The sequence below is a fragment of the Mustela nigripes genome, chromosome 7, assembly GCF_022355385.1.
Source record: "Mustela nigripes isolate SB6536 chromosome 7, MUSNIG.SB6536, whole genome shotgun sequence".
Taxonomy (NCBI): Eukaryota; Metazoa; Chordata; class Mammalia; order Carnivora; family Mustelidae; genus Mustela; species Mustela nigripes.
In genome coordinates this window covers 38,410,003-38,482,091 of record NC_081563.1, presented here as the reverse complement: position 1 = coordinate 38,482,091, position 72,089 = coordinate 38,410,003, and the positions used below count along the sequence as shown (strand labels likewise).

The window sequence follows — 72,089 nt, the reverse complement described above, 5'->3', positions numbered from 1 at the left end:
TCCAATGAAGTCCTAATGGTTCATTTTTTGTCTTTGTTTCTCTGGCTTTTGGAGACACATCTAGCAAGAAGTAACTGTGGTCAAGGTCACAGAGGTTGCTGCCTGTGTTCTCCTCAAGGATTTTGATGGATTCCTGTCTCACATTGAGGTCTTTCATCCATTTTGAGTCTATTTTAGAGTCTAAGAAACTGGTCCAGTTTCATTCTTTTGCATGAAGATATCCAATTTACAGAACATCATTCATTGAGAGATTTTCATTTTTTCCAGTGGGTATTCTTTCATGGTTTGTCGAAAATTAGTTAACTGTAGAGTTGAGGGTCCATTTCTGGTTTCTCTATACTGTTCCATGGGCCTATGTGTCTGTTTTTGTGCCAGCACCATACTGTCTTAATGATGACAGCTTTGCAATAGAGCTTGAAGTCTGGAATTATGATGCCCCCAGCTTTGGTTTCCTTTTACAACACTCCTTTGGCTATTGGGAGTCTTTTCTGGTTCCATATAAATTTTAGGATTATTTGTTCCAGAGGAAGATACAAATCAGCAGGGTGTGAGTGAGGAGGTCCTGGCTTATAAATCTCTGAGGTCTTTCCATTTCTCTAAGTTAGGCAGGCATAGGAGAGTGAAGGGGTGTGTACAGCTGGTCCAGAGCATTATTTATGGCTTCCTGTTCAGACAGTCTTAATTCAATCCCATTAGTAAAGAAAGCCTTACAGGGCAGTGCAGACAGTAACTTTGTTGTAAGAATGACCTAAGTGGGGGGTGAGACCTGGGTGGTTTAGTCAGTTAAGTGTTCGCTTTCAGCTCAGGTCATGATCCCAGGGTCCTAGGATCAGGCACCATATCCGGCTCTCTGCTCAGTAAGGACCCTGCTTCTCCCTTTGCCTGCTGCTCTGCTTACTTGTGTTCTCTCTCTGACAGATAAATAAATAAAAATCTTGAACAAACAACAAACAAACAAAAAAAGAGTAATGCTCTGAAGGAATGGCATTACATGTGCATTTTTCCCTTCATGACACAGGCTGCTGCCAAAACGGAGCCCACTGAGAACTGACTCATTCTCAAGACCCTGCTTTCCTCTTCCCTCTGAAAGCCAAGCATCTTCGGCAGTCAGCCAAGCTCAGGTACCACAGAGGGCAATGATGAGTTCTCCCAGACTCAGAAGCAGAGATCATGACCTTCAGGGTATCCAAGGGAGCACAGCTGGGGCCACAGCTGGAGTTTTTGTTGCTGTCTCTAACACTGTAGGTGGGTGGCTGTGCCCTGCTGGCAACAGTAGTTGGCTGCACCTTTGGCCTCCAGGCCACTGATGGTGAGACAGTTAAGAGTTCCCACCCACAGGTCCCTACTCAACAGGGTGTCTGCCTGAGAGTCTCACCATCTCCCTCGGCCACTACCCCCAGCAATAAATAGATAGATAAAATCTTTTTTAAAAAATGAGAGAATTGCCTTTGTGAGAATAAGTACACCTCGGAGAAATGGAGAGTAGAGAGAAGGGAGGTAGGAAAAGAGCTGGAGCAGAAATGAATGTGCAGGACACTGCCCAGGAAGGCTGGGAAACAGGGCCCATGGAAGGAAAAAGTGAGAGGGACACTACTTTCCACGTGGGAGATTCTGAATAGGAGAGCTCAAAGGTTTCATCCTAGGAAGGTTCAGAGTGGGAGGGTGATGGAGAGTGAAGAAAAGAGAATGAGGAAATAAAAGAGAAATGTCCCAGAGTCCAAGAGGAGCAGGAAGGGAGAACTGACCCGCTGGGTGTAAAGTTCACAACCCTTTGTCAGAAGCTAAAGACAGACATTCTTGGCTCACTCCTGCCATGGGACCCTGGGAAACATGCAGATTCTTAGGGCACAAAAACTCCCAACAGCATCCCTAAGACATCTTCACAGCATTTGTCTTCACTAACCTCCCACAAAAAGGGATGCAGGAGGGATGCCTGGGTGGCTCAGTCAGTTAAGTGGCTGCCTTCAGTTCAGGTCATGATCCCAGCATCCTGGGATGGAGTCCCGCATTGGGTTCCCTGCTCAGAAGGGAGCCTGCTTCTCCCTCTGCTTCCTTCTTCCCCTGCTTGTGCACCCTCTCTGTCTGACAAATTAATAAATAAAAATTTTTTTTAAAAAAGAGTGGGGGATGCAGGAAAAGTCCGAACACTTCATTTCCTGCCGTGCCTTACAAACCCTTCAAGGAGTAAGTCAGGAGAAGTGACTTCTCAGACAGATAGCAGAACACACATGTTCAGGGCTGAGCGAAGAGGAAGCAGCTGGTGCAGCAAAGCCTCCCTGACCAGGAGCAGGTTTGTGTTCGAGGCTGAAGCACTGTGGGTGGATAGTTATCATACTGCATGCAGTAATAGTTTCCCACATCTTCGGCCTGGAGGTTGCTGATGGTGAGGGTGAAGTCTGTCCCAGACCCACTGCCGCTGAACCGGTCTGGGATACCCGTGGCCCTGCTGGATGCATAATAGATGAGGAGCCTGGGAGACTGCCCAGGTTTCTGCTGGTACCAGGCTACATAGTTGCTAACACTCTGACTGGCTCTGCAGTTCAGGGTGACCCGCTGACCTGGAGACACAGCCAGGGAGCCTGGAGACTGAGTCATCGTGATGTCCCCACAGGCACCTGCAATCAGAAAAATGGTGATACAGACACACTTCATCCCAGTCACACTGAAATATGTCATTTCAAAAGTGCTTCCTAATGGTACCACATGGCAGTACATCATTGGGTCTATTTTGGAAATAACCAGTGTTTTTCATTATATATCTTAAAAAGTTGATTAATGACACTACTCCAGAAGGATTATGGCACTTTGCAGCTTCTCACCTGAGACCCACAGCAACAAGGATAGGAGGACCTGCCTCTGTGACACCATCTTGCTGCCCCTGCCTGCCTGACGCCACTCAGCTCACATAGCAAAGGCCCCTTTTATACAGCCTGAGCCACTGGTCTGGGCCTGGAGGGACTTATGCAAAGCAGTCTGTGGGAACAGAAGCAAATCTCATAAGCAGAGGGTTGTGAAAGTGCCCAGTGGAAATGTAAGGAGCCAAAAATAACTCCAAAATAGAGTTGTATGAAGGAACACACAGAAGTCTATTTAGAAGCTCTGAGAACAACTAAGAAGTTCTAAAATGACAAACTGCTACAAGATCAAATAAAGAGCTTCCATTTTCAATTTAAAAATGTCTTTAAATGGGTTTAGTTTCCAGAAATGATGAGGTTCACCGTTCATACATTTACCCTGGTAAAATAACAAAATATGCTGGGAAACAAATAATGGGAGGCAGGGAAGGGCAAAAGAATTGGAAGGCACAAAAATAAAGAGGAGAACTTTGATCCCAACTTTTTATAAAACCTCTGACTGGAAAACATCAAGCTCTGAAAGCCATTTTTCTCCTGCAGATGGGTAAGGATGAGGCAAACACTTGACTTCAGGTCCCGGGCCTGTACAAGGACCAGAGAGATGAGAGATGGAAGACAGGCACAGAATTTCCTCACTCGGGGAGATATGTGGGACCCTATTGGACCTAAGGGAAGACTGAATCTTGAATTTTCATTATTTCATCTTTACAGCTCAATATTTCTGTTTTGTGTTGAATTAACCAATGAATGAAATCTAGGTGCTTTCAAGAAAATTCAGTTCCCTCCAGTGGTTTGAGAAGTCAGCGCAGGGTTGCTTGGGCACCATATAAACGTCCCTGCACCTGTTCCTCATCCTGCTGTTCCTTCTTAAACAGAGGGAAGGGGACAGGGGTGGGATTCCCTTAAGACACCAAGTACACAGTCCCGGTGAGAAGGACAGAGGTTGTGGAGGCTTCGGGAGCACTGCAAGTCCAACCATAACACTTTCGGGTCGCCATCTTTCCTCCGAGTGGGGCAGATGCCTGATTCGTCTTCTGGCAGATGGCACCCTGGCTGTTTTGTGGCTCCCCATAGCCACTGCACCATTTTGTGACATGAGCCATTTCCTAAACCCAGATAGAGCCTGTATCAAGCAGACCCTACCTGGGGATCCACACCTCACCCTCACAAAGTGTCGATTCACCCATCGTTTCGCCCCTCCATTTGCCTCTCATGATGGTTAATTTTATGTGTCAACTTAAGTAGGCTAGGGCATCCAGTGGAGAGGTCAATGCCCATTTAGATGTTACTGCTAACGTATTTTTTAGTGTGATGAGCATCTACATCAGTAGCCCTTATCACAACACAGAGTCCCCTTTCATGCTGCACAAAAAATTCACCACAGCCCTATTTTGGCTTCAAAAAGGAAAGAAAACTTTATTATTATTATAGAAAAACCAATAGAAACAGAAGGGGAAAGGAATCTGCACATACAGGAAGGGAATACTAGGCATGAAATGAGACTAAGGCCACTTTACCTCCTAATGGGTACTTACAACCCCCCACCTCACCAGCTGGGGAAGCCCTGTGAAGACAGCCAGGCTGGAGTCCCAACTGAGAGACCTGGGTAGAGCAACCTCCCCTCAGGGGACACTTGCAGTGGACCATCCCCACAAGGGCCATATTTATAGGGCAAATAATAGGGTTTGAAATTAAATATTGTTCACCTACGTGCAGTTTGGAGCAAGCCACATGTCCACATTGACATTTTCTGTATTTTCAAGGAGCCCGAGCTATGCGCGCCTGCATCCCCTCCTGGATCCCATTCCAGGGGGCCAGCCCTGACTGGAGAAGGAGGGAGACAAGGCTGTAGCTCTTGGTGTCCAGAACAGAAGAGTCATATTCCTGATGAACATATATGCAAAAATCCTCTACAAAATATTAGCAAACCAAATTCAATAATACGTTAAAAGGATCAGATACCATGATCAAGTAGGATTTATTCCAGAGATGCAAGGATTGTTCAATATCCATAAATCAATCAGCATGATATGTCGCATTAACAAAAATTGGTGTAAAACTCATAAGATTTTCTCAACAGATGCAGAAAAACTATTTGATAAAATTCAGTATGTATTGACCAAAAAAAGAAAAGAAAAGAAAAGAAAAGAAATACAAAGTATTATAGAGGATAAGAGAAAGAGGATATGAAGAGGATAAGGAGAAATACCCTCAGGTATTGTCGCTGGGGATGAAAATTGGTGCAGTCACTATGGAAAACAGTATGGAGTTTCCTCAGAAACTTAACAATAGAATTACCCTATGATCCAGCAATTCCACTGCTAGGTATTTGAAAATATATATACACCACTGGGTGCATTGCAGCATTATTCAAACAGCCAAGATATGGAAACAACCTAAGTGTCCACTGATGGATAAATGGATAAAGAAGATGTGCTATACATGTGTACGCACACAATGAAATACTACTCAGCCATGAAAGGGAAGGGAATTTGCCATTTGGGACAACATGGATGTAACTTGAAAGTAATATGCTAAGTGAAATAAGGAAGAGAGAGAAAGACATTATGTATAATATCACTTCCATGTGGAATCTAAAACAGCCAAATGCATAGAAACAGAAGATAGATTGGGTGGTTGCCAGGGGATGGGTGGTGAGATAAATAGGGCAGATGTTGATCACAGGGTACAAACTCTGCATATAAAATAAATTCTGATGGTCTCATGTACAGCATGGTAACGGTAGTTAACAGTATGATATTGTACTTGAAAGTTACTAAGAGACTAGATCTTCAGTGTTCTCACAACTAAAAAGTAAATAAGTAAAACAAAAAGGATAATTATGTGAAGTGAAGGTTGCATTAACTCTCCTTATGTTGGTAACCATTTCACAATATAAACGTAGATCAAATTATCACATTGTGTAAAACTTAAACTTACACAACCTTATACATCTATTCTATCTAGAAAAAAAATGTTGATGTCATTTCCTTCTGGCCCCCATGGTTTCTGAATAGAAATCCTCTGTCATTCAAGGTGTTTTCCTCTCTAGGTTAAGTATGATTTTTCTCTTTCAACCTATGATATTTTTTGTCATTTTCCTTTAGTGCTCAGAAATTTTAGTACAATGTGTCTTGACATGTATTTCTTCAGGTTTATGCTGTTGGGGGTCTGCTAAATGTGAAAAATTTTCAGCAATTACTTGTTCAAAATATTTTTTATCTCCATCCTCTCTCCCCACTCTTTCTAGGATTCCAGTGGCACAAATGTCAGATCTTTTGTTTGGTCCCACGTATCCCAAATACTATGGGGTTTTGTTGCTGTTGGTTTGAATTGGGGGTTTTATTTTATTTTGTTTTGTTTTTAGCTTAATTTCTCTTTTTGGTTTAGACTGGGTCATTTCTTGCCTCCTATCTTTCCTCCTTTATCCTTCGACTCCCCTCCATCCAGACCCTTCCTAGCCAGGCACCCTGTAGGACATCCTTGTCCTTACTTCAGGCCACCTCACCAGCCTCATTAAGTCAATGACCATTTGGGCACTTTGAGCGTCTACTAACCAAACATCTTATTTCATTACCGGATAGTATGGGAGCTCTCTGGTTTAACTTACATCAATGTATTATGCGAACCTGGGCAGAACCTGGAGTCCTTTCTCTGGTATTAGCTGCTTGGCAGGCCCTGTGTCTTTAATCAGATGTGGTAAGAAACAAAGACAGGAAAGCTATTACAATGCAGTAAGAAGTTTTTATCATACACATAGCCCTCTGGAAACAGAATACACAGCATGCCACCTGGCAGCACCGGTAGTACCGAGGTGAGAAGAGCAGACAGAGAGAAGTACTGCTTGCCTGTATATTTTACTGCGTATTTCATGAGAAGTAATGGAGAAGGAAAGTCAAAAAGCTACTTAGACATAACACTGGAGAGTTTGAAAATTTCATCAGGCTGCAGACTATAAGTGTGCCCCTTGTCCTCTGGTACCCAGGGGGAATTTGGGTAGAGGGAAATGTCACAAATTGCTGGTCTCATTGAAAGGAAGAGAGTAAGGATTGGGGCTCAGGATTGTCTGGCTTGCATATCAAATGTATGCCTTTGGGAAAGTCTTTTACTGCCTCTGGGAATTAGCTAATTTTGGAACAGGCAGTCCCCTCCTGGCTGGAGCAACAAGAATGCAGAAATAAGAAAATAAGAAATAAGAAAATGCATTAGATATAAAGTCTCATGAGCCTGAAAATAGGAGCTTATTCAGGGGTGTTTGGGCAAGAGTGGTGAGTATTGTGGTGATCTGAAACTCTTGTCCCATAAATTAAATGTGCCTGCTGAATCTGCTTGGGTCCAATACTAAAGAAAATACTTTCTCCTTTCTGAGGTTGACTGCTGCTGGGCTACACCAATCCTTACAATCTGGTGTGACATTTCTGGTTTAGGAAGAACAGCTCTGTCACACAGTTAATTGATGTGCCGTGGACAAGTCTACCAGGGCCTAAGCTATGCTGGGAACTACTTGTTGAACAGTGAATAGGTTGTTTTAGAGAAGGGCCAAGTCTTGCCAAAGAACCCGGAAGTCTATGCTATGAGTCTTCATCTGGTCTTGCCAGAGTGTCCACACCATCCTTCCTGGACACAAATGCACATAAAAACAACAATGGGAGAGGTCTTAGGGCCCACATAATAGGGCCACTTGCATTGTGATCTAAACCTGATACAGAGTCCCTCCTGGCTCTGCTCCACTCTACACTAGTGACTTCAAAAGTGGTTAAAAACAGAATGATGTAGCTTTTCTAAGTGTGGATTGTGTTGTCTCAACACTCAACCCTTAAGGATGCTGTGTTTCAACCTCAGTGGTCAGAGGTACAAGATACAAGTACTTGTCCTTTACCTTGGAGAGGATGTGTCCGCATTCCTCAGATATCTAGACCCCCGACATAGCCACCAGGGAAGGGGGCCACATAAATTTGCATTCCACTGTTGGAACACATGTATTTTTGCAAGTTAGGAAAGTCCTCACCATATCTCGCTCATGGTGTGCAATTAACAGAATGCAATTGATAGAGTATGGCCTGGTGGGATGCTCTGGAGTATGTTTATACAATGAACTGTAGCAGAGAGCAGGGAGTTAATATAGACCTGCTCGAGTCTCAGGATGTGACCCCCTCTTCACTGCAGCAAAAGGGAATTTCGCCAGAGGAATGCATTAGATCATATGCCATGCCCCTTACTGGTAGACTTTGTAGTTGGCCCAGCATGGGGTAAGTAATTTCAAAACCTCCACATAGGCAGAAGAGGGAGACTTATCACCGCTAGTGAAGAATGGGGCTCCATGGGGGATTTTTTTTGACAAACTTAATTTTTGAGTGCGTAAGCAAAATGAATGTCCCATAATTTGCATATCTTCTTCCTCTTAGATCTGAAGTGTTTCTGCCATTCAAAGTCTTATACCAGAGTCTCTGGGTGTGTGGCATGAATACACTGGACCCATTGAAAGTAGCAAGATGGTGACTCCATCACAGTTCTTGGCCTTCTGCTCATCTGGGTTCCAGGTGAGAATACTTGGACAAAGCAGGTTAAAGTGGGGTATGATTTTCCATCCCTGATTTTCTTTCTTCATTGGGAAACCTTCCACAGATGAATTTGGCTTATTTTAAAAATAAGTAGTATTGGGGCACCTGGGTGGCTCAGTGGGTTAAAGCCTCTACCTTCGGCTCAGGTCATGATCCCAGAGTCCTGGGATTGAGCCCCGCATTGGGCTCTCTGCTCAGCAGGAAGCTTGATTCCCTCTCTCTCTCTGCCTACTTGTAATCTCTGACTGTCAAATAAATAAATAAAATCTTAAAATAAAAAAGTAGTATTCTCTCCTACCTAACTAGATGCTGGTGACTTCCATGTACATATATCCTGAGACTCTGCTGATGTTTTCTGCGTGGTTTCAGCCTCCCATGGTGAGATTGTGCTGACCCAGTCTCCTGCCGTCCTGTCCATGGCTCCAAAAGAAGGAGTCACCATCACCTGATGGGCCAGTGAGAACATTAAGAAGTGGTTAGCCTGGTATCAGCAGGAGCCAGGGAGAGCTCCTAAGCAGCATCCAAGTTGGAAACTGGGGTCCCGTCATGGTTCAGCGGCAGTGGGTCTGGGATAAACTTCACCGTCACCACCAGCAGCCTGGAGCCTGAAGATGCTGGGACCTACTACTGCCTGCAGTCTAACAGCTATTTGCCCACAGTGTTGCAGGTCAGAACATAAACCACCAGGGAAGTAGATGTGAGGGGCTGGGCTATTCCCGCTGCTCCTCTGATGCCTGTACCCGCTCAGACAGTTTATCAGAGGCAGCCCCAATTTGGTCATCACTGGGGGCTTTGGGAGAAGGGCAAGGAGGCTCCTCAGCCCCTTGACTGACTCCCTTTCCCCCAGATCATTACACCTGAGGAGTGTGGGTTATGGCATCCGCTGGGGTTTATACAGCAAAAGAGAAGCCACTCTAGGTATTCCAAGCAGGAATTGCTTTCTATAAGGAAGTAATGTCTCTTTCAAAGGCCTGGGGATATAGTAATAAGGGAAGCAGACACTAGAAACAGTGATCCTTGATGATCCACCATAAGTCAGAGAATTTATACCATTGGAGATACAGGCTGCCTAACCATGTGGTCCTCAGGCCTGTCTAGGAGGGCCAGGGATGGAGAGGCTGATGCTCTAGCCACTGCACACCATCCCCAGGTGATTCTCTGGTGCCTCACTTATCACTCACCTGCCTGCAGGTGTTGATGGAAGGCATTGAATCCTCCTCTTCTGACCTCCAGATCTAGGGTGTGGTGCCTCGTGAGCAACTCCATAAAGAACCATAGAGGAAAGGGGGCTCTGGGAAATGTGCTTCCAGAAGTGACGGTGGTGATGGGGAGCTGACAGAAGACAGCCTGAGATGATCACTGTTTTTACATCTCTCAGAAGTTTTCAGTTAGGGGAAGGCCACAGCATATGTTTGAATATGCTTCTAGCTATCATCATTAGTTCTGAATTCATAACAAGGAGATTTTGTTAAATGACTAAGGAAACAGAAGAATAAGGAAATTGTGCAATGTATATAGAAATAACGTGACAGTGACGGACTTCTGAGATTAAAAAAAACTAAGTGTGGGTCAAGCATTGTTTTTTCTTAATATAAGAATACGTTGTTGCTATTCTCTATTAATGAGAGCATCATCGACAACCCTGAAAGCCTGTGATACATGCAAAATAGCTTTCTCCACCTGATACCTACTCACATGGCTCTCCATTTTAACAAGATGGCAGGAGAGCTGTGTGAGCTTTAAGATGCTCTGCTGTATAGCATTTTTACTTATCCTCAAGTAGGCTCTCTTTAATTCTCTATTTTTGTGTAAGACATTTCTATTGAAAGCCACCTGTTGATTTAAGGCCACAGGTGGAAAACCCCTCCAGTTTAACTTTCTACCTCATACAAAATTAAATTACAAACTTCTTTGTAGACTGAAAATATTGAAAAATATAATTATTTGGAAAAAACAAGACCACATATCTTAAAAATTAAATAGAATAATGATTTGTAGAAATTTAAAGAATTACAAAGACCACAGTAAAAATAAATAGAAATTATATGCAGTTTGGTCAGAATAAATGGACTTGGATTTGTTTATTTTGTGGCTTCTGTACCCTTTACAGATTGCCATGAGAATGATGTGCCATGGGTAGTCACCACACTCTGTCTTGGCTCCAGATCAACCACAATCTATAGGCTAGTGAGCCATTCATCTCCCTGAACAAGAACCATGCAGCTGAGCCCTGAGTGCATTATCCAAATTATCGTCAACATGAACATCCATGACTATAGAAGCAAATGCTTAGTATGACAAGTCACTGAGTATTTGACTTGTTCATTAAGTAAAATCTGACTAATGCAATTTTTACACATCTTCACATAGAAATCGACAGCCTTTATTAAATCCAATGACATAAAAAGGAATACTTGGAAATCCATTATAACAAGATGCAAAACAAAGAAATGTTTTTAAAAATATTTGAATTAAAAGTATAAAATTCACCCCATTGTAGAAACATCTAACTGAGATTAGTGAAAAAAATGTGTAGATCATTCAGACTTATTAAATGTAATTAAATCTAATGTTCATTCATATATATGTGAATGTGTGTCTATATGCATATATATGTATGATATACATACATGTAGATACAGTTCTCACAAACAACTAACCCCTCCATCAGGCTGACACATGCAGAATTGTCAGGTTATATCCCAGCTGTAATGAAGGATGGTTGATAAACTGATGCTCCAAGCAGCTCTCACCCCACACCCTCTTCCATAGGACTGTGGTTCACTGAAGACCCCAGAAAATGTCTGTCATAAGTATAGGTGACCGTTAGACATTCAAACGGTTACCCAGCCCTTGCTATTCTCACCTATAGAATCTCTTCTTGAACTGCAGAGTCATGGCTGTGGATGCCAAGCATAAAACCCATGGGAGAGACACAACTTCTCACAGAGCTAACAAGGAACCAGAACCCCTGATAGCAACTGCTTACACATCATGAGGAAGCCTCTATATGGGAAGGGGTCTTCTGAACATCATAGGAAAAAGATAATTGAGAGGAAACATTACAAAATGAAACATTATTCCTCAGCCCCATCCTCTTAGGAAGTGCTTCTCTAAGAAATTTCTTTATTGTTATGGAGTATGTGTGTGTATCTATTCATCTGAATGTCTGTCTGTGTGTCTTTCTGGGGAGAGAGAGAGAGAAGTATGATCAATAGTCACCAGATTGTAACAAATGGTTACCACAAAGGGCATCCTCACTGCCAAAAGCATAAATTCTGTCTTTGACCCTATTCTCTTCCCCAGGACTATGAGTTCTTGACTTGCGAGTGAGAGAATCTTTCCAACCCCTGTAGGTTTTTTACATTCATCTTCACATACAGAATAATACAGGAGGCCCCAGGATGAGTTCAATTCATTTTAAATCATTGAATTGTTTTAAACCATTAATCTGAAAGCACCAAATCCCAGAGACTCCTGAACCATCTCCAGTTCATCCTGGGATCTGGAGATCGCCGGTCAATCAGCCGGAGAGGGACTGGGATTGTTTCCTCCTGGACATTAGCTGACAGGAATCCAAGCAGGATGGCCATTCACCTCCCAGAATTGACTCTGGACACATGTGCCTCTATCATCAGAGTCTCTGGAGTTTTCTCAGAAGGCAGGTCTATGAGCACTGTGTCCTGCCACAGATCCCAATTATCGCAGGGAGATCCTGCTTCCCATGAAGGCAGTAGGGAATTTGTCTCTGTTGGTTTCCCTCCAAACACAGAAGTTACTGCACTCCCAGGAGAGGGACCTGAGCCCAGCCTTTGGCTCTTTCCTCTCTGCCACATCCACCACAAGATTTGCATATTTTCCCCTGGGGAGGACCTTGCCTTGGAAGTCTGACATAAAGGTCAGCTCTGAGCTTGTGTTTACTTACTAGGACTCATCAGTTCAGCTTCTCAAAATGAGGTTCCCTTCTCAGCTCCTGGGGCTGCTGATGCTCTGGGTTCCAGGTAAGAGCAGAAGGAGGATGAGGAAGGAGATTGGGGTGGGGAGGGTGAGCTGTCTGGGTGCTGGTAGTCCCTATGTGTGCTCTGTCCAGGGGTGAGATTGCCCTCAAGAAGGGGAATTTAGTTTTGAGATAGTGAAAGCTATGAGGAACTAAAGGGAATGAAGAACAGTGCTTTAGTGAGATGCTGAAAGAAAAAAATGTGACCACTCTGTGCCCTGCAATTCTTGGGTTATCCATGGAATTTGGATATATTAGAGTAAGAATCAAATCGCAAAATATGATTTAGCCTAATATAAATGAAATTTAAGTTCTTAATAATAGCTCATAATGTTTCTCCATAACCTGTTCTTATCTCTCATTATTTTAGGATCCAGCGGGGAGGTCATGCTGACACAGACCCCACTCTCGCTGTCCGTCACCCCCGGAGAGCCAGCCTCCATCTCCTGCAGGGCCAATCAGAGCCTCGTACACAGTAATGGAAACACATATTTGAGCTGGTTCCGGCAGAAGCCAGGCCAGTCCCCACAGGGCCTGATCTACAAGGTTTCCAACCGTTACACTGGGGTCCCAGACAGGTTCAGTGGCAGTGGGTCAGGGACAGATTTCACCCTGAGAATCAGCAGAGTGGAGGCTGACGATGTGGGAGTTTATTACTGCGGGCAAGATACACACAAGCCGCCCACAGTGGTTCAGGCCCGAACACAAACCTCTCTGTTTGGTGGTCCCCACTGGGCACATGTGATGCCTGAGCAGGGAGCCAGCACAGCAGAGGCACTGAGCTGGCTCAGAGGCTCAGAGGCAGGTTCTGGGGAACTCAGGGCAGTAATGTGCAGCTGAGTGCTCTGGACTGAATCCTGGGCCCTGGGAGGCAACATCCTCAGGGGGGTATAACCAGCTCTAGAAAGGACGTGAGCAGCCTGTGGGCTGAGTGGTGGTGACCTGCCAGGGAGAGCCGCCCTGAACCTCACCATGGCCCTCCCAGCCTGTGTGCATGTGTCAGGGATGGTGACACAGGCTGAGCTTCAGAAACCTGAGCCATTTATGTGAAAGCACATCTATATACATTTGGAGCTAAACATGTTTGTCATATTGTCGGTGAGAGACTATTCAGTGTTGTTCGGAATTTATTATTTTTTATTTTCCCACTTTATGAACCTCCACTTTCCCAGTTTGACTAATGGCTCTGTTATGATGTTATCTAGATAGTATTCTATACACGCTATCCCCACAGGAAATATGCATGAGAAAACTTAGTAAAATTGTTTGGTGGTCAAGCACCCAAATAGACTATCGTAGTAAATTCATAGCAAATATAAACTCCTCCTTCTGTTGAGAAGTAGTTGGCATTTACATTGAAATACTACTCAGCCAAGGAAATGGTATTTTGTTATTTGCAACAACATGGATGGACCTAGAAACTATAATGCTAAGCAAAACAAGTCAGACAGAGAAAAACAAATACCATATGTCTTTATTTATATGTAGAATCTACAAAGAAAACAAACAAATAAAAAACCCACAAACACAACTGACGCATGAATAAATAGAATCTTGACACGATACATTAACATTTTTCAAATGTGCACTCAACTGTTACCTCTCTCATGCACAGAACAGACAATTTCAATAAGGATCAAAGATATTAATGTTCCCTTTAGTTTTCTTTCCTCTTCATCTCTCATGTGCATCAAATTTTCCAGAGAAAAAGCAAACATATAAATAAATAAACAATCAAGCTATCTCACATTTAAGTAGTGGAAGGATATTTTAACTGATGAGAAAGCTGTAGGAGTTCATGAGAAATCCTTAGGACAGAAGTTCCATCCCTTACAGGAGATACTTTGGGGTTGGGGATGCAAATTGCTACACAAAGTAAGGAGTTCATTACAATGGAGGGATTATGAGTCAAAGGGAACTTCTGTCTCAACTTTTCCCAATCAGACTGGGATAACTGGGGCCGCAGCCCAAGGATTACAACTGATACAAGAATACCCTTCACAGTCAACATAAGACATTGCTCCCATTTCTCCCCAGGGCTCAGCAGAATCTCAGACAGCTCTACAAAATATATTTACATATATATTTATTCCAAGGATAAACAAAGAAAAGAAATGATGATATTGGGAAAGAATTCAGATTACACATACGGAGATCAGGGCTCTAGAAGGATCTAGATCATTGAAGTTCAGAAATGACCCGCTTCACATAGTTGAGAAGTAACCTATAAAGTCAGAAGATCAACACATTCATATGTATTTGTGAGCCACCTGGTGCCGAAATTATTCTCTGTGAGTGCATCCTCTATAAGGTGATAATCACCTCATATAAGGTGATAATTTTTTTAAAGATTTTATTTATTTATTTGACAGATAGAGATCACAAGTAGGCAGAGAAGCAGGCAGAGGGAGAGGAGAAAGCAGGCTCTCTGCTCAGCAGAGAGCCTGATGCGGGGCTCCATCCCAGGACCCTGGGATCATGACCTGAGCCGAAGACAGAGGCTTTAACCCACTGAGCCACCCAGGCGCCCCTATAAGGTGATAATTTCCAGTTCTTTAGAAAAGGGGACCCATTGGGGCACCTGGGTAGCTCAGTGGGTTAAGCCTCTGCTTTCAGCTCAGGTCATGATCTCAGGGTCCTGGGATTGAGCCTCACGTTGGAATCTCTGCTCAGCTTGCTTCCCCTTTCTCTCTGCCTGCCTCTGCCTATATGTGATCTCTGTTTGTTAAATAAATAAAATAAAAATCTTAAAAAAAAAGAAAGAAAGAAAGACAGACACAAAGAAAAGATGACCCATTTCAGTTACACGTTCAAAGAAGCTACTCAACAGACCTCCCATTGGGGAAGCTCTCTCTGCTGGATAGCTTCATCTCAGTTCTCAGCAAAGGATAAGCTCATCTTTTTTTTTTTCCATTTATTTATTTTCAGCATAACAGTATCATTATTTTTTCACCACACCCAGTACTCCATGCAATCCATGCCCTCTATAATACCCACCACCTGGTACCCCGACCTCCCATCCCCCCCCCACGCCACTTCAAACCCCTCAGATTGTTTTTCATAGTCTCTCATGATTCACCTCCCCTTCCAATTTACCCCAACTCCATTCTCTCTAACTCCCCATGTCCTCCATACTTTTTGTTATGCTCCACAAATAAGTGAAACCATATGATAATTGACTCTCTCTGCTTGACTTATTTCACTCAGCATCATCTCTTCCAGTCCCGTCCATGTTGCTACAAAATTTGGGTATTCGTCCTTTCTGATGGAGGCATAATACTCCATAGTGTATTCCTCAAGAAATTAAAAATAGAACTTCCCTATGACCCTGCCATTGCACTCCTGGGTATTTACCCCAAAGATACAGATGTAGTGAAAAGAAGGGCCATCTGTACCCCAATGTTTATAGCAGCAATGGCCACGGTCGCCAAACTGTGGAAAGAACCAAGATGCCCTTCAACGGATGAATGGATAAAGAAGATGTGGTCCATAAGCTCATCTTTTTTTTCAGAAAGAACTTCCATTTGGGCTCAGTCAGGATACAGGTCTGTTGTCAATCAACTAGGCCAAAGCACTATGAGTTTGATCTATTTGGCTTGAGAAAATTTATAGATCAAGTCCTACAGAATGTGTAACAGAATCACACTCCCCACCCACACACCCTGATCCCAGAATAATGGACTCACACAACTGAAGTATCAAAAGAACTGCCCCAACGGACACAACTCATACCCTGGCTTCCAGTTTTATGGATCCAAATGGATGTCCCTCTGGCAATAAGACAAAAGTGCAGTAAAACACACATGTGTGAGTCCTTGCTCATTCAGGTGACATTGGTCAAGATTGGAGACTCCAGAGTCCTTTTCCCCACCTGGACCTCATGGATGTTCTTCTTACACCCCTTACAGATGCCGGTGATTTCTGTGTGGTGTACCCCGACCTGCTCAATAGGGTCCATTTTACTGCCCAGGATACAACCTAGTTTGTAAACATGAAGGACACAAACACTCCTGGTCAGAATTAGGAATACTCTTCCTTCAGTCTACAAGGAGTATAGGAAAACTTCAAAGCCTTTAGATGAGAAAGAAATCTTTACAAGATTTTGCATTTTCTGGATGTTTTAAGGCAAGGCATTATGAGATATGTAACCAAAAAGAAAAGGAGACATAAAGTTTTCATGTCATTTTGTAGGAAATGGTAATATTTTTGAAATTCAAGAATTCTTAGGAATACCTGTTAAAAAAAAAGAAGAAGAAGAAGAAAACTTTCAACTCATACACAGTAAATAAACATCACAGATGAATAATTTCTGGCCATATATTCACACTCGATAAGGAGAAACGGGATTCTGATTTTTTAAAAAAAAAATTTTTTTAAATTTATTTTTCAGAGAGAGGGAAAGAGAGCGAGCACAGGCAGACAGAATGGCAGGCAGAGGCAGAGGGAGAAGCAGGCTCCCTGCCGAGCAAGGAGCCCGATGTGGGACTCGATCCCAGGACACTGGGATCATGACCTGAAGGCAGCTGCTTAACCAACTGAGCCACCCAGGCGTCCCTTTTTTTTTTAGTGTACTTGACACATAGTGGTAGATAATGGAATTCTTCCTTTAACATCTGTAATGAATGGTTTTTCAAACTCACCTTAAGATTTACAGTACTGCCTTGTATTTTCCATTTGGTTTTGTCCTGTTTTTTTTTTTTTTCTTTCTTTTTCACTGACTTATCTTTCTGAATTCACTCACTAGAGGGATTCATTAGGAAGTCTGGCATTCAGTTACTTAAAGTTGCTGTCCCTGGAAATTCTTCCCATTGGGGGCTCAAAGGGATCCTAAAAACTACCAAACTCCTTCTCACCATTTCTCAGGATCCTCCCAGTCCTCGCCCTGTGAATCCCTCCATCTAGCTCTTCAACTGGATCCCCCCTCATATCCCTTAGTAAACTGGTAAACACAAGTAGGTGATTCTCTGAGTTCTGTGAGCTGCTTTAGGAACCTAATCACACCTGAGGAGGGAATCATGAAATCCCCTGTCTGCAGCTGGTCGAGGACAGGGGCTCCTTCTCTGTGCCCTTCACCTCCATTAGATGATGACACTCCTGATGGGCTAGTTCTTCTCAAGCTAGGGTCTCCATGCCACTCTGTAGAGCCACAGGCAGCTGCTCTGGAAAATGAAGTGTGGACATGAAGCCACTGTGAGCAGACCCAGAGCCACGAGGCTGTGCCCCTGAGGAAACTCCTCCTTGAAAGTACTTGGTGTCCTCCACATGGCTTGTCAGGGACTGCCACTTGGCTACTGTGCACTGGATCTTCTCCATCCCCGGGTGCTTCCTTGTGCCCAGTGTCTGGGACAGTGGGGACACCGTCTCCACAATGTGCAAGGACAGCAGTCTCCTCCCTAAACATACACATGGGATGGATATAGACCCAGATTGGAGGCCTTCCCTTAACAAAGTTGAAGTCATTTTTCTTTCTTGTCACAAACTTTAAACAATCCTTCAAAGTCCCAGAGTGATGACAAAAATAAAATGACAGACTTTCTATACATTCCATAAGAATGTATGTGAAAATAAAAATAAAAGTAAAATAAAAGTGAAAGTGAGGGAATCTGAAAAGAAAGGAGGAACCACTATGAAAAGACTGGCATCTCTGGCAGGTGCATCACATGTGCATGATGGTACAGCAGGAGAGGAAGCAATGATACCCTGGGTAAGGATCTTACCCATGTGTCCTGGTCAGGTCCACTCTGGAGAGCGACCACAGGGCTGTACCCCCCAGGGATCTAAGTTCCACTCTGCATCTGACTAATCCTGCCTTCTCTTTCTGGAGGCGGTAATGTCAGGAACATTCCCCAACCATGTCGCACATGTTATACTCTATGTGAGTCTGCTCTCCAAGGAACAATGCCTGTGAACAGTGACATCAGAAAGCAGCACAGAACACATGGTCAGAATAACCTGCATAGGCAGAAGCTGTCCACTTTCCAAAATACACAGGGGCAGAATGATGTCAGAAAGAGAGAATGTGGCAGTAGATAATTGAGCACATGTTATGAGAAATTAAGTCATTGTGCTGACCCTCAGAGTATGTTGTCTCTCTAACTGGAAAACTAGCTCAGGGTTGCTGAAGCCTAAAGTCACAGCTTCTGACTCAGTTCCTGGACCTAAGTCAGTGTCTACTCTCAAGCACATTGACTCAGGGGAAGGCCAGGTCTCAAAGGAAAGATTTTGCCATAGATATATTGAGAAAATCTGGCTTCCTTATTTTCCCTAAAGAACAGGGGGCTTAGGGCTTTAGCTCAGAAGGTGTCCTCTTGCCGTGATGAGAGAGCTCTCTATTAGAAGGACAAATGGGGGAAAGCAGAGCTCTGGCATAGGAAACAAGGAAGCAAACCTTCCACAGGGACAAAGCAAACACACAACAAACAAACAGTCCATCTCAAATTAAAGCAGTGGAAGAGTATTTGTTAACTTACAAGAAAGCTGTAGGAGTCCATGAGAACTCCTCAGGACAGAAGTTCCATTCCTCACAGGAGACAATTTGGGGTTGGGGATGCAAATTGCTACAAAGAGTTAAGTGTTTATTAAATAGAGGGATTATGAAGTGGCCTGTGGTGAAAGGGAACTTCTGTCTCACTTTCCCTGATTAGAGTGTGGGGACTGGGGGCCCTCACCAAGGATTAACATCGATACAAGAATAACCTTCACAGCCAACATAAGACATTGCTCCCATTTCTTCAAAGGATTCACATGAATCTCGGTCCTACAAAAGTCATTTAGTTATTTACTTCTTCCAAAAGAACAAAGAAGAGAAATGACGATATTGGGAAGGAATTCAGATTACATATATGGAGTCAGGGCTTTGAAATATCTAGATCACTGAATCTCATAAATCACCTGCTTCACATGGTTCAGAAATAACTTATAAAGTCAGAAGATCAACACAATCACATATATATGTGAGCTGCCTGGAGCCAAAACTATTCTCTGTGCGTTCATCCTCCAGTGGGTGAGTATTTGCAGTTATTTAGAAAAGGGGACACATTTCAGTCACAGGTCCCAAGAATCTACCCAACAGACCTCCTGTTGGGGGCACTCCCTCTGCTGGCTAGCAGAAAGAACTTCCATTTGGGCTTGGGCAGGATACAGGACTGTTGTCTCTCAACTTCACCAAAGCATTTTAAGTTTGTGTTGTTTGGCTGGGAAAATGTATAGATCAAATCCTACAGAATGTATAACAGCCTCACACTCTCCACGCACACACCCTGACCCCAGAATAATGGACTCACATAAACAAAGCAGCAGGAGAATTGTTCCAAGGGACACAAATGACACACTGGCTTCCAGTTTTATAGTTTCCAGAGGGACGTCCCCTGGCAAAGAGATGAAAGTGCAATGAAACCCCCCTGTGTAAGTCCTTGCTCCTTGAGGTGACACTGGTCAAGATTAGAGACTCCTAGAGCCCTGTTCCCCACGTGGACCTCATGGAGGGTCTCCTTACAACCCTTACAGATGCCGATGATTTTTGTGTGGTGTACAGTGACCAACATTGATGAAATCACTTTTATTGTACAGGGGACAATTAATTCCCTACATACACAGGAGATAAAGATTCCTCTTAGGAATTAGGAATAGTCTTTCTTAGTCTACAGGAAGCAGAGGAAAATTTCAAAGTCTTCTCTATCAAGAAAGAAGCTGTAGAAGGTTTTTACATTTTTTAGGTATTCCATGGCAAGAAATTTTGAGATGAACAACCAAACACAAAAGGAGACTTTTAAAGTTTTCATGTTAAGTTTTGTAGAAAGTAGTAATATTTTTGAAGTTCAAGCATTCATAGGAGAACATTGTACAAAAAATAATTTCAAAACTGATATACAGTAAATAAACATGGTGGATGAATAATTTTCAGCCAAATTTCCACACATTGAGGTTTCACATATGGTAATGGGTAATGTGATTCTGATTTCCTTAGTGTATTTGACACACAGTGTTAGATATTGTGATTCCTAAGTTAACATGTGTAATGAATAGTTTTCAAACTCATCTTAAGATTTATGATATTATCTTATATTGACCTATTTGTTTTTTTCCTGATTGTATTCATTTCCAGTGGTTTAACTTCCTAAATTATTCACCAGCAGGATTCGTTAGGAGGGCCAGCATTTTCAAGAGTATGATTCAAGATTGCTTGGCTAGCAAGCAAAGAAAAGACCAAGGGAGAAAACACATGAAAGAGTAAATAAAATGACAACTAGTAGCATATAGGACATGGGCTACTAGTCCTAGTTCTATCACAACTTGTCATCAGCACCCACGTCCCTCCATAGAGTTCAGGGTTTACTAACACTACCATTATTACATAATAATTCTTGCAACTATGGTACAAAATTGCACTCTAGGACTCAACAGTTCAGCTTCTCAGAATGAGGTTCCTTTCTCAGCTCCTGGGGCTTCTGATGCTCTGGGTACCAGGTAAGAGCAGAGGGGAATGAGATTGGAGATTGCAGTGGGGAGGGTGAGCTAAGTGCTGTTACTCCCTATGTGTGTTCTGTCTAGGGGTGAGATTGTGCTCCAAGAGGGGAATTTAATTTTGAAATCTGTGAAAATAATGAGAAATAAAAGGGAACAAAGAGCGGTGCTTTAATGAGATAGTGGGAAAAAACAAACTGTGGCCAATCTGTGCTCTGCAATTTTTGGGTTATCCATGGAAACTGGATATATTTACAGTAGGAATCCAATCACAAAATATGATTTAGCCTAATATAAATGAAATTCAAATTCATAATAATGGCTCATAATGTTTCTCCATAACCTGTACTTATCTCTCATTGTTGTAGGATCCAGTGGAGAGGTCATGCTGACAGACTCCACTCTGTCAGTCACCCCGAAGAGCTGGCCTCCATCTCCTATAGGGCCAGTCAGAGCCTCCTACATAGTAATGGAAACATCTATTTGAGCTGGTTCCTGTAGAAGCCAGGCCAGTCTCCACAGGGCCTGATCTACAAGGTTTCCACCAATTTCACTGGAGTCCCAGACAGGTTCAGGGGCAGCGGGTCAGGGACAGATTTCACCCTGACCATCAGCAGGGTGGAGGCTGATGATGTGGGAGTTTACTACTGCGAGCAAGGTACACATGAGCCTCCCATAGTGGTTCAAGCCTGAACATAAACCTCTTTGTTTTGTCGTCCCCGCTGTGCATGTGTGTTGCCTGAGCGGGGAATGGGCACAGCAGAGGCTCTGAGCTGGTGTCAAAGGCAGGTGCTGAGGAACTCAGGGCAGTAACATGCAGGGGAATGCTCTAGACAGAATCCTGTCCCCTTGGAAACAACAGCCTCAGCAGGGCACAACCAGCTCCAGAAGGAACATGATCAGTCTGTGGGCAAACAAAAAATATGGAAGATGGGAAAGAAAAAGGACTCACCACCTGGACGCCTTCTCCCTCAACTCTCACCCTCAGAACCACAGAGATGGGCAATAGCCTGCCTCACTTCTAAAAGTGCCCTGAGCTTCTGTTTTTCCGTGACAGCCTGCTCAGGGACCTTCTGTTGCCCCCTTCTGTCTCTTATAAACTTCTAGGCCTGCCTAGAAAGTGGAAGAATGGTGTTTGAAACCAAGATAGGTAGACTGCACCACTCTAGGATCACTCCTTATTGCAGACAAACACCAGCCCCAAAGTCTCTCCTGGTTTCTGGAATATCTTAGTATCTGCCTCCTACAGCCTCTCTCAGCCCATCACAATTCCTGGTGGGGTGGTTTCAGTGTATTCAGTATATGACCCTTCCATTACCTGCTCTCTTATTTGTTTGGCTGACCCTCCTCCAATCATCTCTTCCCCACCCAATCTTGATCAGTCACGCTCATGGCCATGCCTTAGGTGCGCCATCAAAAAATCATGACAAGTTCTCCATCATTACAATGCTGAGCATCTCAGGCGCGCCTGGGTGGCTCAGTGGGTTGAGTCTATGCCTTCAGCTCAGGCCATGATCCTGGGGTACTGGGATGGAGCCCTGCTCAGTGGGGAGTCTGCTTCTCCTTTTCCCTTTGCCACTCCCCTGCTCATGCCCTCAGGTGTTCTCCCTCTCTCTCTCAAATAAATATATATTTTTTTAAATACTTGAGTATCTTATCCTTGATCCATTCTAAGAACTCTGAAGCTCAATCCACTGGGTATGCCACCGCCAATAATTTCTGGCTTTCATCATAGAAAGACCTGAAATCTATAGGAAAAATGTATGTTGTGTTTCCGTGGAAAATTTGGCATCTCTGTAGCATACCTTTCCAGGTTATCAGGGTCCAACCCTGGTCATTATCTTTGAGCTATCTTGCAACTCATTATAAACTGTTGGTAACTGATAAATGGATGATTCTGTACTGTCTGGTAGTGACTTAACTGATGTCTTACCTCACCTTGGAGAACTAGCTTGCCTCTCTCAGCAGTTCATTCTTTTACTCCAAATATACCTGTGTGTTTTGACTTTTCCTTTGACCCACTTACATCTTCCCAGTTCCCTCACAGCATAGAGTAAAATAATTCAATACGTGTTCATCATTATTATCTCTCGATGCAGTCATAATTTTCCTGTTTTCTGAAAATTAGCTTTTAGTTAATCTATTGACCTTTATATATTTTCTTGTCTCTAAGCTCTTCATAGTTTCATTTCCCTCTTTCCTCATCTGAAATTCCATGATCCTTCTTTATAAGAACTCCCTATATGCCAGATCTTCCTCAACCTTCTATTGTTTCATTTCAGGTACAAAGTCCCAACCCTCCACATACCTGCTGAAGGAAAACACACAGCAATCCTGACTCTCCAACTTTGATTCATGACAACCCACCTCCTGAGGCCCTTCACCCTGCCCCACAATCATACTTCACTTCCCTGGTCTCATCAGTCTTCACTCTTTCTCTTTCCTTCTTCAGGTTCTAACAGCTCCTCCTTCATCCTCACTTAAAGGCAAGTATGTTATTTCCTATTTCCTAGGTCAAGATGGTCAGCAACCCCCTCAACAGAAATGTAAAAGAGAGGAAAGAAATGTGAGCCTCTCTACATCAGGAGCATTTGTTGACCTTCCTGGTTCAGCCAACTTTAAGCACACGAGCAAGCCAGCCAAGATCAACCAAGATCAATCAAGCCTGGGCCCATATTAACTGAACTGTGCAGCCAACCAATAAACATGACAGCCATGAACAAGCTACCATTTTAAGCCACTGTATTTTGTGGGTGATTTATCACATGGCAATAGCTAACTAATACATGATCTGATTTTAAGTTTCTGCACACTCTTACTCAGCAAGTTTTTATTCCCTTCCTTCCTTTACTTTTCTTTATAGCTCCTCCAACAGAACACAGTAAATGTTTACTGATGCCGTTGATTATCGCCTGGCTCTCCCAGCTGGGGCGAAAGGAGATGTATTTGCTCTGTACACAGAGGAAGCCCTCATAAAACATACCTTGAATGAAAGAAATGGACCCCTTAATAGCAATCCTTGAAGTAGGTTTCTAATTATTAAGAGAAGCTGTTTTGTAGGCAAATGCGTTTCACCACACTGAGCAGGTTTGCTGCGATCTTTCCCAACACTATAGTACATCAACCCATGTATTTTAGAAGGAGGTGAGGAAATAATACTAAGATGCTCAGAATTTCTCCATTTTCACACAGAATTGGACATGATCTTGAAATGTTTTCCAAGGGAGTCAAGTTATGTCACACTTAGAGTTGTGATTTCTTTCAGTCACAAGATTAGATCTGAATGCCCAAGGGATGACTTTAAGTAAAAGGTAATGAGCGGTGAAAAAATGTGCTGAGGCACAGTATCCCATGTTCCTAAAATGACAGGGTTGAAAATTGAGGTGAATCAAAGCACCTGGGTGGCTCAGTCTGTTGAGCGTTCGACTCTTGGTTTCGGCTCAGGTCATGATCTCAGGTATGTGAGATGGAACGGGTGTCAGGTTCCCCACTCAACAGGGTATCTACCTAAGAGTTTTGCCATCTCCCTGGGCCACTCCTCCCCAGAAATAAATAAATATAATCTTAATAAAAAAGAATGGGAAAATAACATTTGTGAGAATGAGTAAGCCTGGGAAAAATGGAGAAGAGAGAGAAGGGAGTAGGAAAGGAGCTGGTGCAGAAATGAATACCCAGGACACTGTCCAGGAAGGCTGCAAAACAGGGCCCATGAAAGGAAAAAGCGAGAGGGACACTACCTTCCACGTGGGAGATTCTGAATAGGAGAGCTCAAAGACTTCATCATAGGAAGGTTCAGAGTGGGAAGGTGAGGGAGGGTGAAGAAAAGAGAATGAGGAAATAAAAGAGAAATGTCCCAGAGTCCAAGAGGAGCAGGAAGGGAGAACTGATCCACAGGATGTGAAGTTCATGGCCCTTTGTCAGAGGCTAAAGACAGACCCTCGTGGCTCACTCCTGCTGTGGGACACTGGGAAACACACAGCTGCCTGGGGCACAAAAACTCCCAAGAGCATCCCTAAGACATCTTCACAGCATTTGTTTTCACTAACCTCCCACAAAAATGGATACAGGTTGGATGCTTGGGTGGCTCAGTCGGTTAAGTGATTCAGTGGGACAGAGAATCCATCCTCAAAATCAGCGCAGTAGAGGCTGAGGATGCTGCCAGTTATTACTGCCAGCAGGATTATATCCTTCCTCCCACTATGCCATAGACCCGAGCAGAAACTGTCCCCAGGGTGGGTTGTGATGGTGAGGGGAGCAGTGGGCTGTGCTCACTGTGGTTCCAGCAGCCACGTTCTGCTCTGGATCTGATCATCCTGGCAAGAGCTGGTTTGGGGAAGGGCTTGCAGGTCTCAACAATCAAAGGACTTTGACCTTTGAAAGCTTCCTTTCCTGGTGACACAAATCCCAAACCTCAGGAATTCTAAAAATGAAATTTCTCTTGCAGGCCTGCAAAGGAATTCATCCATGGGATGGACCTTGAATCCTATCTCTGATAAACACTCTGTGAAGTAGGCAAAAAAAGGGAACCCACATCCAAGCAAACACTACTAATACTACTAATACTGCTATGACTAATACTAGTATTGCAAATACTAGTACTATGAATGTTAGTACTGATACTGCAGGCACTACTACTGTCATGCTACTACCACTAATAAAACTAATAAACATCAACAACTACACTGTCAGCTGCCATCGAGTGAAATCTTGAGGACTTACTATGTATCGAATATCTTGCGAAGGACTCATTCATCTACCACAATTCATCTCACAATAATCTTCTAGAGATGATAAATCATGGGTTCTCAGAGTTCACATTACTCAACATGCCAGTGGTTCTAAAGGAAGTAGACAGAAGTATCTGTTATTTTGACTCCGTAATTTCTATTCATTTTTTTAACTACATTCATTAAAAAAAAAATAGTACAACTAAAAACGGGTCAAGACAGAGAATGTCTCTAGCATCCCAAAATCTCCCTCAGTCTCCTTCCCTGTCAATTCCATGCCTACCCCCCATGGACATACCAGTTCAGTACCTTTTTACTCTGATATACCCAGCAGAATTGAGAGTATACATGCTCAAGGAATGTCATGACAGCATTGCTTATGACAATTCCAAACTGGAAACAACCAGTTACTGATCTAGAATGGAATGGATGCTTCAATTACGGTATTTGCAAACATCTTTATCCTCTCTGTGCTTTATCTGAGTGGTAGTTTTGAAACCTGTGATAATTTTGATGCTGCCCAAATTACCAATCTTTCATATGGAGTACCCTTCATGTCTTATCTGAAAAGCCATTTCATACCTCAAATTGATGAATATATTACTACTTTTTTTTCTCAGCTTTGTCACTGTACTTTAGTTCTATAATCTAGCTGGATTGGGTTCTTGGACATGATACAGAGTAGGGGATCAGATTTCATTTCTCTTTCAGTATGAAGGTCCACTTGAACCATCCCACTACATTAGAAAGAACATTCCTTTGTTAATTGTCCTAGGAGTCACGTGTCACAAATTAAGTGTCCTCATAGATATATGTCTGTTCCTGGACTATGTTTCATTCCCCTGGTCTCTCTTCTATCTTTGTTGCATACTACAGTGCCCTAATCACTGTGACTATAAATACGTCTTTTCAAAAAGAGAATTCATTTATTGATTTGAGAATGAGTGAACATGAGCTGGCAGGGGAGGGGCAGAGGGAGAGGGAGAAGCAGACTCCCCACTGAGCAGAGAGCCAGTCCCAATTCTCCTTCCCAGGACCTGAGCAAAAAGGCAGATGCTTAACCAACTGAGCCACCCAGGAGCCCTATGTGTATTTAAATAAGTCTTAATAGTCAATGGGGTATTCTCTCAATGTTTTTGCTTTTCAGAATTGTCTTATTCTTTTTAGCTCAGAATTCCCCATACATTTTACAATGTGCAAAAAAAGTAACTGGGTTTTATTGGAAGCACATTGAAACTAAGGATCAATGTGCTGAGATAGACATATTGAGTCTTCAGATGCATGAAAATGTAATATTTCTCCATTTATTCAGGTCTCTTTTAGTTTCTCTTAGCAAAGTTTTATTATCCTTGGGTCTGGATGGTGCATGGCCCCTGGTAGGTAATAATGCATGTCCTCTCATATGTACATTCAGCTTAAAATTTATTTGTAATTAATCCTTGAAAAATGTTTTCTCTATGTCTGTCTCCATTAATAAAATTCAATTTTCTATTTGGACAATCTGAGATTGCATTAGCCAGCAAAACTCAACACAAATACAAGACTTAATTTAATCCACATGAATGTGTGCTTGTATTTGGATGTTCAGAGGAGGTACTTTGGGATGAAGGATCAGTTTCCTGAAGAACAATTCTCTCAGGCAATGTCTAACGTCATGAGACCCTCTGTGACTCCCAATCCCAGTTTCCATGGCAAGGACATTCGGAGAATCACTTCCTTCCATCTTCCTCTTCTCAGGTGGGGCACAGAGCAGCAGAAAGTACAACAGTAGAGACAGAGATCCCAACTTGCTCTGAGACCCGACCTGCCCCACCTCACCAGTCTACTCTGGCTGGGATGCATGAAGAGCCGCTCAGCAAGATGAGGACCAAAGCAGATTCACTTAGAGCAGAAACTGCATGGTCCAGACACAGGCGTGTTCCTCCTCCTTCTTCCATGTTAGCCAGAGGAATGGATATGCTTGAAGACACATGTAGTCGTTTCCTGCACAGTGACAACCTCGGCCAAGCTGACTGGGACACGGACAGGATGGTCCTTCCCTGAACCATTCTAGTGGCTGCAAATGAGGCTGGAGCCATCCTAGAAGCAAGGCTGGGAAAATCCTAGAGGCATGAGAATACTGCACACCAGAAATGTATTTAAAGAGGTGCCAAAATATAAGATTTCAATATTCTGCCATTATTCCTTATCACAAAGACATTAGAGTGTAAAGCCTGAATGAAGAAGTGTGAAGCTGATTGTTTGAATATAAACAAAGCCTACTTCTTTTGTTGGCACACGCTCCATAAGATCTCAATAGAGCAAGGTACAGAGAGCTCCCAGGTTGATGAACACATCCACATTGGGTGGGTGACACATCCCAGCACCATGGGGACAGAAGCTGCTGCATTCAGGATCTTCCCAGTCCCTGCTGTGTATCACTCCATCTAGCTCTTCCTCTGGACCTTTACCATATTTTTTCATAACTTGGGAATCATAAGTAGGTGTATCTCGAAGTGATGTGAGCTGCTTTAACAAACTAGTCACACCTGAGGAAGGAATAATGGAACCCCATGTCTACGGTTGGTTAGAGACAGAGGTCCCTTCTTCACTCCCATTAGATGATGACACTTCCAATGGGCTAGTCACCAAAGCATTATAAGTTTGTGCTGTTTGGCTTGAGAAAATGTATAGATCAAGACCTACAGAACATATAACAGCATCACACTCCCCACCCACACACTCTGACCCCAGAATAATGGACTCACGTAATCATAGCAGCAACAGAATCATCCCAAGGGACACAAATGACACACTGGTTTCCAGTTTTATGGGTTTCAAAGGGACGTTCCCTGGCAAAGAGACAAAAGTGAAACGAAACCCACCTGTGTAAGTCCTTGCTGGTTGAGGTGATGGTGGTCAAGATTAGAGACTGCTAGAGTCCTGTTCCCCACCTGGACCTCATGGAGGTTCTTCTTACAGAGGCTGATGATTTTTGTGTGGGGTACAATGACCAATGGTGATGAAGTCACTTTTACTGTCCAGGGTACAACAATGTTCCTATATACACAGGAGATAATGACTCCTCTGAAAATTAGGAACAGTCTTTCTTCAGTCTACAGGTAGAAGAGGAAAATTTCAAAGCCTTTAACTTTCAAGAAAGAACTTTTAGAAGGTTTTGCATTTTTTAGGTATTTCGGGGCAAGAAATTATGAGATAAACAATCAAACATAAAAGAAGACTTTTAAAGTTTTCATGTTTTGTATGAAATGTTAGTATTTTTGAAATCAAAGATTTCAAAACTTATACACAGTAAATAAACATAACAGATGAATAATTTTCAGCCAAATTTCCACACATTCAGGTATCACACATGATAATGGGTTAAGTGATTCTGATTTTATTTAGTATATTTGACACACACTGTTAGATATTGTGATTCTTAATTTAACATGTGAAATGAATAGTTTTCAAACTCATCTTAAGATTTAAAATATTATCATATATTTTTCTTTTTGTGTATTCCCTGATTTTTTTCATTTCCAGTGGTTTAACTTTCTGAATCACTCACCAGCAGGATTTGTTAGGAGGGCTGGCATCTTCAAAATAAGAGTCAGGATTGCACTGGCTAGCAATCTATGAAAATATAAAGGGAAAAAACACACAAAAGAGTAAATAAAATGACAACTAGTAACATATCAGACATGGGCTATTAGTCCTACTTCTATCCCAACTTGTCATCAGCACCCAAGTCCTTCCACAGAGTTCAGGGTTTACTAACACTACCATTGTTACATAATAATTCTTCCCTCTATGGTACAAAAATCACACTCTAGGAGGATTTCTTAGAAGATATTCAGACCGAGATTTGTTGTGTAATCTTGCCTGGACTTGCATGTATTCAGTAACTCTTCAATTCAGTGTGACCTTGGATTTGATTTACCTGAGATCTAACAGAACAACTACAAATTCTATTCCTTCAGTTTCTCCAGGATTTTGTTTGCACAACAGTGACTTGAGTTGTCAGTTACTTTGAGGTTGACAGAAATCTCACCAACAATTGACTAACACCTACAACAGGCTGACACAGGCAGAATCGTCAGGTTATGTCCTGACTTTAATGAAGGATGTTTGGTAAACTGATGCCCCAATCAGCTCTGACCATAGTGACTGGTTCACCTGAGGCCCCAGGAAATGTCTGTCATAGGTACAGGTGACCTCAAATTATTAGAAGTTTTATCCCAGTCCTGCTATTCTCACCTACAGAATCTCATTGTAAACCACAGACTCAGAGCTGCGGATTCTGAACATAAAATCCAAGTGAGAACAAAAAAATTCTTACACAGAACTAACAAGGAACCGGAACCCTGACAGAAACTGCTTTCACATGACGAGAAAGCTTCTGTATGGGAAGGGGAAACATTGCTTTCTGGGATATGGGAAACATTATCTATTCTGCCCATCCTCTTAGAATAGGTTGACTTAAGAAATCTCTTTCTTTGATATGGTGTGTGTCTCTGTGTGTGTTTACCTTATCTAATATGCACCATATAGTGTGTATGTGTCGATCATCTGTTTGTCTTGTCTGTCTATGTATCTATCCATCTATCTGTCTCTCTGGGAAGAGAGAGAGAAGATGGCAGGATACACACCAGGTTGTAACAAACTGTTACCACAAACTTCATATTCACTGTCTGAAGCATAACATTCTGTTCTTCTTTCCTATTCTCTGCTGCAGGGCTAGGAGTTCTCCTCCTGTAAGTTTGAGATTCTTCTCTACCTGTCCCGTTCTTCTAAGCTTCAACTTTTCAAAGAGTAGATAACTCACAAGGTTCCAGGGTGAGTTTAATTCATTTTAAACCATTATGAAATTGTCTAAAACCACTAACCTGGAAACAGCAGATCCCAGAGACTCTAGTTCATCCTGGGATTTTGAGATCACCAGCCAGTCAGCTAGAGTGAGAATGGGACCTGTTTCCTCCTGGGCATTAGTTGACAGGAATCCAAATGGGATGGCCATTCACCTGCCAGAAATGGGCTCTGGACACACATGCCTGCATCCTCAGGGGCTATGAGCTCTGTGTCCTGACACAGATCCTAATTACCACAGGGAGATCCTGCTTCCCATATAGGCAGTAGGGCATTTGTCTCTGTCAGTTTTCCACCAAACTCAGAAGCCATTTTAAGTTACTGCACTCACAGGAGAGGTATCTGCAACCTGCCTTTGACTCTTTCCACTCTGCCACACCTACCACAAGATTTGCATATTGTCCCCTGGGGAGGACCTTGCCTTGGAAGTCTGACATAAAGGTCAGCTCTGAGCTTGTGTTTACTTACTAGGACTCATCAGGTCCGGTTCTCAAAATGAGGTTCCCTTCTCAGCTCCTGGGGCTGCTGATGCTCTGGGTCCCAGGTAATACCATAGAGGGGGGAGGAGATGGGAGATTGGGGTGGGGAGGGTGAGCTATCTGGGTGCTCTTCCTTCCTATATGTGATCTGTCCAGGGGAGAGATTGCCATCCATGAGGGGAATTTAATTTTGAGATCTGTGAAAATTATGAGGAAATTAAAGGGAACAAAACCAGTGTTTTAGTGAGATGCTGAAAAAGAATATGTGGCTACTCTGTGCTCTGCAGTTCTTGGGTTATCCATGGGAATTGGATATATTTAGAGTAGGAATCAAATCACAAAATATGATTTAGCCTAATGTAAGTGACATTTAAAATCATAAAAATGGCTTATAAGGTGTCAAATTAACCTGTACTTATCTCTCATTATTTTAGGATCCAGCATGGATATCATGCTGACACAGACCCCACTGTCCCTGTCCATCACCCCCAGAGAGCTGGCCTCCATCTCCTGCAGGGCCAGTCAGAGCCTCCTGCACAGAGATGGAAACACCTATTTGTATTGGTACCTGCAGAAACCAGGCCAGTCCCCACAGCTCCTGATCTATGAGGTTTCCATCCATAAATCTGGGGTCCCAGACAGGTTCAGTGGCAGTGGGTCAGGGACAGATTTCACCCTGAGAATCAGCAAGGTGGAGGATGACGATGTGGGAGTTTATTACTGTGAGCAAGGTACACATGTTCCTCCATAGTGGTTCAGGCCCTAACACAAAACTCTCTGTTTGGCGGTCCCTTCTGGGCATGTGTGTTGCCTGAGTAGGGAGCCAGCATAGCAGAGGCTCTGAGCTGGCGTCAAAAGCAGGTGCTGGGGATGTCAGGGCAGTGACATACAGCTGAGTGCTCTGGACTGAGTCCTGGCCCCTGGGCAGCAACAGTCTCAACGGGGCACAACCAGCTCCAGAAGGGACATGATCACCTATGGGCTGAGCAGTGAGTTGCCAGGGACAACCGCCCTGAACCTCACCCTGACCCTCCTGCCTTTTGTATGGCTCAGGGATGGTGACTCAGCCTGAGCATCAGAAACCTGAGCCATTTATTTGAAAACACAATTACATCCATTTGCAGCAAAACATGTTTCCTATATTTTCATTAAGAGGCTATATGGTATCATTCAGAATTTATTATTTTTTATTTTCCCACTTTATGACATCTGCTTTCCCAGTTAAACTAACAGCTCTGTTAAACAGTGTGATCTGGATATCATTCTATACATGATTTCCCCATAAGAAAAACACGTGAGGAAAATTAGTAAAATTGTTTGGTGGTCAAGCACCCAAATAGACTGTTGTTGTAAATTCATAGCAAATATAAGCTCCGAATTCTATAAAGAATAGGTGGCATATACATATATATATTGAAATACTACTCAACCAGGGAAATGATATCTTGTTATTTGCAACAACATGGATGGACCTAGAAAGTATAATGCTAAGTAGAACAATTCAGACAGAGAAAGACAAATACTATATGTCTTCATTTTTATGTAGAATCTACAAACAAAACAAACAAATAAAAAGCCCGCAAACATGAACTGACCCATGAATAAAGATAACATGGACATGATACATTAACATTGTGCAAATGTGCACCCAACTCATACCTCTCTTATGTACAGTGCAGACAAAAGGATTATACATTTTCATGTCCCCTGTAGTCTTCTTTCCTCTCCATCTCTCACGTGCATCAAACAGAGAAAAAGCAAATGCATAAATAAATAATCAAGCTATCTCACATTTAAGCAGTGGAAGGATATTTTAACTGATGAGAAAGCTATAGGACTTCATGAGAAATCCTCAGGACAGAAGTTCCATCCCTCACAGGAGACACTTTGTGGTTGGGGATGCAAATTGCTACACAAAGGAAAGAGTTCATTACAATGGAGGGATTTTGAGGTGGCCTGTGGTCAGAGGGAACTTCTGTCTCATTTTCCACATTAGACTGGGGTGCTTGGGGGTCCTTCCCAAGGATTACAACTGATACAAGAATAACCTTCACAGTCAACATAGATCAGCACATTCATGTGTATACATGAGCCGCCTGGCACCAAAATTATTCTCTGTGAGATCATTCTCTAGAGGGTGATAATTTGCAGTTCTTTAGAAAAGGGGACCCATTTCAGTCACTGGTCCCAAGAAGCTACTCAACAGACCTGTTGGGGAAGCTCCCTCTGCTGGATGGTTTCATCTCAGTTCTCGGGCAAGGATAAGCTCATCTTTTCTCAGAAAGAACCTCATTTGGGCTCAGTCAGGATACAGGTCTGTTGTCCATCAACTTGGCCAAAGCTCTATGAGTTTGAGTGGTTTGGCTTGAGAAAATTTGTACATCAAGTTCTACAGTACGTACAATAGGATCACACTCCCCACCCACACACCCGGACCCAAGAATAATGGATTCACATAACTGAAGCAGCAAGAGCATCACCCTAAGGGACACAACTCACATCCTGGCTTCCACTTTGATGGACTCCTGCACCCTGGGATCATGACCTGAGCTGAAGGCAAAGGCTTAACCCACTGAGACACCCAGGCGCCCCAAAATTCAAGCATTCTTAAGAATACTTTGGGGTGGGGAGAATTTCAACTGATACACAGAAAATAAACATGACAGATGAAAAATTTCTGGCCATATACCCATACATTGAGGTTTCACATACCATAATGGGTAATGTTATTCTGATTCTTTTTTTTAGTGTACTTGACACACAGTGGTAGATAATGTAATTGTTAATTAACATCTGTAATGAATAGTTTTTCAAACTCATCTTAAGATTTACAATACTGTCTTGTATTTTCCATTTGTTTTTGTCGTGCTTTTTTCATTTTCACTGGCTTATCTTTCTGAATTCATTCACTAGCAGGATTCCTTCGAAAGGCTGGCATTTTCAAGAGTAAGATTCAGGATTGCACTGGCTAGCGCAAAAATCACAAAAGGGGCAAATAAAATGCTAGCTGGTCAACTATGGGACATGGGCTCTTCTACTTCGTCTTCTTCCATGTTTTGTCTTCCACACCCAAGTCTCCATGCTGAGATCAGGCTTTGCTTTTGATACCATTTTTACACAACAGCTCATTTAGATTTTACACAAAATCTAACTCTTGGAAGATTTCCTAGAAGATATTCAGACTGAGCTTTATTGTTAATCAAGCCTGAAACTGTATGTATTCAGTTATTTTTCAGTTCGGTATGACTTCAGATTTAAATTACAGTTGATCTAATAGAAGTACAAACCGTAATCTATAGTTTCTCTAGGATTTTGTTTGCAGAATGGTGACTTGAGTTCTGAGGTCAACTGAACTCTATAAAATTCTCACAAATGATTCAATATGACATAACGTCAAGCTGACACATGAAGAACCATCAGTTTATGTCCCTATTTTAGTGAAGGGTCTCACATATGCCATATGGTGTGTGTGTCCCTATCTGCCTACCTCTCTATCTATGTCTCTCTTGAGAAAAAGAGTACAGGATATACACCAGGTTGTAACAAATGGTTACCACATTCCTACTCACTGCTTGAAGCATAAAATTCTGTCTTCTCTCCTACTCTTTTCTGCTGGACTATGAGTTCTCCTCCTGTAAGAGATTCTTTTGATCCTCTCAAAAGATTCTTTTGATCCTTCTCACATTCATCTTCTAATAGAGTATAATTCACGAAACCCGAGGGTGAGATGAATTCTTTTATTTATTTATTTATTTATTTATTTTTAAATTTTTTATTTTTTATAAACATATATTTTTATCCCCAGGGGTACAGGTCTGTGAATCACCAGGTTTACACACTTCACAGCACACACCAAATCACATACCCTCCCCAATGTCCATAATCCCACCCCCTTCTCCCAAACCCCCTCCCCCCGGCAACCCTCAGTTTGTTTTGTGAGATTAAGAGTCACTTATGGTTTGTCTCCCTCCCAATCCCATCTTGTTTCATTTATTCTTCTCCTACCCACTTAAGCCTCCATGTTGCATCACCACTTCCTCATATCAGGGAGATCATATGATAGTTGTCTTTCTCTGCTTGACTTATTTCGCTAAGCATGATACGCTCTAGTTCCATCCATGTTGTTGCAAATGGCAAGATTTCATTTCTTTTGATGGCTGCATAGTATTCCATTGTGTATATATACCACCTCTTCTTGATCCATTCATCTGTTGATGGACATCTTTATTTATTAAATCATTACTAAATTGTCTAAAACCATTAACCTGGAAGCAGCAAATCCCAGAGACTCCCGATCTATCTCAGTTCATCCTGAGATCTGGAGATTGCCGGAAAATCAACTGGAGTGCAAGTGGGACCTGTTTCTCCCTGGTCATTAGTTGACAGGAATCCAGGCAGGATGGCCATTCACCTTCCAGAAATGGATTCTGGACATGCATGTCTTTATCGTCAGGGTCTCTGGAGCTTTCTAAGAAGGCAGGGCTATGGGCGCTGTGTCCTGCCACAGATCCTGATTATTGCAGGGAGATCCTGCTCCCACCAAGGCAGAAAATAATTTGTCTCTGTTAGTTTCCCTCCAAACACAGAAGCCACTTTAAGTTACTGCTCTCCCAGGAGAGGGACCTGCACCCTGCCTTTGGCTCTTTCCACTCTGCCACACCCACCACGGGATTTGCATATTGTCCCCTGGGGAGGACCTTGCCTTGGAAGTCTGACATAAAGGTCAGCTCTGAGCTTGTGTTTACTTACTAGGACTTAGCAGCTCAGCTTCTCAAAATGAGGTTGCCTTCTCAGTTCCTGGGGCTGCTGATGCTCTGGGTCCCAGGTAAGAGCAGAGGGTGGATGAGGAAGGAGATAGGGTGGGGAGGGTGAGCTGTCTGGGAGCTGTTACTCCCTATGGGTGCTCTGTCCAGGGGTGAGATTGCCCTCCAGCAAGAGGTATTTAATTTTGAGATCTGTGAAAACCATGAAGAAACTGCCAGGAACAAAGAACAGTTCTTTAGTGAGATGCTGAAAAAAAAAAATTGTGGCCACTCTGTGCCCTGAAATTCTTGGGTTATCCATGGAATTTGGATATATTTAGTGTAGGAATCCAATCACAAAATATGATTTAGCCTAATATACATGAAATTTAAAATCATAATAATGGTTTATGATGTTTCTCCACAACCTGTACTTATCTCTCATTATTTTAGGATCCAATGGGGAGGTCGTGCTGACACAGACCCCACTCTTGCTGCCCGTCACCCCTGGAGAACCGGCCTCCATCTCCTGCAAGGCCAGTCAGAGCCTTGTACACAGTAATGGAAATACCTATTTGGATTGGTACCTGCAGAAGCCAGGCCAGTCCCCACAGCTCCTCATCTATGAGGTTTCCAACCATTTCACTGGGGTCCCAGACAGGTTCAGTGGCAGCGGGTCAGGGACAGATTTCACCCTGAGAATCAGCAGGGTGGAGGCTGATGATGTGGGAGTTTATTACTGCGGGCAACGTACACATTTTCTTCCCACAGTGGTTCAGGCCTGAACACAAACCTCTCTGTTTCGAGGTTTCCCCTGGGCACGTGTGTTCCCTGAGCAGGGAGCGGGTGCAGCAAAGGCTCTGAGCTGGTGTCAGAGGCAGGTGTGGGGAAGTCAGGGCAGTAACGTGCAGCTGAGTGCTCTGGACCGAGTCCTGACCTTTGGGTGCCAACAGCCTCAGCGGGGCACAACCAGCTCCGGAGGGAAGTGATCATCCTGAGGGCTGAGCAGTGAACTGCAAGGGAAAGCCGCCCTGAAACTCACCCTGACCCTCCTGGTTTGTGTGCATGGGTCAGGGACAGTTACTCAGCCTGAATGTCAAAAACCTGAGATATATTTTGTGGCAACTAATTACATACATTTTTGAGCTAACAAAGTTTGTGATATTTTCAGTAGGATAATATTTGATATCCTTCATAATTTATTATTGCTTATTTTCCCACTCTCTGAATTTCTTCTTTCCCAATTATACTAACTGTTCTCGTCCTATGCTCTCTAGGTAACATTCTATACACTATACTCTAACCCCACAGGAAATATGGCTGAGAACAATCAGGAAACCTTTTTCTTCAAGCTTTCAAACAGACTTGCAAACCCATAGCAGATATAAGCTCCTGATCCTGTAAAGACAATGTCCATATATACAATGAAATTTTACTCAGCCATAATTAGAATGAAATCTAGCCCTATGGGGCAACATGGATGGACCAGTAGGGTATTATGGGAAGTGAAGCAAGTTGAGAGAAAGGCAAACATCATATGATTTCATTTATATATAGAATCTAAAACAGAAAGCAAAACAAACAAACAAACAAACAAACAAAAGCAGAAAGACCCATGAATACAGAGACTAAACTGGTGGTTGCTTGAGGGGAAGGGAACAGGCAGGAGGGGAAGAATGTGTGAAGGGGATTGGGAGGAACCGGCTTCCAGTTATGGAATGAGCAGGTCACAGGGATGAAGGTACAAGGAAGGGAATATAGACTATGACAGTGCAGCAGTGTTGTGGGGAGAGAGACGGCAGCTACGCTTGCAATGAGCAGAGCAGAGCATACCGATGTGTCAAAAAAAGAATGATGAGAATTCTTCAGGGAATTTAGGATCTCGGTTTTGAAAACAGCTACGGGAATGTAAGCTAAATAGCCACAGTCCTAGAAGTAAATGGTAAATTTAAATATTGTCACATTTGATGAAGAGCATTATTTCATATGAAGCTTCATACTAAACAATCTAATAAGACAATTTTAAGATTAATTGTAATTGAAAGGACAGAGATAGGAGGTAATAAACAGATGTTTTGAAGTGTATGCAAATTATGGAGCTATTGTCAGTTTCATGTTTTATATCTACATATTGCAAGAAATGTCAGAAGAAATATTAAGATATTGTATACGTATGTATCTAACATTAAATCAGATTTACAGAAAACTAATTTGTGGGAAGAGTTAAGTCTTTTTCTTAGAAATGGTTCATCATGTCTAGACATATCAAAATTTATAGTTAAAATAATTAATCAGAAGGCATAATAATGTCGTCACATCGACATTATAAATAAAATATTCCAAACTCAGGGTTTTATCTTCTTTTCCATCAGTAAAAACCTTTTCAAAATTAGAAATTTTGGAAAAATATTTGAGGTCTTGTATTTGCCAAAAGACACTGTTATTTTCAATTATGTATGGAAATTGAATTTGCTAAAAGTACAAATTTTGATGCTATAATAAATGAACTTGCAGAAAAGCAATCCAGAAAAATCTTATATTCAGTCAATATATCAAACCAATAAAGTCTTACCATCTATTATACATATTTGTTGCATTATTTTATTTTATTTTTTTAATTTTTTCAATTTATTTATTTTCAGAAATGTTGTATTATTTTAAATTATAATACACAAATATTATTCTTGTAAGTTCATCTGTGTGGAACTTTATCGTGAGCTTATTGTAATATTTTCAAGTTTATTGCCAGTATTACTTTGCCAGTTTAACACACAAGTATTATTTCTGCAAATACTTATTTGTCTCTATTTGTTCTAGCCCTGGGGTCTGAGAACTTCAGCCCTGCTGGCCAACAGAGCCAGGTGGTCAAGGGCTGCCGGGGCACCAGACAAGTGCACAAGCTCTTTCCAGGGAGACACCAGGGACCTGGAGCTGGGCAGAGAGAGAATGCAGAGAGCAAACACAGGCTTCTTCTATTTCCAGGGAGGAATGCAGTCAGCCCATAGATGTGATCTGAATTGGAAGACTGTCAGGCATGAATCTTTAAGATCTGAAAATAGGCTTCTTTGAGAGTAAGACTGGGAGGTGGGTGGTTCCATCTGCTCCCTGTTTCTTTGTTTACTGTTCTCTTGGGGAGTCTCCATGCACTGCCCCGCTGGCTTCCGGATGGAGGTATTTTGGGGCCAGTTCCTCAGGTGGAAGTTAGGCAAGTTGGGGAACTTGAAGTTGGGTCCAAACCCTTTGCTCTTCAGGGAGAGGCCAGAAGTTACAAGTTCCCTTCCAATGGTATACTGTTCTGTTGGAGGAGGACTTTATGGCAAGAATGTGTCCCAGCTTTGTGCACATGTCTCAATGTGGGTATGACCTCTTTAACCAAATGTGTAGGAGTCCCTCGGCTAGTTTCTGTATATCTCATGGTGGGAGTTGTCCCATGTGTACCTGTAGGTTCCACGTGTCCATGGGAGGAGGTTAATTCAGAAGGCTCCTGGAACACTGACTCTGAACAAGAACTTCTTCTTTGGACTCCTATGGAAGATATTTGACCATAGATTTTAAATATTTCCTCTTTCTTTGTTTTAGCATCATTGACACATAGGGCTATCATATTTCAGCTGTACAACATAGTGATTCAGCAAGTTTATACATTATTCTATGGCCACATCTGTCACCATACAGTACTATTACAATACCATTAACTTGATTCCTTAAGCTGTAAAAATATCAAATAAATAAATACGTAAATAAATAGTTCTTCTTTCTGAACTTTCATTTTCTGGAGAGCTGGTTGTCTGACACTGACAATACAATAATGGTGCAATGTAGGCTATCAATGTTTTGTCAAGGTTCCCTTTTTTCTATCTCTACCACTACTTTATTTCTACCAGAAAGATCTTTAATCCTGTTGAAGTCCCAATAGTTCTTTTTTTTGCCTTTGTTTCCCTGGCCTTTGGAGAAACATTCAGCAAGAAGTTGCTGTGGCCGAGGTCACAGAGGTTGCTGCTTGTGTTCTCCTCTAGGATTTTGATGGATTCTTGTCTCACTCTGAGGTCTTTCATCCATTTTGAGTCTATTTTTGTATACTGTCTAAGAAACTGGTCCAGTTTCATTCTTATGCAAGAAGATGTCCAATTTTCCCAACATCATTTGTTGAAAAGATTTTCATTTTTTCATTGGGTATTCTTTCATCTTTGTCGAAGATTACTTGACCATAGAGTTGAGGGTCCATTTCTGCTTTCTCTATTCTGTTCCGTGGGTCTATGTGTCTGTTTTTATGCCAGTACCTTACTGTCTTGATGATGACAGCTTTGAAATAGAGCTAGAAGTCTGGAATTGTGATGCCGCCAGCTTTGATTTTCTTTTTCAATATTCCTTTGGCTATTGGGGGTCTTTTCTGGTTTCACATAAATTTTTGAATTATTTGTTCCAGAGGAAGATACAAATCAGCAGGGTGTGAGTGAGGAGATCCTGGCTTATAAGTCTCTGTGGTTCTTCCATTTGTGTAAGTTAGACAGGCATAGGAGAGGGAAGGTTCTCAGTGCTTTTGTGAGGTGTGTGTACATCTGGTCCAGGGCATTATTTATGGGTTCCTGTCCAGACAGTTTTAATTCATCCCATTAGCAAAGAAAGCCTTATGGGGCAATACAGAAAGTAACTTTGTTTTAAGAGTGACCTAATTGGGGGATGGGCAGCTGGGTGGTTCAGTTAGTTAAGTGTCTGCTTTCAGCTCAGGTCATGATCCCAAGGTCCTAGAATTGAGTCCCATGTCTGGCTCTCCGTGCAGCAGGAAGCTTGCTTCTCCCTCTGCCTGCCTCTCTGCCTACTTCTGCTCTCTCTGACAGATAAATAAATAAAAATCTTAAACAAACAAGCAAAAACAAACAAACAAAAAAGAGTAATGCTCTGGGGGAATCGCACCTGCACCTTTCCCTTCATGACCCAGACTACTGCCAAAACAGAGCCCACTGAGAACCAACTCATTCTCCAGACCCTGTTCCTCCTCTTCCCTCTGAAAGCCAAGCATCTTCTACAGCCAGTCAAGCCCAGGCACCTCAGAGGGCCACAGTGAGGTCTCCCAGACTCAGAAGCAGAGACCAAGACCTTCAGGATATCCAAGGGAGCACAGCAGGGCACACAGCTGGATTTTTTGTTGCTGTCTCTAACAGTGTGAGTGGATGGTTGCCCCCTGCTGGCAATAGTAATGGGCTGCATCTTAGGTCTCCAGAGCCTCTGATGGTGAGACAGTTAAGAGTTCCCACCCACATCCAGTTCCCAGGGTTTTGTGGTTGCAGAGGAAGAAGCAAATCAGCAGCAGGTGGGTGAGCGAGTCCTGCGGTCCTTCCACCTGTAGAAGCTAGGCGGGCAGAGGAGAGGGAAGGTTCTCAGGGCTTTTGGGAGTTGTGTGGACCTCTGCACCAGGACATCACTTACACATTCCTGTCCAGACAGCTTAATTCAACCCCATTACCAAAGAAAGGGGCAGTGTGGGAGGTGAATTACCTCTGTGGTAAGAATCTGCTGTACATAATTTCCATCAGCAAATCCCAACCCCGACAAGGGTGCCCTCTCTTTCCCTGGCCGCTGCCGAACTGAGCCCTTATCCATACATTAAGGTCTTTGTAAAGACCTCTGAACCTCCAAAGTGTAGGGGAACTAGAACCCCAGTGTGTGATCTGGAGCCTAGATTTATGCAAGGATGTTCAGCGAATGACAGACCCTGGCTCCCTCTAGAGAAGAGAACCGGCCTCCACTTACCTATAAGACTGAGCTAAAACATTTACCTTTCCCTCTGATACTGAATGATACACAGCCCTTCGCTCATTAGCATGACAATACATTTAGGTCTCTACCCCATGCTGGTTTTAAAAGGATCCTAAGTTTTGAGGGGCTAAAATATATATTCCATTGATTTCCACTCTAATTCTTGTATTTCCTTCATTCTGCCTGCTTGGATTTTGTTTGCTCTTTATTTTCTAGGTTCTTAGGGTAGGAGCTTAGGCTATTCATATGGTTCTTTCTTTCCTAATTCAGGCATTTTTCAAAATACATGCCTAATATTATTTGTTTATCCATTTATTACACATTAAACACAAAGCTGAGAGAAACATTGGCTATTTCTTCCATTGGGAAGCAACAGGAGAAATATGAGAAGCTAGAAGGGAAACATGGCCCTGAGGGGTGGGTCTGATGCTGTTCATGATCCATTACCTGGGGAGATTTTGTATTTGATGTTCTAGGCACCAGAGATTCTTGGGAGAAAGAGAATGGAAATACACAAACAAAAAAGCCTTACGTAAGTGTGACAGTTGTAGCAGACAGAACTTGGTGGGGGGGCATGACACCTACAGCGCAGGGTTCATGCCCTCTCATTCAGTGTGGGCAGAGCCTGTGACTTCTTTCAAGCCCATACAATTTGCAGAAGGAAAGGGATTTGGCAGATGTAACTACCATTCCAAATCAGTTGATTCTGAGTTAATTAAAATGGAAATAATGCTGGGTGCACCTCACTAAATCAGGACGAAGCCCTTAGGGAGGAACTAAGATCTCTTTCTTGTGGTTGGATTTCCCCTTGCTGGTATGATTAGTAAGGATATCATATGTCAGGAACTTTGAGTGGCCTCTAGGACATTGATATGACCTCTGGCCTGCAACACCAAAAGACAGGACCTTTGGTCAGATAGTCACAAAGAAAAGAATTCTCCCCACAACCTGAAAAGACCTTGGAAACAGATTCTTCAAGCCTCTGGATGAGAAGGGAGTCTGGCCAGCACCTTGTTTCATCCTGGAAGTCCCCAAGAAGAGAACCCTGCTCCCCCTTGGGGAGGATGTTAGGTCCCTTATTAAACAAAATGAGACTGAGACAAAGTGAAAGTTATTTAAAGCTTTATTTTATGATATAGAAATCAGACTGATCAGCCAGGGAACGAAACTGAAACAAAGTTAAAGTTATGCAAAGCTCTATTCTATGCCAAGCATCAGAAGTCATACTGACCAACCAGGGCTGTCTCTGTAGAGAAAAACCACCCCCAGCTTACAGGCTCAAGAATTGACTGACCGACTGGTCAGGGCCATCTCTGAAGAGAAAGACCCCTCCCAATCTTAAAGGCTACCTTTTACTGGGTGAAACTGCAACCCATATCTTATGATCTCAACCCACTGGGTGTGTCTCCTGTTGATTGGCTAGTTTCATCCAGTCTGGTGATGTGTTATTCAAGATTACCCCATACCAGGAACTGTTACAAACAGTACTTTGGGGGGAAGGCTTAGTCAATTAACATATTCTGTGTAAATAATAAGATCCTCATCCTTCCCAAATAGAGTCATTTTGGTTTGGGCAAGAGCTTGTCACTGTTACAAACAGTATGTCATACTGATTAGATGTCTCCATCTGGCCTGACTCATCCTTGAATTCTGAGTTCTGTTATCAGGAACTAGCCGGCTACATTTTACTGGTTTCCTGGACTTGTTTCTAAGTAAGTTTCTCTAGAGGGGAGAGTCAGTTTAAGTTTACTGCACAAATAACAAAATGGCTATTTACCCAAGATGGAGTTGCTCTGGCTAAATAGGTCCTTACAGAGAATACAGAAGCCCAAAGGAGGCCAAGGTAGGGGTGGTGATGGATGTGAAACTGACTCAGCACACTCAGGCTTCTTCTGGAGTTCATTCTACCTGTAATGTTCTACAAAACAAAAAAAGAAGACAAGATAAGACCTTGGCCAGATACATGATGGGTCTCATAGAAAAAGGACCTAAAAATCGGACAAGGAGAAAAGGACAAGTAAATATATCTAGGACAGAAGAAGTCATTTTTGAGAAAGACAAAGAGATGGAGAAACCTGAATCAAAGGAACACAGACAATTACATCCAGTTCTTAGTTTCTGAACAACATGGGGAGGTTACTGTGTGAGCCCCATAGTCATATGATTGTTAAATTATAAAACAGGTTATGTGGAAAACACGAACACACAGACACATGTCAGCCTGAGATCCTCCTCTCTCATAGTCTGACCCTTTTACCCAAACCAGCCAGAGACCCTGGGTCACTAGGAGAAGTACCAAAGGGAGTTGAGCATCAAGGCACAGCTGCCTGGGGAGGATTTTGTATACACCCAGAGCACTGTGGGAGGCGTCTCCTTACTCTACTGGCAGTAATAACTGGCAGCATCACCATCCTCCACGGGATCAATCGTGAGACTGAATTCAGTCCCAGATGCATCGCCACTGAATCAGGCCAGGACCCCAGACACTCGACTGGATGCTTTATAAGTCAGGATTCTTGGATGCTGTCCTAATTTTTGTTGATACCATAAAATAAAGTGGGTATGCCCAAAATGTCACCGACTTTCTGATTGGTCTTACAAGAGATGGTGGCCCTCTGCCCTGGAGACACAGTCAAAGAGTCTGGAGACTGGGTCAGCACAATGTTCCCAGTGCAGCCTGGAATGAGAAACACAACAAATTTGACAGAGGTACTGAGTGTATCCCAGTGGAGGCCCACAGCACTGATGACCTTGTAGTCAAAGTCATGGATAACACTCTGAACCAGAGGAACCAGAAAATAGAAGGGAACTGGGCAATGGAACCCCACACCAAATATTTGATTCCAGCCACCAAGAACCCAGAGACACTGAAAGCATCGAAGCCACAGTCAGTTTGCCCATCATTTCTCCCTGTGTCCCTCTCTAGCCTGGAGCCCAGAGCACCAAGATCCACAGCGGGGGATCCCCAGACCCCATCTATGAGAGCTGGACTACAGGCTGTTCCATGGAGTCCTTGACCAGCTGCTTTTAAGGATATTGAGAACAGCCTGCAGTTTTGTCTAATGATACAACATGCAAATCAGCTCAGAAGAGCTTGAGGTTGTAGAAAAAAGGGACATCTGCTCTCAGAGAACCCTGTGGGACTTGGGGTGGCCAGAAATTTCCATGTATAGCTCAAGCAATCCCAAGGGATTTAGGGACCAGTTTCTTAAATATTTGCCTTCTAGTTTGATGCCACGTGGGGGAGTGCCCTGGGCTGTCCTACTGTGAGGAAATAGGTTATTTCAGGAACACTTTTAATCCCAGAATTGCCACAATAATGTATTTCACGTTGTGATTATTGTCAAGAAGAGAAAGCTGTAGTATTATAAAAGAGTGAACTAGGGTGGTCTGGTTCCAATGGAGAGAAGAAGTCAGCCCCCCTGAGTAAGAGACCTTCACATGAAGTACTGACATGTCCTCAGGACCTGGAAAGGGTGAGAGGGCTGAGCATGGAACCTTGGTGAAGGCTGGGAACAGACACTAATCAAGGAACTTGCCTCAGTGTGGATAAGCCCAGGACTCTATCTGCTCAGTCCTAGAAACCAATGTCCTGTCTTCCTGAAGCCCTCCCAGGCAGAGCAGTCACTCCTGCTCAGAGTGGAGAACCCCCTGTGTCCAACTTCACCTTCACCCTGCCTCTAACATTGACATGTCATGTGCACGTTCTGTGATAAAGCCCAGAAGACAAACCCGCATCTCAGGGGTGCTGCGTGGCTCAGTTGGTTGAGCCTCTGCCTTTAGCTCCAGCCATGGTCATGGGTTGCTGGCCCTGAATGCCCAGGGGATGGCTTTAAAGAAAAAGGCAACAAGTGGTGAAGAGGTGCTGAGGCACAGTGTCCCGTGTTTCTAAAGTGACAGGGTTGAAGAGTGAGGGAATCAGAGTCCGTGAGTGGCTCATTCTGTTGAGCGTCTGACTCTTGGTTTCAGCTCAGGTCATGATTTCAGGCATGTGAGACGGAGCACGCATCAACAGGGTGTCTGCCTGAGAGTCTCCCCATCTCCCTCAGCCCCTCCTCACTAACAATAAATAGATAGATTTAAAAAAAAAAAAAAGAATGAGAGAATAGCCTTTGTGAGAATGAGTACGCCTGGGAGAAATGGAGAAGAGAGAGAAGGGAGGTAGGAAAGGAGCCGGAGCAGAAATGAATGTCCAGGACTCTGCCCAGGAAGGCTGGGAAACAGGGCCCATGGAAGGAAAAAGCGAGAGAGACACTACCTTCCACGTGGGAGATTCTGAATAGGAGAGCTCAAAGGTTTCATCCTGGGAAGGTTCGGAGTGGGAGGGTGATGGAGAATGAAGAAAAGAGAATAAGGAAATAAAAGAGAAATGTCCCAGGTCCAAGAGGAGCAGGAAGGGAGAACTGATCCACAATGTGTAACATTCCTGGCCCTTTGTCAGAGGATAAGGACAGACCTTTCTGGCTCACTCCTGCTGTGGGACCCTGGGAAAGACGCAGCTTCCTGGGGCACAAAAACTCCCGACAGTATCCCTAAGACATCTTCATAGCGTTTGTCTTCACTAACCTCCCACAAAAAGGGATGCAGGAGTTAAGTTAGGTGGTTAAGTGGCTGCCTTCAGCTCAGGTCATGTTCCCAGCATCCTTGGATCAAGTTCCGCATCGGGCTCCCTGTTCAGAAGGGAGCCTGCTTCTCCCTCTGCCTCCTGCTCCCCCTGCTTGTGTTCTCTCCCTCTCGGGAAAATTAATAAATACAATATTAAGGAAAAAATAGGTGGTGGGGGGAGATGCAGGAAAGTCCACTCCCTTCGTTTTCTGCTGGGCCATACAAGCCCTGCAAGGAGTATGTCAGGAGAAGTGACTTCTCAGGCAGATAGGGGGACACACATGTTCAGGGCTGACCGAAGAGGAAGCAGCTGGTGCAGCAAAGCCTCCCTGACCCACAGCCCCGGGGAGCAGGTTTGTGTTAGAGGCTGAAGCACTGTGGGCGGAGAGCTATAACCCTGCTGGCAGTAATAGCTTCCCACATCTTCGGCCTGGAGGTTGCTGATGGTGAGGGTGAAGTCTGTCCCAGACCCACTGCCGCTGAACAGGTCTGGGATGCCCGTGGCCCTGCTGGATGCAGCATAGATGAGGAGCCTGGGAGACTGCCCAGGTTGCTGCTGGTACCAGGCTACACTGCTATAAATACCCTGACTGGCTCTGCAGTTCATGGAGACCCGTTGACCTGGAGACACAGCCAGGGAGCCTGGAGACTGAGTCATCGTGATTTCCCCATGGGAACCTGCAATCAGAAAAATGGTGATACAGATACACTTTATCCCAGTCACACTGAAATATGTCAGTGCAAATGTGCTTCCTAATGGTACCACATGTCAGTACATCATTGGTTCTGTTTTGGAAGTAACCAGTGTTTCTCATTATATATCTTAAAAAATTACTTAAAAGGACACTACTCCGGAAGCATTATGACCCTTTTCAGCTTCTCACCTGAGACCCACAGCAACAAGGATAGAAGCACCTGCCTCTGTGACACCATCTTCCTACCCCTGCCTGCCTGATGCAGCTCAGCTGTCCTAGCAAAGTTCCCTTTTATACAGCCTGAGCCTCTGGTATGGGCCTGGAGGGGCTTATGCAAAGCAGTCAGGGGGAACAGAAGCAAATCTCACAAGCAGAGGGTTGTGAAAGTGCCCAGTGGAAATGTAAGGAGCCAAAAATAACTCCAAAACAGAGTTTACAACAGGAACACACAAAAGTCAACTAAGAAGCTCTGAGAACAATTTAGTTCTAAAATGACAAACTACTACAAGATCAAATGAGGAGCTTCCATTTTCAATTAAAAATGTCTTTAAATGGGTTCAGTGTCCAGAAAGGATGAACTTGGCTCTTCATATCAATAACCCTGGTAAAATAACCAAACATGCTGGGAAACAAATAATGGGAGGCAGGAAGGGGCAAAAGAATTGGAAGGTACAAAAAGAAAGTGGAGAACTTTGAGCCCAGCTTTTTATAAAACATCTGACTGGAAAACATCAAGCTCTGAAGCCATTTTTCTCCTGCAGATGGGTAAAGATGTGGCAAACAGTTGAGCTCGGGTCCCGGAGCTGTGCAAGGGCCAGGGAGATGGAAGAGATGGAAGACAGGCCCAGAATTTCTTCTCTTGGGGGGACATGTGGGACCCTCATTGGACCTAGGGGAAGTCTGAATCCTGATTTTCAGTTATTCTATCTTTTCAGTTCAATATTTCTGTTTTGTGTTGAATTAGTCAATGAATGAAATCTAGGTGCCAGGTGCCTTCAGGAAAATTCAGTTCCCTCCAGTGGTTTGAGAAGTCAGCACAGGGTTGATTGGGCACCATATAAACTTCCCGCAACTGTTCCTCCTCCTGCTTTTTCTTCTTAAGCAGAGGGAAGGGGGCAGGGGTGGGATTCCCTTAAGACTCAGAGCAGGCAGTCCCGGTGAGGAGTGCAGAGGCTGTGGAGACTTCGGGCGCACTGCAAGTCCAACCACAACACTTCTGCCATCTCTCCTCTGAGTGGGGCACATGCCTAAGGCTTCCTCTATCTGGTGGCACTCTGGCTGTTCCGTGGGTCCCCGTGGCCGCTGAACCTCTTTGTGACATGAGCCATTTCCTAAACCCAGACAAAGCCTGTATCCAGTAGACCCTACCTGGGGATCCACACCTCACCCTCACAATGTGTTGATTCGCCCATCCTTCCGCCCCTCAATTTGCCTCTGATGATGGGTAATTTTAAGTGTCAACAGAAGAAGGCCAGGATGCCCAGTGGGGTGTTCACTGCCAGTTTTGATGTTGCTGCCAAGGTGTTTTTTTAATGTGATGAACATCTACATCAGTAGTCTTTATCACAACGCAAAGTCCCCAGCCATGCTGCACAAAAGATTCACTACAGCCCTGTTTTGGCTTCAAAAAGGAAAGAAAATTTTATTATTATTATAGCAAAACCAATAGAAACAGAAGAGGAAAGGAATCTCCACATACAGGAAGGGAATAGTAGGCAAGAAATGAGAATAAGGCTACTCTACCTCATAACGGGTATTTACAACACCCCACCTCAGCTGTGGGGAAGCCTGGTGGAGACAGACAGGCTGGAGTCCCAACTGAGAGGCCTGAGTGGAGCATCCTCTCCCCAAGGGACACTTGCTGGGGATCATCGCCATAAGGGCCATATTTATAGAGTAAATAATAAGGTTTGAAATTAAACATTTGTTCACCTATGTGCAGTTTGGAGCAAGCCACATGTCCACATTGTCATGTTTCTGTATTTTCAAGGAGCGCAAGCTATGTGCGTCTGCCTCCCCTCCTGGATCCCATTCTAGAGGACCAGCCCTGCCTGGAGCGGGAGGGGATGGGAGACAAGGCTGTAGCTCTTGGCATCCAGAACAGAAGGGCTGTACCTGGAGGCCGATATCCCTAATAAACATAGATGCAAAAATCCTCCACAAAATATTAGCAAACCAAATTCAACAATACATTAAAGGGATCATACACCATGATCAAGTAGGATTTATTCCAGAGATGAAAGTATGGTTCAATATCCATAAATCATTCAGCATGATAGATCACATTAACAAAATTAAGGGTAAAAATCATAAGATTTTCTCAACAGATGCAGAAAAACTATTTGATAAAATTCAGTATCTATTTACCCCCCCCCCCAAAAAAACCCCAAAAAACAAAAACCATGAAACAACAAAGATTATAGAGGATATGGAGAAGGAGGATATGGAGAGGATAAGGAGAAATGCCCTCAGGTGTTGTTGTTGGGGATGTAAATTGGTGCAGCCACCATGGAAAACAGTATGGAATTTCCTCAAAAACTTAACAATAGAACCACCCTATGATCCAGCTATCCCACTACTGGGTATTTTAAAATATACATGCACCACTGAGTCCATTGCAGCATTATTAAAACAGCCACGATATGGAAACAACCTAAGTGTCCACTGATGGATAAATGGATAAAGAAGATGTGCTATACATGTGTACGCACGCAATGAAATACTACTCAGCCATGAAAGGGAAGGGAATCCTGCCATTTGGGACAACATGGATGAAAGTTGAAAGTAATATGCTAAGTGAAATAATGAAGAGAGAGAAAGATATTATGTATAATATCACTTCCATGTGGAATCTAAAAAAGCCAAATACATAGAAACAGAGACTAGATTGGTGGTTGCCAGGGACTGGGTGGTGAGATACATAGGGGAGATGTTGATCACAGGGTACAAACTTCTGTGTATAAAATAATTTCTGATGGTCTCATGTACACCATGGAGACTGTAGTTAACAGTATTATATTGTACTGGAAGGTCACTAAGAGATTAGACCTTCAATGTTCTCACCACAAAAAGTGAATAAGTAAAACAAGAAAGATAAGTATGTGCAGTGAAGGTTGCGTTAACTCTCCTTATGTTAGTAACCATTTAACAAAAGATCATTATCAGATTATGTAAAACTTAAACTTACACAATGTTATATGTCAATTATATCTAGAAAAAAAAATGTTGACATCATTTCCTTCTGGTCCACATGGTTTCTGAATAGAAATCCTCTGCCATTCAAGGTGTTTTCCTCTCTGGGTAAGTGATTTTTCTCTTTCAGCTTATGACATTTTTTCCCTTTTCCTTTAGTGCTCAGAAATTTTAGTACGATGGGTCTTGACATATATTCTTCACGATTCTGCTGTTGGGGGTCTGCTAAATGTGAAAAATTTTTCAACAATTATTCATTCAAAATGTTTTTCATCTCCATCCTCTCTCCCCACTCTTTCTAGGATTCCAGTGGCAAAAATGTCAGATCTTTTATTGGGCCCCATGTATCCCAGATACTCTGGGGTTTTGTTGTTGTTGGTTTTGAATTGGGGGTTTTGTTTTGTTTTGTTTTGAGCTTAGTTTCTCTTTTTGGTTTAGATTGGGTTATTTCTGGTCTTTCTTCCTTTCTTCTTCCACTCTCCTCATTCCAGACCCTTCCTAGCCAGGCACGCCGTACGGCATCCTTGTCCTTACTTCAGGCCACTTCACCAGCCTCATTAAGTCAATGACCACTTGGGCTCTTTGAGCATCTACTAACTAAACATCTTATGACATTGCGGGATGGTGTGGGAGCTGTGCAGTTTACCTTACATGAACATATCATGCGAACCTGGGCAGAATCTGGAGTCCTTGCTCTGCTAATAGCTGGTTGGCAGGCCTGTGTCTTTAATCAGATGTCTTAGGAAACAAAGACAGGAAAGCTATTACAATGCAGTAAGGAGTTTTTATTATATGCATAGTCCCCTGGAAACGGAACACACAGCATGCCACCCAGCAACACAGGTAGTACGAAGGTGAAAAGAGCAGATGGAGAGAAGTACAGCTGGCTTGTATTTTTTACTGCATATTTCATGAGAAGTAATGGAGAAGCAAAGGCAACAAGCTACTTAGACATGAGGTTGGAAAGTTTGAAAATTTCAGCGGGCTGCAGACTATAGGTGTGCCCCTTGTCCTCTGGTACCCATGGGGGTTTGGGTAGAAGGAAATGTCACAGATTGCTGGTCTCATTGAAAGGAAGAGAGTAAGGATTGGGGCTCAGGATTGTCTGGCTTGCATATCAAACCTATGCCCTTGGGCAAGTCTTTTACTGCCTCTGGGAATTAGCTAATTTTGGAAGAGGCAGTGCCTTCCTGGCTGGAGCAACAAGAATGCAGAAATAAGAAGATAAGAAATAAGAAAATGCATTAAATATAAAGTCTCATGAGGCTAGAAATAGGAGCTCATGCAGGGGTGTTTGGTCAAGAGTGGTGAGTATTGTGGTGATCTGAAACTCTTGTCCCATAAATTAAGTTTGCCCACTAAATCTGCTTGGGTCCAATACTAAATACTAAATAATTAAATACTTTCTTCTTCCTGAGTTGACTGCTGCTGGGCTCCACCCAATCTTACAATCTGGTGTGTCTGACATTTCTGATTTAGGAGGAACAGCTCTGTCACACAGTTAATTAATGTGCTGTAATCAGGTCTAACAGGGCCTGAGCTATGCTGGGAACTACTTGTTGAACAGTGAATAGGTTGTTTTAGAGAAGGGCCAAGTCTTGCCAAGGAACCCGGAAGTCTCTGCTAGGACTCTTCCACTGGGCTTGCCAGAGTGTGCACACAATCCTTCCCGGACATAGATACAATAACCAAACAACAATAAGAGAGGTCTTAGGTCCCACATGATAGGGCCCCTTGCATCATGACCTAAACCTGATACAGAGCCCATCCTGGCTCTGCACCCACTCTACTTGAGTGACTTCGAAAATGGCTGAAAAACAGAATGGTGTAGCTTATCCAAGTGTGGATTGTGCTGTCTCAACACTCAACACTCAACAAGGGGCTGTGTTTCAACCTCAGTGGTCAGAAGTACAAGTTACAAGTACTTGTCCTTTACCTCAGAGATGATTTGCCTGCATTCCTCAGATATCTGGACCCCTAACATAGCTACCAGGGAAGGGGGCCACATGAATTTTTGTAGGGTTTGCATCCCACTGTTGGAACACATGTATTTTTGCAAGTTAGCGAAGTCCTCACTATTTCTCATTCATGGTGGGCAATTAACAGGATATAATTGATAGAGTATGGTCTGGCGGGAAGCTCTGGGGGATGTTTATACAACACACTGGAGCAGAGAGCAGGGAGTTAACATAGTCCTAGGCGGAGACTGAGGATGTGACCCCCTCTTCACTGCCAGTGAAAGGGAATTCTATCAGAGGACTGCATTACATCACATGCCATGCCCCCTGCTGGTAGACCTTGTAGTTGGCCCAGCAGGGGGTAAGCATATTCAAAACCTCCACATGCAATTGCTGGGTCTCCCTGATATGAGGAAGTGGTGATGCAACATGGGGGCTTAAATGGGTAGAAGAAGAATCAATGAAACAAGATGGAATTGGGAGGGAGACAAACCATAAGTGACTCAATCTCACAAAACAAACTGAGGGTTGCTGGGGGGAGGGGGGTTGGGAGAAGGGGGTGGGATTATGGACATTGGGGAGGGTATGTGCTTGGTGAGTGCTGTGAAGTGTGTGAACTCGGTGATTCGCAGACCTGTACCCCTGGGGATAAAACTATATGTTTATAAAAAATTAAAAATTAAAAAACAAAAACAAAAAACCTCCACATGGCCAGAAGAGGGAGACTTAGCACACACAGAGAGAATGGGTCTTGGTGGGGTGATTCTTTTGACAAACTTAATTTTTGAGTACTTAAACAATTGGAATGCCCCATAGTTTGCATATCTTCTTCCTCTTAGATCTTATGTGTTTCTGCCTCTCAGAGTCTTGTAACAGAGTCTCTGGGTGTGTGGCATGAACACATTGGACCCATCAAAAGCAGCAAGATAGTGACTCCATCACAGCTTCTTGGCCTTCTGCTCCTCTGGGTTCCAGGTGAGAATATTTAGACAAAGGAGGTTAAAGTGGGGGTATGATTTTCCATCCCTGATTTTCTTTCTTCATTGGGAATCCTTCCACAGATGAATTTGGCTTATTTTAAAAATGAGTAGTATTCTCTGTCCTAACTCATTAGATACTGGTGACTTCCAAGTACATACCCTGAGGTTCTGCTAATGTTTCCTTTCTTGTTTAAGCCTCCCATGGTGAGATTGTGCTGACCCAGTCTCCTGCTGTCCTGTCCATGGCTCCAAAAGAAGGAGTCACCTCACCTGCCGGACCAGTCAGAACATTAACAAGCAGTTAGCCTGGTATCAGCAGGAGCCAGGGAGAGCTCCTAAGTTCCTGATCTATGCAGCATCAAGTTGGAAACTGGGGTCCCATCACGGTTCAGTGGCAGTGGGTCGGGGCCAGACTTCACCCTCACCATCAACAGCCTGGAGCCTGAAGATTCTTGGACCTACTACTGCCTGCAGTCTAACAGCTACCTGCCCACAGTGTTACAGGTCAGAGCATAAACCACCAAGGAAGCAGATGTGAGGGGATCGGCTGCCCCTGCTGCTCCTCTGATGCCTGCACCTGCTCAGACAGTTTCTCAGTGGCAGCCCCACTTTGGACATCACTGGAGGCTTTGGGAGAAGGGCAAGGAGGCTCCCAGGCCCCCTGACTGACTCCTTTTCCCCCAGATCATTACACCTGAGGAGTCTGGGTGATGGCATCTGCTGGAGTTTGTACAAAAAAGAGAAGCCACTCTAGATATTCCGAGCACAAATTGCTTCCTATAATGAAGTAATGTCTGAATGTCACTCTTTCAAAGGCCTTGAGATATAATAAGGAAGATAGACACTAGAAACATTGATTTCTCGGTGATTCCCAGTAAGTCAGAGAATTTATACCATTGGAGATACAGGCTGCCTAACCACACGGTCCTCAGGCCTGTCTAGGAGAGCCAGGGATGAAGCGGCTGATGCTGTAGCCACCGCAGCCCCTCCCCAGATGATTCTCTGGTCCTTCACTCATCACTCACCTGCCTGCAGGTGCTGATGGAAGACATTGAATCCTCCTCTTCTGACCTCCAGATCTAGGATAAGGTGTCTTGTGAGCAACTCTGTAGGGAACCATAGGGAAAGGGGGCTCTGGGAAATGCGCTTCCAGAAGTGATGGTGGTGACGGGGAGCTGAGAGAAGACAGCCTGGGATGGTCACTGTTTTTACATCTCTCAGAAGTTGGCCAGTTAGAGAAGGCCCCAGACCATGTTTGAACATGCTTCCAGCCTCCATCATTAGGTCTGAATTCATAACAAGGAGATTTTGTTAAGTGGCTGAAGGCACAGAAGAATGAGGAAATTTTGTCATGTGTATAGAAATAACTTGACAATGAAGGACTTCCGTGATTAAAAAAAACTAAATGTGGATTAAGCATTGTTTTTTCTTAATATAAGAATACCTTGTTGCTTAAAATTGTCTGTTAATGAGAGCATCAACGACAACCCTGAAAGCTTGTGACACATGAAAAATAACTGTCTCCACCTGACACCTGCTCACATGGCTCTCCATTTTCACAAGATGGCAGGAGAGCTGTGTGAGATTTAAGATGCTCTGTTGTACAACATTTTTACTTATCCTAAAGTAGTCTCTCTTTAATTTTCTGTTTTCATTTAAGACATTTCTATTGAAAGCCATCTGTTCAATTAAAGCCACATGTTGAAAACCCCTCCAATTTAACTTTCTAATTCATATAAAATTAAATTACAAACTTTTTTGTAGACTACAAATATTGAAAAAATATAACTATTTGGAAACAGCATAATCATGTATCTTAAAAATTAAATAGAATAATGATTTGTAGAATTTAAAGAATTACAAAGACCACAGTAAGAATAAATCAAAATTATATGCAATTCTTTCAGAATAACTGGACTTAGACTTGCTTGTTTTCTGGCTTCTATACCCTCCTACAGCTTGCCATGAGAATGATGTGCCATGAGTAGTCACCACACTCTCACTTGGTCCCAGATCAACCACAATCCATAGGCTAAAGAACCATGCATCTCCCTGCACAAGAACCACACAGCTGAGCCCTGTTTACCTTATCCAAATTATTGTCACCCTGAACATCAATGACTATAGAAACAAATGGTTAGTATGACAAGCCACTAAGTTTTTGACTGTTTTGTTAAAATAGTGTGTAAAATCTGACTATTACAATTTTTACACATCTTCACATAAAAATTGATCTCTTTTATTAAACCCAATGGCATAAAAAGGAATACTTGGAAATCCATTATAAGAAGATGCAAAACAAAGAAATGTTTAAAAATATTTGAATTAAATGTGTAAAATTTACCCCATTGTAGAGACATGTAACTGAGATTACTTTGAGTAATAGTGACAAATTGCATAGATCATTCAGACTTATTAAATGTGATTAAATCTAAAGTTCATTCATACATATCCATTCATATATATGTGAATGTATGTCCCCATGCATATATATGTATATATGTATAATATACATACATGTAGATATAATTCTCACAAACAACTGACTAACTCCTCCATCAGGCTGACACACGCAAAATCATCAGGTTATGTCCCAGCTGTAATGAAAGGATGTTTGGTAAAGTGATGCCCCAAGCAGCTCTGACCCTGCACCCTCTTCCACAAGACTGTGGTTCACCGAAGACCCCAGAAAATGTCTGTGACCGCTAGACATTTAAACGGTTACCCAGTTCCTGCTATTCTCACCTACAGAATCTCTTCTTGAACTGCAGAGTCATGGCTGTGGATGCCAAGCATAAAAGCAAAGGGAGAAACACAACTTCTCATAGAGCTAGCAAGGAACCAGAACCCCTGATAGCAACTGTTTACACATCATGAGGAAGCCTCTATATGGGAAGGAGCCTTCTGAGCATCATAGGAAAAAGGCAATGTAGAAGCAAACATTACAAAATGAAATATTATTGTTCTGTCCCATCCTCTTAGGAAGTGCTTCTCTAAGAAATTTCTTTATTGTTATGGAGTATGTGTGTGTATCTATTTGTCTGAATGTCTGTCTGTGTGTCTTTCTGGGGAGAGAGAGAGAAGTATGATCGACACTCACCAGATTGTAACAAATGGTTACCACGAAGGGCATCCTCACTGCATAAATTCTGAAACATAATTTCTGTCTTTGTCCCTATTCTCTTCCTCAGGACTATGACTTCTCTACTTGTGAGTGAGATTCTTTCCTACCTTTGTAGGTTTTTTACATTCATCTTCACATAGAGTATAATACAGGAGGTCCCAGGAGGAGTTTAATTCATTTTAAATTATTACTGAATTGTTTTAAATGATTAACTTGAAAGCACCAAATCCCAAAGACTCTTGAACCATCTCCAGTTCATCCTGGGATTTGGAGATCACCAGTCTCAGCTGGAGTGGAAGTGGGACCTTTTTTCTCCTGGTCATTCATTAGCTGACAGGAATCCAGGCAGGATGGCCATTCACCTCCAGAATGGACTCTGTACATGCGTGCCTGTATCATCAGGGTCTCTGGAGCTGTCTCAGAAGGCAGGGCTATGAGCACTGTGTCCTGCCACAGATCCTGATTATTGCAGAGAGATCCTGTTTCCCACACAGGCAGTAAGGAATTTGTCTCTGTTAGTATCCCTCCAAACACAGCAGGCATTTTAAGTTACTGCACTCCCAGTAGAGGGACCTGCACCCAGCCTTTGGCCCTTTCCACTCTGCCACACCCACCACGGGATTTGCATATTGTCCCTTGGGGAGGACCTTGCCTTGGAAGTCTGACATAAAGGTCAGCTCTCAGCTTGTTTTTACTTACTAGGACTCATCAGTTCAGATTCTCAAAATGAGGTTCCCTTCTCAGCTCCTGGGGCTGATGATGCTCTGGGTCCCAGGTAAGAGCAGATGGGGGAAGAGATGGAAGATTGGGGTGGGGAGGGTGAGCTGTCTGGGTTCTATTACTTCCTACATGTGTTCTGTTCAGGGGTGAGATTACCCTCCAAGGGGGAAATTTAATTTTGATATCTGTGAAAATTATGAGGAAACTAAAGGGGAAAAAGAACTGCTTTAGTGAGATGGTGAAAAAAAAAATTGTGGCCACTCTGTGCCCTGCAATTCTTGGGTTCTCCATGGTGATTGGATATATTTAGAGTAGGACTCAATTCACAAAATGTGATTTATCCCAACATAAATGAAATTTAATATAAGAGATATGGTTTATAATATTTCTCCATAACCTGTAGTTATCTCTCATGATTTTAGGATCCAGTGGGGAAATCATGATGACACAGACCCCACTGTCCCTGTCTGTCACCCCCGGAGAGCCGGCCTCCATCTCCTGCAGGGCCAGTCAGAGCCTCGTACACAGTAATGGAAACACCTATTTGAGTTGGTTCCGGCAGAAGCCAGGCCAGTCCCCACAGGGCCTGATCTACAAGGTTTCCAACCGTTTCACTGGGGTCCCAGACAGGTTCAGTGGCAGCGGGTCAGGGACAGATTTCACGCTGAGAATCAGCAGGGTGGAGGCTGACGATGCGGGAGTTTATTACTGCGGGCAAGGTACACATGTTCCTCCCACAGTGGTTCAGGCCCGAACATAAACCTCTGTTTGGCGGTCCCCACTGGGCACATGTGTTGCCTGAGCAGGGAGCAGGCACAGGAGAGGCTCTGAGCTGGGGTCAGAGGCAGGTGCTGAGGAACTCAAGGCAGTAACATGCAGCTGAGTGCTCTGGACCGAGTCCCGACCCCTGGGTGCCAACAGCCTCAGCAGGGCACAACCAGCTCTGGAAGGAAAATGATCAGCCTGTGGTCTGAGGGGTGAGCTGCCAGAGAAGGCTGCCCTGAACCTCACCCTGACCCCAGCCTATATGCTTGGGTCAGGGACAGTTACCCAGCCTTAGCATCAGAAACCTGAGCCATTCATGGCACAACGAGAAGTTCCATACATTTTTGAGCTAATGAATTTTGAGATATTTTCAACAGGATAATATTTGGTATCATTCACGAATTAGTATGTTTTCTACTTCCACTCTCTCACCTTCTTCCTTTCCAGTTACACTAACTGCTCTGTACAGTGTTCCCTGTGGAAAAAGGATATCCATTTTTATACAACATACATAAGAAACATCATTCAAATAGGCTCCACTTTTAAACATAAAACCCCAAATCTTTAACCCTGTACAAGAAAATACATAACAGAATATATTGACATAGCAGTACAGGATAGGAAGATCAGATCCAGGAAAGCATATCTGGTTTCCATTCCTAATTCTTCTGATCACGGAAAGGTCCTGAAAGCAGTAACTTCCAATCTCATCAATTATAGAGCTATTTGGGCACCATGAAAGGAAACCAAAACCCACAGTCTTCAGGCCCCCACACTAGGACTTTACTAGTACCTTAGTAGAGTAACCCCAGGGAAGGAGGTTCAGCAGCACTGGGCAAATGCCTACCTCACACATTGCAACTTGGCCTCTCAAGGCTGAACCCAGTGTTTTTGTCTCAACACATGGAGGGGCTTAATGCCCATAATAACCTCTCTTTGTCCTTTAAGGTAGGTCAACTGTACAAAAACTGTAGTGTTCAAAGCAACAGAGCAAGATATTCTGTGGCCTTGGGATGGGAGGGGGTAAGAAGGAAATAAATCTCAACCACAGATAACTCTAAAATGGAAGGGAATTTGGCGATTAGGAAAAAGTACTTAACTACAGTACGTCAGTTACTTAAAGTTGCTGTCCCTGGAAATTCTTCCCATTGGGGCCTCAAAGAGATCCTAAAAATTACCAAATTCCTTCTCACCATTTCTCAGGATCCTCCCAGTTTTCGCCTTGTGTATCCCTTCATCCAGCTCTTCAACTGGATCCCCTCTCATATCCCTTAGTAAACTGGTAAACACAAGTAGGTGATTCTCTGAGTTCTGTGAGCTACTTTAGGAACCTAATGACAACTGAGGAGGGAATCATGGAACCCCATGTCTGCAGCTGGTTGAGGACAGGGGGTCCTCCTCTGCGCCCTTCACTCCCATTAGATGATGACACTCCTGACGGGCTAGTCCTTCTCAAGCTAGGGTCTCCATGCCTCCCTGTAGAGCCACAGGCAGCGGCTCTGGACGATGAAGTGTGCACTCAAAGCCACTGAGAGCAGACCCAGAACCAGGAGACTGTGCCCCTGAGGAAACTCCATCTTGAAAGTGGTGTCCTCCACACAGCTTGGTGTCCTCCACACAGCTGGTCAGGGACCACCACTTGGCTACTGTGCACTGGAGCTTCTCCATCCCCGAGTGGTTCCTTGTGCCCACTGTCTGGGACAGTGGGGACACCTTCTCCACCAAGTGCAAGGACAGCAGTCTCCTCCCTAAACATACACATAGGATGGATATAGACCCAGATTGGACATCTTCCCTTTAACAAGCCTAGTCATTTTTCTTTCCTGTCACAAACTTTAAAAATTCCTTCAATAAAAATCCAAAGTCCCAGAGTGATGACAAAATAATGTGATAGACTCTCTATACATTCCATAAAGAATGTATGTGAAAATAAAAATAAAATAAAAGTGAAAGTGAGGGAATCCAAGGAGAAAGGAGAAACCACTATGAAAAGGCCTGCCCCTCTGACAGGAGCATCATGTGTGCATGAAGGTACAGCAGGAGAGGAAGCAACAATATCCTTGGGAAGGTTCTAACCCATGTGTCCCCAGTCAGGTCCACTCTAGTGGGCAACCGCAGGGCTGCACCCCCCAAGGAGCTAGCTTAGGCTTTTGTTCTACTGCATCCAAGATCCACTTCAACTCTGCCTAACCCTGTCTTCACTTTCAGGAGATGGTGATGTCAGGAACATTCCCCAGCTATGTCGCACATGCTATATTCAATGTGAGTCTGCTTTCCAGGAAACAATGCCTGGGACCACTGACATCAGAGTGTAGCACAGACCACATGGTCAGAATAACCTGCACAGGCTGAAACTGTTCATTTTCCAAAATGCACAGGGACAGAATGATGTCAGAAAGAGAGAATGTGGCAGTAGATAATTGAGCACATCTTATTAGAAATTAAGTCAATGTGCTGACCCTCAGAGTATTTTGTCTCTCTAACTGGCAAACTCTAGTTCAGGGTTGCTGAAGCCTAAAGTCACAGCTTCTGACTCAGTTCCTAGACCCAAGTCAGTTCCTACTCTCAAGCACATTGACTCAGGGGAAGGCCAGTTCTCAAAGGAAAGACCTTAAGCTTTCACGATAGATGTATTGAGAAAACCTGGCTTCCTTATTTTCCCTAAGGATCTCAGGGCTCAGAATGTGTCCTTTCTGCCCTGATGAGGGAGCTCTCTGTTAGAAGGCATATGGGGAAAAGCAGTGCTCTAGTGTAGGAGACAAGGGAGCAAACTTTCCACAGAGAAAAAGCAAATACACAAAGAAACAATCCATCTCAAATTAAAGCAGTGGAAGAGTATTTGTTAACTGACAAGAAAACTGTAGGCGTCCATGAGAATCTTCAGGATAGAAGTTCCATCCCTCACAGGAGACACTTTGGTGCTGGGGATGCAAATTGCTGCACAGAGTTAAGGTTTTATTAAAATGAGCATTTGCAGTTATTTAGAAAAGGTGACCCATTTCAGTCACAGGTCCCAAGAATCTACCCAATAGACCTCCTGCTGGAGACCACCCTCCCCCTGCTGTATGGCAGAGAGAACTCCCATTTGGACTCAGTCAGGACACAGGTCTGTTGTCTCACAACTTCAACAAAGCATTATAAATTTCTGCTGTTTGGCTGAGAAAATGTATAGATCGAGTCCTACAGAATGTATAACAGCATCACACTCCCCACCCACACACCCTGGCCCCAGAATAAATGGACTCACATAAACAAAGAGCAAGAGAATCACCCCAAGGGACACATGACATATTGGCTTCCAGTTTTAGGAATTCCAAAGGGACGTCCCCTGGCAAAGAGACAAAAGTGCAACGAAACCCACCTGTGTAAGTCCTTGTTTTTTGAGGTGACATTGGTCAAGATTAGAGACTCCTAGAGTCCTGGACCCCACCTAGACCTCATGGAGGTTCCTCTTACATCCTTTACAGATATCAATGATTTCTGTGTGGTGTGCAGTGAACAACGTTGATGAACTCATTTTTATTGTCCAGGGTACAACAAAGTTCCTACATACGCAGGAGATAAAGACACCTCTTACGAAATAGGAATAGTCTTTCTTCAGTCTACAGGTAGCAGAGGAAAATTTCAAAGGCTTCTGTGTCTAGAAAGAAGCTGTAGAAGGTTTTTGCATTTTTTAGTTATTTCAGGGCAAGAAATTATAAGATAAACAACCAAACACAGAAGGAGACTTTTAAAGTTTTCATGTTAAGTTTTTTTTCAATTTATTTATTTTCAGAAAAACAGTATTCATTATTTTTTCACCACACCCAGTGCTCCATGCAATCCGTGCCCTCTATAATACCCACCACCTGGTACCCCAACCTCCCCCCCCCCCGCCACTTCAAACCCCTCAGATTGTTTTTCAGAGTCCATAGTCTCTCATGATTCACCATGTTAAGTTTTGTAGGAAATATTTTTGAAGTTCAAGCATTTGTAGGAATACATTGTATAAAAAATAGTTTCAAAACTGATATACAGTAAATAAACATGGTGGATCAACAATTTTCAGCCAAATTTCCACACATTGAGGTTTCATATATGGTAATGGGTAATGTGATTCTGACTTCCTTAGTATATTTGACACACAGTGTTAGATATTGTGATTCTTAATTTAACATGTGTAATGAATAGTTTCTAAGCTCATCTTAAGATTTATGATATTATCTTATATTGTTCATTTTTTTTTCTTAATTTTATTCATTTCCACTGGTTTAACTTTCTGAATCATTCACCAGCAGGATTCATTAGGTAGGCTTGCATGTTCAAGAGTAAGATTCAGGATTGCTTGACTAGCACTCTAAGAAAAGATCAAGGGAGAAAACACATGAAAGAGTAAACAACATGACAACTAGTAACATACAGGACATGGGATATTAGTCCTAGTTCTATCACAACCTGTCATCAGCACCCAAGTACCTCCATAGAGTTCAGGGTTTACTTATAGTACTATTGTTACATAATTCTTCTAACTATGGTACAAAATCGCACCCTAGGAGGATTTCCTAGAAGATATTCAGACAGATTTGTTGTATAATCTTGTGTGGACTTGCATATATTCAGTAACTTTTCAATTTTCAGTGTGACCTTGGATTTGAATTACCTGGGATCTAACAGAACTACAAATTCTATTCTTCAGTTTCTCCAGTATTTTGTTTGCCTGACAGTTACTAGAGTTGTCAGGTAATCTGAGGTTGACACAACACTCACCAACACCCGACTAACAGCTACATCAGGCTGACACACACAGAAGCATCAGGTTATGTCCCAGCCTTAATGAATGATGATTGGTAAACTGATGCCCCAAGCTGCTTAGACCACGCATCCTGTTCTACAGCGACTGTGGTTCACCAAAGACCTCAGAAAATGTCCGTCATAGGTAAGGGTGATGCCAAATTATTAGAAGTTTTAACCCAGTCCTTGCTATTCTCACCTACAGAATTTTATTTTCAACTATAGACTCAGAGCTGTGGATGCTGAACATAAAATCAAGTGAGAGGCAACAGCTTCTCATAGAGAACTAACAAGGAACCAGACCCCCTAGCAGAAATTGGTTACACATGATGAGGAAACCTCTGTATGAGAAGGGGAAACATTATTTTCTGGGAAATGGGAAACATTGGTCATTCTGTCCATCCACTTAGACAATGTTGACTTAAGAAATCACTTATTTGTGGAGAATAACAAATAGCATGGAGGACAAGGGGTGTTAGAGAGGAGAATGGAGTTGGGAGAAATTGGAAGGGGAGGTGAACCATGAGAGACTATGGACTCTGAAAAACAATCTGAGGGGTTTGAAGTGGCAGGGGGGTGGGAGGTTAGGGTACATGGTGGTGGGCATTATGGAGGGCACGGATTGCATGGAGCACTGGGTGTGGTGAAAAAATAATGAATACTGTTTTTCTGAAAATAAATTAATTAATTTAATTAAAAAATAAAATGTAAAAAGAAAAAAATAATAAAGTTTACAATGGTGGAAGGAAAAAAAGAAAAAAAAAAAAAACAGCCACAACAGACACAGAGAGACACGTGGAAGAAGGTAATCCTAAAAGATTTATGTTTGCCTCCACTACCTTTTTCTATAAGAGAAAGGCAGTTTTTGGAATGTCGAAGTGGATTCTGAGAAGACAACACAATCTGAAAGTTGTAGAGCATAGAATGCCCTTCACAAACCATAGCTAGACACTGATGGTATGAACTTCTTCACAAAGGTAACCTCTTATACCATTTGGCCTAAATATATTTGAGAGATGACAATTCTGTTACTACATTGCCAAAAAGGTTTCAAGGTTCAATAGACAAATTTGTTATTGTTACAGAACATGATCTTGCCTGAAAAGGAAGTGGAATTGTACATTCAGTTGAAATGCATAGAAATTATAGGCTTTGAGGACATCTCAATTCAAATAGTGCCACCAAATTATAGGTGGCCTAATTTGGGGTCATGTTGATTACCTGTCCTAGCATGGTGTGAAAGAAGTAAAAGAGTGATTGAATTCACACAACAATGTGATCCTGTTTCTGGCTGAGTAAATAGGTTTATTTATAGCCTATACATGCTAGTCCAAGATATTGGATTCCATAGTATATGTAATCAAAATTCAGATAATTCCATATACCCCCGCCTCCTCATATGCACAGCCCTGCTATCATCAGCATCCCTTTCTAGAGTGATACACTTGTTGCAATCAGTGAACCCACACTGACCCATCATTTCCACCCCAAATGTACAGTTTACAAGACAGTTCGCTCCTGCTGTGGATAGATCTGTGGGTTTGGACAAATCTACCAAGTGCAACTATTAGAGCATCATACAGAATACTCTCACTGTCCAAAACCCCGCGGTGCTCTGCCTATTCACCCCTCCCTCCTTTCTAACCCCTGGCAACCATTCAACTTTTTACCATCTCCATGGACAGTGGATTATGCCTTTTTGAGCTGAATAATATTCCATCGCCTGGATGCACCACAGTTTATTTAGCCTTTTGCCTTGGGAAGGGCATCTGGTTAAATACAAGTTCTGCAATGTATGAGTCAATTTCCTATATACATTACTGTGCAGGTTTTCCTGTGGACATAAGTTTTCAACTCCTTTGGGCAAATACCAAAAAGTATGATCGCTGAATGGTATGGTAAGAGTAAGCTTAGTTCCATACAAAACTGCCAAAAGTGTTTGCCGAAATGGCTACTCCCTTTTTGCATCTCTACCAGCAGTGAATGGCAGTTCTATTCCTCCACGTCCTCACCAGAATTTGGCACTGTGTTCTGGATTTGGGCCACTACAACGGGTATGTAATGTCTTCTCTGATTTGCATTTCCTTAATGACCTATAATGTTGAACATCTTTCTGATGCCTATTTGATACCTGTCTTAACTTTACTGATGAAGTGTCTGTTCAGATCCTTTGCCCACTTTGTAATTGCATCATTTCCTGTTGTTGAGTTTGAAATGTTCTTTGTTAGATGTGTTTTTGCAAATATTTTGTCCCAGTCTGTGATTTGTCTCTTTATACCCCGGATAATGTCTGTCACAGAGTACTTTTCCTTTTTTGCCACCTCATCTTGTTATTTCATATATTAATAAAAAGTATATTACTGTATCATTAATTTTTAAAATACTTTGCTGTTTGTATATAAATAAGATTTAATTCCTTACTATGCTTATGTTTCTTCATTTTTTGTCCTTAAAAACCTTTTTGTGAGAAGGCACCATAGATTTTATGGGACCACGTGGAAGTCTGTGCACAAAGAGATTAGAAACCCGTAGTTGGAATAAGGACCTGGGAGACTTCCCCACGACATCTCCACCTCCCATTTCCCTACCCCACTGACCCTGAAAGATGCCATTTTTGATATAAAATCTTCCTGTCTGTCTGACAAAGGGAGATCTCACCAGTCCCTATCTCTGGGGGTTTGGGGATGGGGATGGGGTGGGGGCACACAGAGGGTTCTATTGTCAGTGTACACAGTGATATCTTACACCATATTAACTCTAAAGCCTGGACAGAAGACATTCTACCAAAATGGCTGGGAGACATGGAAAATCAGGGGCATTTGATTTTCTTTTCTTATGTGTTTGATCAACTAAGTCTTTTATTTGTAAAACCATCATATAGTTGAGTTCCTCGTCATTTCTCCCAACCTTTATGGGCACATTTTATCATTATCCTCCCCTACGACCAACCCACAATCAAGCCTGAGTAGCTCATAGCATGAGATCGATGGATCCCTGAGAACTTAGTTGCTAGGATAAGAGTGGAAGAGAGAGCTTGGACTGTGAACGGTCTAAGATGTTCAAATTTGTCTCCATGTTCTTTACTAGAATCTACCCAAGGATCAGTCACCTATATTGCCTATAAAAAGCAAATTCTTTGCCCAGGTAACCTGCCCTCTGCCTCTCACCTCTACTTGTTTGCCTCCCCCATGCAGCTTTGGAGAACAGAGCAAAGCTTAGGCACTCTTCCAGCCTAGTCTTGGCCACAAAGAACTAGAGCTTCAGGTGGGAATGTACCAGCACTTTTCTCCTGACCTGTCTGCTCCTCTGAAATCTTTTTTCTTTAGAACCAGTTTGAATTCTTAGAGTTGTCTCCTCCCTCAGGGATGCATTAATAGCCACTCAGCAAGAAGAGAACTCTGTGGAAAGCAGATTCACTTAGAGCAGAAACTGCACAGTCAGTGGACAGATGAGTTCTTTCTGCTTTTTCCATGTCAGCCATAGGATTGGAAAGGGTTGAAGGCACGTGTAGTCATTCCTGCACAGTGACAACCTTGGCCAAGCTGACCGGGATGTGGGGAAGATGGCCACGGTCTATACCATTAAGCTGTTGCAAATGAAGCCAGGGATGTCCCAGGGGGGAGACTGGGAAAATCCTGGAGACATGAGAACACAATATACCAGAAATGTATGTAAAGAGGTGTCATAATAGAAGATGCAAGCAGCGGTCCGGTGCCTCATTCTTCATTTTCATGAAACTAGAGTGTAAAGCATGAGTGAAAGAGTGTGAGTCTCACACTGCTGGATTCTTTCTTTGCTACATGTCTTGGAGGGCACTGGTGGGGGAGGCTGCATTTCTCTGAGGCACACTAGAGCCGGTTTATGGTCCCCAATTCTTTCTCCATCCAAGGTTATCTCAGTTATGAGTCTTCTGTCTAATGATTTTGCAATTAGAACTCTCTCTCATTCCCTCCTTTTTGATTTTGTCAATAAATCACAAAAGGGAGTCACACACTGACCACATCTGATTCCAAATTCAAAAAAGGACACTGCGATCCTTTTCAACTCTGTTGGTTTACAGCTTCCTCATTAATAAAAGGAAATTTATGTTGGCCTTTTGACACTGTGGACATGCTAAATACAGAGAGTTGTTTGGAAATTCTTCCAACCTGCCCTCAGTTAGAAACACTGCATGAAATACTGGACTGTCAGACAAACGTGGATCTAGGCATTTCTCATAAAGAAGCTAAGTCACTACGGGGGTAGCTAGATTTTCTCATGATGAGCAAAAACACAAACAAAAAACAACACAATATCAACCAGCTGTCAATTGTAGAAATATAACTGGTAGGGTCCTTCTTCCACAAGCTGGATTCACAGAGTTTTCTGAGCTCCAGACATGAATCTATGACACTCACCTCCCTTTTCTGTGTCAGCAGTGCAGGGAAGGGCGCATTCCTGCACCACACACAGCACATCTCCCTGCTGAGGCTACTCCTAGTGTCCTTGTCTCAGCACAAGGTCGAGCCTTGAGACTCACAACAACCCCTCCTTGTCCTTAAAGGTAGGTCAAAGGTGGACAATTTGAAGATGTCCAAACAAAGTGACAAGACGTTCTGTGGTCCTGTGGTGGGAGTGGGAAAGAAGGAGGACATAGCCACCACACACTGATGGAGAGATTGGAGGGGAATTTCGGGCTGGGATATAGTACTTTAGTACAATATTAAGGTACCTAAAGTGCTGTCCCTTGAAATTCATGGTCTCCCCTTGGGGGGCTCAAAGGACCCTAGAAACTACCAACATCATTGACCTCACTTAAGCAGGAAAAATATATCTAGGGTTCAGAAAGTAGACTGTCATGGGTCACTTGGGAAGGCAACAGAAATTGTACTACAAGAGACAAAATCTTCTAAACGATTCCTGCTGTTTTCACCTGATGCCTATATAATGAAAGCCCCACGTCAAGTTTCTCTGCTTTCTCACAGAAGACGACCTACAAATGATACTGATCATCCCTTTTCTTTTTCTTTACTGCATGTTGGAAGCAGAAGTCTATTTCAAAGGAAAAAGGGATTTGAGCAGGTTTCTCATCCAAGAAAAACTTCCTTATTTCCTACAAAAACCTGTATAATCCAATTAATACTCTTCGCTTAGATGTAATCTTCATAATCTCTACTTTATCTTCTTAGTAGGTAAATCCATTCATATGGCCAAAAAGCACTCAGGGTGAGGAGAGGCCTAGGACAGCCCTGTCCCTCCCAGGCAGGCCGAAAGGAAGGAGGGCTACAGATGCCGAAGTCCTGCTCTCTGTTCTAAAAACTTCCCCAACAGCTTGCACATCAGCTCAGCTGGGTGACCTTTAAAACAGGCACTGCATGGAGCCCTGGAGTCTGTGGTAGAGGACGGGCTCCCTTCCAGCAGGAACACCAGATCCTCCAGCCTCTATAAGGATGCTGGTTCCCAGAATTCCTGGTTTATGCCTGTGAGATAATAGAAAAAATATATATTTGTCTCTGTCCAAAGTTCCTGGCCCAGGGCTCCCAAAACCATTGTCATCTCCTAGGACATAAAAACACTAGAAGCATCTTTTATTCCATGAAGAGGACCTCGAGTGGGCTCCTGGGTGGCCACTGGGCACCAGAAAGACCAAGCCATGATTACAAGCTTGGAACTTGCAGCCACATCACCCATCCTCTAGAGAAAGGGAAAGGGCTAAAATGGAGGTAATAATTGATCATGTCTACGTGAGGAAGCCTCTGTTATATCCCTACAGAGCAGGGATCAGACAGCTCCCATATTTTTGAGCACATGCAGCTGGGGAGTGACACACCCCAAAGTCATGGGGACGAAAACCATTGATCCTCCCAGTCAAGACTGTGAATCTCTCCATCTAGCTCTTCATCTGATCTTTTCTCATATCCCTGAGTAAACTAGTAAACACAAGTAGGTGATTCTCTGAGTTCTGTGAGTTCCTCTGGAAAATTTTTCACACCAGAGGCCAGGTTCATGGGAACCCCCACCCACAACTGCTCAAGGGCAGGGGCTTCTTCTTGAGCCCTTCAGTCCCATTAGACAATGAAACTGCTGATGGGCTAGTCCTTCTCTGGGGGCCTCAATGTCACCCTTAGAGCCATGGCCAGCTGCTCTGGAGGATGAAGTGCAGACACAAAACCACTGAGAGCAGACCCAGAGCCAGGAGGCTGTGCCCCTGAGGAAACTCCATCTTGAAAGTGCTTGGTGTCCTCCTCCACAAAGCTGGTCTGGAGCTGCCACCTGCCAAAGATATTCAGATCAAGCATTTTGTATAATCATGCCTAGAATTGCATGTATTCAGGTGTTTTTTTTTTTTTTTTCAATTCCATGCGATATCAGGTTTAAATTACCTGAGATCTAACAGAACTACAAACTCTATTGTTTTAGCTTCTCCAGCATTTGATTGCCTGACAATGAGTTGAGTTGTAAGGTAATTTGAGGTTGACACAATTTGCACCAACACCTGACTAACACCTACATCAGACTGACACAGGCAGAATCATCAGGTTATGTCCCTACTTTAATGCATGATGGTTGATAAACTGATGCCCAGAGCAGCTCTGACTGCACACCCTGTCCCACAGTGACTGTGGGTCACCAAAAACCCAGGAAAATGTCCATCATAGGTACAAGTGGCTGCTACACATTCAAACAGTTACCCAGTTCTTGCTATTCTCACCTACAGAATCTATTCTTGAACTGCAGAGTCATGGCTGTGGATGCCAAGCATAAACCCATGCGAGAGAAACAACTTCTCACACAGAGCTAACAAGGAACCAGAACCCCTGATAGCAACTTTTTACACATCATGAGGCAGCCTCTATATGGGAAGGGGTCTTCTGGCCATCATAAGAAAAAAATAATGTAGAAGGAAACATTACAAAATGAAACAGTATTCTTCTGGCCCATCCTTATAGGAAGTGCATCTCTTAAGAGATTTCTTTACTGTTATGGGGTGTGTGTGCATCTGTCTGTCTGTGTGTCTATCTATCTGGGGAGAGAGAGAGAAGTAGGATCAATACTCACCAGATTGTAACAAATGGTTACCACAAATGTCATCCTCACTGCCTGCAGCATAAATTCTGTCTCTGTCCCTATTCTCTTCTCCAGGACTATGACTTTTCTACTTGTGAGTGAGAGATTCTTTCCTACTCCTATAGGTTTTTTACATTCATCTTCACATAGAGTATAATATACGAGGTCCCAGCTTGAATTTAATACATTATTAAATTATTATTAAATTATCTAAAACTATTAACCTGGAAATAGCAGATCCCAGAGACTCCTGAACCATCTCTAATTCATCCTGGGATCCGGAGATTGCCGATCAATCAGCTGGAGTGGGAGTGGGACCTATTTCCTCCTGGACATTAGCTGGCAGGAATCCAAGCAGGATGGCCTTTCACCTGGCAGATATGGACTCTGGACACTCATGACTGTATTGTCAGGGTCTTTGGAGCTGTCTCAGAAGGCAGGGCTATGAGCACTGTATCCTGCCACAAATGCTGATTACCACAGGGATATTCTGCTTCCCACACAGGCACTAAGGAATTTGTCTCTGTTATATTTCCTCCAAACATAGAAGACATTTTAAGTTACTGCTCTCCCAGGAGAGGGACCTGCACCCTGCCTTTGGCCCTTTCCACTCTGCCACACCCACCATGGGATTTGCATATTGTATCCTGGGGAGGACCTGCCTTGGAAGTCTGACATAAAGGTCAGCTCTGAGCTTGTGTTTACTTACTAGGACTCATCAGTTCAGCTTCTCAAAATGAGGTTCCCTTCTCAGCTCCTAGGGCTGCTGATGCTCTGGGTCCCAGGTAAGAGCAGAGGGGGGATGATATGAGAGATTGGGGTAGGGTGGGTAAGCTCGCCAGGTGCTAATGTTTTCTATTCTGTCCAGGGGTTGGAATGTCCCTCATCTAGGGGAATTTAATTTTTAAACCTGTGGAAATTAATAAGAAACTGAGAACAGTGCTCTAGTGAGATTCTAAAAAAAGAAGCAAACAAAAAAAGACCACTCCGTGCCCTTCAATGTTGGGTTATTTGTGAATATTAGATATTTTTGGAGTCAACAATAATACTACAAAAAGCTTAAAATCATGAATATGGCTCATAATGTTTCTAATTAACCTGTACTTATCTCATTATTTTAGGATCCAGTGGGGAGGCCGTGCTGACACAGACCACCCCACTCACCCTGTCTGTCACCTCCGGAGAGCCGGCCTCCAACTCCTGCAGGGCCAGTCAGAGCCTTGTACACAGTAATGGAAACACCTCTTTAAATTGGTTCCTGCAGAAGCCAGGCCAGTCATCACAGATCCTGATCTACTTGGTTTCCAGCCGTGTCTCTGGAATCCCAGACAGGTTCAGTGGCAGCGGGTCAGGGACAGATTTCACCCTGACAATCAGCAGGGTGGAGGCTGGCGATGTGGGAGTTTATTACTGTCAGCAAGATACACATGATCCTCCCACAATGTTTCAGCCCCAAGCACAAACCTCTCTGGTGGTCCCCACTGGGCACATGTGTTGCCTGAGCGGGAAGCCGGCATCATAGAAGCTCTGAGCTGCCATCAGAGGCAGGTGCTGGGGAACTCAGGGCAGTAACATGCAGCTGAGTGCTCTGGACCGAGTCCTGGCCCCTGGGTGCAAACAGCCTCAGTGGGGCACAACCAGCTCCAGGAGGGACATGATCAGCCTGCAGGATGATGGGTGAGCTGCCAGAGACAACCACCCTGAACCTCACCCTGACCCTCCTGGAATGTGTGCAGGGGTCAGGAACAGTTACTCAGTTTGAGCATCAGAAACCTGAGCCACTTATGGGACAACTACAAGTTCCATACATTTTGGAGCTAACAGATTTTGCCATATTTTCAATAGGATAATATTTGGTATCATGCAGAAATTGTATGTTTTCTATTTCCACTCTCTCACCTTCTTCTTTCCCAGTTACACTAACTGCTCATGTACGATGTTCTCTATGGAAAAAAGGATATCCATTTTCTTACAACAGACATAAAAACTATTGTTCAAATAGGTTCCACTTTTAAACATAAAACCCCAAATCTTTTAACCTATACAAGAAAATACATAGCAGAATGTATTGAGATAGGAGTACAGGGTAGGAAGATCAGATCCAGGAAAGCATATCTGGTTCTCATTCCCATTTCTTCTGATCAAGGAAAGGTTCCTGAAAGTAGTAACTTCCAATCCCATCACTTATAGAGTTATTCGGGCACCAGAAAACAACCAAAACCACAGTCTTGAGACCCCACTCTAGTACTTTATAATCACCAGAGAGTAAGCCCATGGAAGGAGGCTCAGCAGAACCAGGCACATTCCTATATCACACACAGCACCTTGGCCCCTCAAGGCTGACCCCAGTATTCTTGTCTCAACACAAGGAGGGGCTTGATGCTCATAATAACCTCTCCTTGTCCTTTAAGGTAGGTCAACTGTACAAAAATTGTGGCTATGAAAGCAACGCGACAAGATATTCTGTGGTCTTAGGGTATGAGTGGGTAAGAAGGACATAAATCTCAACTATAGAAAATTCCATAGAAAACGGAGGGGAATTTGGGGATAGGGATACAGTACCTAACTACAGTACTTCAGTTACTTAATGTTGCTGTCCATGGAAATTCATGTTTTCCCATTGGGGTCTCAAAGGGATCCTAGAAAGTACCAAATTCCTTATCACCATTTCTCAAGGGAAAAAGATCTCCAGGGTTCAGAAAGTGGCTTCCTAGGGGTCATTCAGTAAAGCAATGAGAATTGTAGTTTGGGAGTCAAAATCTAAATGATTCCACTTTGCACTTGATTCCTATAAAATTAAAACC

General features: G+C 43.2%; 2 pseudogenes and 5 gene segments (V, D, J or C); all 7 read left to right on the top strand.

Annotated features, from left to right (window-relative positions):
• The first annotated feature begins 12,345 nt into the window (after positions 1-12,345).
• LOC132022182 (immunoglobulin kappa variable 2-29-like) lies at positions 12,346-13,253 on the top strand. The segment is given in 2 exon segments: positions 12,346-12,417; positions 12,784-13,253. Coding segments are annotated over 2 exon segments (519 nt in total).
• Positions 13,254-20,830: 7,577 nt separating this feature from the next.
• On the top strand, positions 20,831-21,569 carry LOC132022189 (immunoglobulin kappa variable 2-29-like; annotated as a pseudogene).
• A 9,377-nt stretch (positions 21,570-30,946) lies between these two features.
• LOC132022190 (immunoglobulin kappa variable 2-29-like) lies at positions 30,947-31,681 on the top strand. The segment is given in 2 exon segments: positions 30,947-30,995; positions 31,365-31,681. Coding segments are annotated over 2 exon segments (366 nt in total).
• A 3,988-nt stretch (positions 31,682-35,669) lies between these two features.
• LOC132022331 (immunoglobulin kappa variable 2-29-like) lies at positions 35,670-36,457 on the top strand. The segment is given in 2 exon segments: positions 35,670-35,755; positions 36,126-36,457. Coding segments are annotated over 2 exon segments (381 nt in total).
• A 15,270-nt stretch (positions 36,458-51,727) lies between these two features.
• LOC132022330 (immunoglobulin kappa variable 6-21-like) lies at positions 51,728-54,625 on the top strand (annotated as a pseudogene).
• Positions 54,626-56,663: 2,038 nt separating this feature from the next.
• Positions 56,664-57,463, top strand: LOC132022329 (immunoglobulin kappa variable 2-29-like). The segment is given in 2 exon segments: positions 56,664-56,758; positions 57,126-57,463. Coding segments are annotated over 2 exon segments (387 nt in total).
• A 12,535-nt stretch (positions 57,464-69,998) lies between these two features.
• Positions 69,999-70,807, top strand: LOC132022328 (immunoglobulin kappa variable 2-29-like). The segment is given in 2 exon segments: positions 69,999-70,070; positions 70,407-70,807. Coding segments are annotated over 2 exon segments (450 nt in total).
• The last annotated feature ends 1,282 nt before the right edge of the window (positions 70,808-72,089 follow it).